The 72,089-nt window shown below is 38.8% G+C and overlaps 1 protein-coding gene across 2 annotated transcripts; it reads right to left on the reverse strand.

Annotated features, from left to right (window-relative positions):
• Nucleotides 1-15,234: 15,234 nt before the first annotated feature.
• LOC106089822 (uncharacterized) lies at nucleotides 15,235-29,342 on the reverse strand. 2 transcript variants are annotated; one of them, XR_009398360.1, is made up of 2 exons: nucleotides 24,310-29,342; nucleotides 15,235-15,376 (listed from the first exon to the last, which is right to left on the reverse strand). XR_009398360.1 is itself a non-coding variant. In XM_059369116.1 (2 exons), the coding sequence occupies exon 1, from the start codon at nucleotides 27,436-27,438 to the stop codon at nucleotides 24,367-24,369; it is 3,072 nt and encodes a 1,023-aa protein (XP_059225099.1). In that variant the 5' UTR covers nucleotides 27,439-29,342; the 3' UTR covers nucleotides 15,235-15,376; nucleotides 24,323-24,366. The 2 variants fall into 2 exon arrangements, 1 of the variants encoding a protein (XP_059225099.1); XM_059369116.1 differs by having other exon boundaries at nucleotides 24,323-29,342.
• Nucleotides 29,343-72,089: the final 42,747 nt, after the last annotated feature.

A 72,089-nucleotide genomic window follows, 5' to 3' on the forward strand; every position in this document is an offset into this window, starting at 1 on the left:
TAAGTCACTGTGTCAAACTTTAGTGAAATCGGATTATGAATGCGCCTCCTATCGGGCCAAGACTTTAAATCGAGATATCGGTCTATATGGCAGCTATATCCAAATCTGCCAAATTGAAGAAGAATGTCGAAGGGTCTAACAAAACTCATTGTCCCAAATTTGGCGACATCGGGCAATAAATGCGCCTTTTATGGGCCCAAAACCTTAAATCGAGAGATCGGTCTATATGGCAGCTATATCCAAATCTGATCCGATCTGTGGCATATTGCAGAAGTATGTCAAGGAGCTAAATTTAACTCACTGTCCAAAATTTCAGAGATTTCAGACAATAAGTGCTCCTTTTATGGCGCCATATAGACCGACACAGCAGTGCTCGGTCTATATGGCAGCTATATTGAAATCTGAACCGATCTGGGCCAAGTTTAAGAAGGATGTCGAAGGGCTTAACACAACTCACTGTCCATTTGGCAAAATCAGACAATAAATGCGCCTTTTATGGGCCCAAAACTTTAAATTGATAGATCGGTCTATATGGCAGCTATAATAAAATCTGGACCGATCTGGGCCAAGTTTAAAAAGGATGTCGAAGGGCCTAACACAACTCACTTTCCCAAATTTTGGCAAAATCAGACCATAAATGCGCCTTTTATGGGCCTAAGACCCTAAATCGGTATATCGGTCTATATGGGGGCTATATCAAGATATAGTCCGATATAGCCCATCTTCGAACTTAACCTGCTTATGGACAAAAAAAAGAATCTGTGCAAAATTTCAGCTCAATATCTCTATTTTTAAAGACTGTAGCGTGATTTCAACAGTCAGACGGACGGACATGTCTAGATCGTCTTAGATTTTTACGCTGATCAAGAATATATATACTTTATAGGGTCAGAAATGGATATTTCGATGAGTTGCAAATGGAGAGACAAAATGAATAAACCCCATACTTCGGTGGTGGGTATAAAAATTATATAGACGCCATAGCAACAGTAACAAATCTATAACAATGACATGATGTCGAAACTAAACAGGTAGGGGATCATTTTTCGATGTTTATAACGTTTACTACTCTTTATACGTTTAATACAAGTATATGACGTTTTTCGACGTTTATCACTTGTTGGCTTAACTTGTATCGGACAGCACTCATTGAAATGTTCATTGGCAAATTTGCATTTGCAAACTAAACATTCTCACTTAGGCTACTCTGAAATTAAGGAATCTCTATTTAAGTAAAAGCTGTTAACATGTGGCTACACCAATTACATTAAATGCTTACATCATACGCACATGATCCCCTTTCATACTCCAACGATACATAAATACTACACGCAGAGAATCTTGGCAGTAGTTTAGGTTTAAGTGGCAGTCTGCCAACAGACTCACTTAGACGTTTTCGTCCATTGTGATACCACAGGAACAGAAGAAGGAAGATGCCTTCTAGTTCCTACGACTGAACCATCCAGGTCGCTTTAAGAAGCCCAATAACTTGCGAATATTCACATCCGCCAAATCAGACAAGTTCTCAAAGAAATGAGAAATTATAGAGGTACTCCTTCTGACTACTAGTGCGGGACACACACACAGAAGGTGTTCTATAGTCTCTTCTTCTTCGATGTCCTCACAGCTTCTGCAAAAGTCGTTGCTGGCAACCTTCAGTCTGTCAGCATGTTTTCTACTTAGACAATGACCTGTCATGACGGACACAATGACTGAGACGTCTGTTCTAGCTAATGACAGCAAAGCGGTAGAGCTCTTCGAGTCTAGATTTGGCCACATAGTTTTGGAATGCTCACAGCTCGCTCTTTGCGAACATCTATCATTCGTTGTTCTTCGGGCCTGGTTCTGAAAACTTAGCTTACATGTCGCTTGAGGCATACCCACAGATTCCAATATCTCTGGAATGTGTAGGGTAGTTCCTAGTGTCGCAATCTCGTCCGCTTTACAATTCTCTGGGATATGTCTGCGGCCCGACACCCAGAACAGGTGAATTTTTAACTGTTCAGCCATCTCGTTGAGAGATCTGCGACAGTCATGGGCGGTTCTTGTGTTCAGAAATATGTTCTCCAGGGATTTAATGGCTGCCTGGCTGTCTGAGAAGATATTAATGCCAATCGTCGTAATGACATTATATCTTACCTATTCCATCACTTCCTTAATCGCAAAGATCTCCGGTTGATACACACAGCAGTGGTAGGGTAACCTTTTCGATATGACTAGTTCTAGATCTTCAGAGTACACCCCAAAGCCCACCTGGTCGTTTAGTTTGGAACCATCCGTATAAAGAAAATTAAAAAAATTCAAACGGTTTTCTTCAAAAAATAAAAAGCTTTTATTTTAAAACAGCAGGCAGTGTTTGCTGGTAACAGCAAACTTATTTCTCTGGGTGTAGCTATGAATATTTTGCATATTCTCACCCAAAAAGCACTTGCGCGCAGCCATGATTTAATTAAATTGCGGTTGAAACAACCAAAAATATTGAGACTTCACTTGAAAATTTGTATTTGCTCCAAAAAATGTTGTTTCGTGCAGCTGTGGCTGCTGTTTTCTTCTGTTTGCTTGCTGTGGTTGTGATAATTATTCAATACCATTCGTACGAGTACATACTTGTGTATCGCACTACCAATCGAATTTATTGGCAGACGCTTGTCCGTCTGTCAGTGTGCCTTCCTGTAAGCGACCAAACTAAAAATTAAACCTTTCAAAATCGATCAAAAAACCTGTCGTTTTGCCCCGTGTCGGTTATGCGAGTGAGTATTAGGTTTAATAGGAAACCATTAGACGCATACGAGTAATTTAAAACGAATTACACACTCGTATCACAATGGAATTCTCCAAACTGCGAATAATTGTCAATGACATTGAGGGTATAATGTATATCTTTCTCCATTACAAGTACTAAACTTATAATGGATTGCAATGGAAAGCCTGATGCGATATCAAAATCACTCATACGCCACACAGTCGGACTAGTGGAAAATTGAAAATTTATACTAGCTGGACAGGGCCCGATCCGCTGCGCCTTCTTTTACTTTATATGGAAGAGCTTTGAGTGAAATACCATGCTACAAAAATAGTATGTGTATATAGCTTGAGAAACCGGTTAACAATATGAATGCCTTTATCTGAATTTCATATGATCATTATTCGTCTATGAATTCGCTCGGAGGGTTTATGGTCATTTAAGTTTGGATGTTAAAGACTTATTTTAGCCTAAAAGACTTTATTGGAGCCCAATATTCTCATATGGATTTTGGTAGTGGGAAGTGCCCCAGGGTGGTGGTTGGTGGGTTAAGGGGGTGGTGTGGAGCCCCAGAAACGTGGTCCCGTAAGTGGATATGAATTTCGTGCCCTACTCCCAAATACCTTTCATTTGTGCCACAAATTGCCAAGATCGGTAGATATGTATATCCAATTTATGTTTTGGGGTGTGAGGTGGTCCCCAGACACTATTAGCATCGTGCTCTACCCTCAAAAACCATTTTTTAAACCCCATATTTTCATTGGTTTAAGGAGAGTTTATGGGATGAGGCGTCCCCCAGACACTTGGCCCCAAATTGTTTATTAAATTCGTTTTTATACCCTCCACCAAAGGATGGAGGCATACTAACTTCGTCATTCCGTTTGTAACTCCCCCTCTTGATCGTCATGACATTTTAAGTCGAACTAGCCATGTCCACCCGTCCGTTTGTCTGTCAAAAGCACGCTAACTTTCGAAGGAGTAAAGCTAGCCACTTGAAATTTTGCACAGATACTTCTTTTTAGTGTAGGTCAGTTGAGATTGTAAATGGCCTATATCGGTCCACGTTTTGATATAGCTGCCATATAAACCGATCTGGGATCTTGATTTCTTCAGCCGCTAGAGGGCACAATTCTTATCCGATTTGGCTGAAATTTTGCATGAGATTTTATAATGACTTCCAACAACTGTGCTGAGTATGGTTGAAATCGGTCCATAACCTGATATAGCTGTCATATAAACCTATCTGGGGTCTTGAATTCTTGAGCATCTAGAGTGCGCAATTATTATGAGATTTGGCTGAAATTTTTGCATGAGGTGTTTTGTTATGACTTTCAACAACTGTGCTAAGAATAGTTCAAATCGGTCCATAACCTGATATAGCTGCCATATAAACCGATCTGGGTCTTGACTTCTTGAGCCTCAACAGGGAGCAATTCTTATCCCATTTGGCTAAAATATTGCATGACGTGTTTTGTTATGACTTCCAACAACTGTATTAAGAATGGTTTAAATCGCTTCACAACCTGATACAGCTGCCGTACAAACCGATCTGGGGTCTTGACTTCTTAAGCCACTTGAAGGCGCAATTATTATCCGATTTGGCTGAAATTTTGTACGACGGCTTTTCTCATGACCATAACATACGTGTCGAATATGGCATGAATCGGTTTATAGCTTAATGCAGCTCCCCTATAAACCGATCTCCCTATTATACTTCTTCATCCCATTAAGTGCGCAATTCTTAATAGATTTGGCTCAAGTTTTACACAATGACTTCTACTAGGGTCTCCAATATTCAGTTCAATTATGGTCTGAAGTAAACCATAACGTGTTATTGTTCCAATAACATAGCAATTCTTTACTTTTATCCTTTGTTTGCCTAAAAAGAGATACCTTGGCAAGAGCTCGACAAATGCGATCCATGGTGGATGGGTATATAAGATTCGGCCCGGCAGAACGCTTTTACTTGTTAAATCTCAAATACCTTTCATTTGAGCCACATATTACCATGGTCGGTAAATTTTCACTATTTGGGGGGTGTTTTGGGGGAAGGGGCGGTACCCCAAATACAAGGTCCCACTTTCGATATCAGATTCGTATTATACTCCCAAATACCTTTATTTGAGCCCGATAGTGCGTCGATCAGTAAATAATTGCTGTTTGTGGATTGTTTTTGGGGAAAGGGTAGACACCCAGATTATTGGTTCTGAAAGTGGGTACCAATTTCGTACTCTACCTTTCACTTGAGCCCCACATTGACATGGTCGTTAAATATGTCCGACTTAGGGGTGTTTTGGGCAGTGAGGTGGTCGTCCAAACACTTAGCCCTGGAAATATATCAGCATCTTACTCTACTCTCAAATATCATTTATTTGAACCCCATATTCTAATTGGCCTCAAAATTGGATATCAAATACGTTTGCTAATCTCAAATAACTTTTATTTAAACCCCTTACTGCAAAAGTCAGCAAATATGTCCGGTTTGGGGTACGGGCCCTAAAAACAATCAATATCGAGCTCCACTTTCTTTAAGACCCAAATTGTTCTGGTGAGCAAATACGTCCTATTTGCGGGTGGGACGTCGGTTAGACAGTTAGTCCCAAATGTTGATATCACATTCGTAGTCCACTCCCAATTACCTTTCATTAGAACCCCCCATATTTCCATAGTCAAGAAACATGACCGTTTTGGGGGCTGTTTTGAGAGATGGGGCGGCCACTCAGTGAGTTGGCCCTGAAAATATATATCAGATTCTTGTTCTTCTCCAAAAAAAAACCTCTTATTTGAGCCCCTAATTGCAATGGTCAGCAAATACGTCCTATTTGGGTGGTTTTATGGGGTTGGGGTGGCCCATAAACACTTTTTCCCGAATATTGATATCAGATTCGTGCTTTACTCCCAGAGACCTTTCATTCGAGCCCCATATTGCTATGGTCGTAAACTTGTCCCCTTTGGGGGGTGCTTTGGGGAAGGGGTTGAACCCCCAGAAACTTGGTCCCACATTTGGATATCAAATTCGTAATCTACTCTCAAATACCATCCATATTGCCAATGTCAGTAAATATGTCCGGGGAACACCCCAAAACCACCCTAAGTTTTGGGGTGTTCCCCCAAACACTTGGTCCGACAATTGGATATCAGATACGTTTTCAAGTCTTAAATACCGTCCCCTTCAGATATCAAAAAATGTAGTACCCTATTTTCACCACGGGATCATTATGCACCATCTGTGAAAATTTCAAGAAAATCGGTTCAGCCGTTTCTGAGTCTATGAGGAACACACACACAAACAAACACAAATTGCTTTTTATATGTAAGATTTAATTTTTATTCCCTCCATCATAGGATGGGGGTATACTAATTTCGCCATTCTGTTTGTAACTACTCGAAATATTCATCTGAGACCCCATAAAGTATATATATTCTTGAACGTCGAGAGATTTTATGTCGATCTAGCCATGTCCGTCCGTCTGTCTGTCGAAAGCACGCTAACTTTCGAAGGAGTAAAGCTAGCCGCTTGAAATTTTGCACAAATACTTCTTATTAGTGTAGGTCGATTGGGGTTGTAAATGGGCCATATCGGAGCATGTTTTCATATAGCTTCTATATAAACCGATCTTGGGTCTTGACTTCTTGACCCTCTAGAGGGCGCAATTCTTGGAATGAAATTTTGCATGTAGTGTTTTGGTATCCGTCCAACAACTGCACTAAGTTTGGTTCAAATCGGTCCATGTTTTGATAATGCTGCCATATAAACCGATCTTGGGTCTTGACTTCTTGAGCCACTAAAGGGCGCAATTCTCGTCCGATTTAAGTGAAATTTTGCACATAGTGTGTTGGTATCACTTCCAACAACTGTGCTCAGTATGGTGAAACTCGGTGCATAACCTGATATAGCTGCCATATAAACGGATCTGGGATCTTGACTTCTTGAGCCTCTAGAGGGCGCAATTCTTATCAGATTTGGCTGAAACTTTGTAAGAAGTGGTTTGTTATGACTTCCAACAACTGTGTCAAATATCGTTTTAGTTGGTTCATAACCTGATATAGCTGTCATATAAACCGATCTGGGATCTTGACTTCTTGAGCCTCTATAGGTCGCAATGATTATCTGATTTGCCTGAAATTTTGTACAACGACTTCTCTTATGACCTTCAATATTCGTGTAGATTATGGTCTGAAACGGTCTATAGCCTGATATAGCTCCCATATAAACCGATCTCCCTATTTTACTTCTTGAGCCCCTAAAGGACGCAATTTTTATTCGAATTGGATGAAATTTTACAATTCTTTTGTTTTATCATATGTTGGAGATACCGGGAAAAGAACTCGACCAATGCGATCCATTGTGGAGGGTATATAAGATTCGACCCGGCCGAACTTAGCACGCTTTTACTTGTTTTTTTTTATCTTAGTCGCCTAGTCAATTTAGGACCAGTTTTAGGTCTTAAACGTATATTGGAAATATTTGCTTTGCATGTGACAAAATTAGGCTTTTTATTTCTATAGCAAATATTTCTGTTGAGCCCTATCTCTTACTTGAATATTGACACACATTTGTATTCCTCACTTACTTTATTTGGCGCTGGAGCAGTTGGTAGCAGTGTCGTACAATTTTTGAAATAGGAGCAATAATAAAACGCAAATTTCAATTATTAACGAAGCATATTTTGTGAATAAAACGTTTGGCAGCTAAGCTAAGATCCACCGTACTCTTTTGCCCGCTTTTTGGGGGTTGGACGCGTACTTACTACCACTAATTGTCTTGAATGAAAAAAGTGGGTGTTAAAGCAAAGTGCGTTTTTTGCCTACATTTTGTGATCAATGATATTTAAAGAGAAAAATCAGTAAAGAGACACAATCAAGTATTTTTTTATGCAAGCACCTTGGATTTTAAACTTAAAATCCACACAAAAACAATATTAAAAAAAATATATTAAAAACCAACAAAAGTGCCTTGGGGGCATGCGTCATGGTTTTTTTGTTTTATGTATTGCAGGGGGCGGTTTCTGTATTTTGTCGATTCGAAACGCACTCCGTAGTCCCACAAATGCTTTCACAAAAAATGTGTTTTTGCAAAATCTACAGTATTAAGAAAAAAAAAATGAAACAACTACAAATTATTCATAATTAATTGAGTGCTGTTCTATAAGACACAATCAAGGTAAAACCCAATATACACAACCATACAAACACATGCATATAGTGCTTAAAAATATTCTAAACATGTTACACATGATTGATATATTACAATCTTTTTTATTGGTTACATTGAATGCGAGTTTGGGCCATGCTGTCAAAAAGTCTAAAAATTTAATTTTTCCTGTGGAGTGTATAATTTGTGATGGTTTTGCAATCATCTCACAAAAACTTCAGTGAGCTGTTTGTTTTCATTGAAATATCCAAAAAGGAAAATTTATGTAGAGCTGGACTTTCAAGGACTTCCAAGATACAGATATATGAAATTTTGATTATGTGTTTTAACAACTTCCATTATAGGATAAGGGTCTATAAAGGGGCAACGTTTAGAATGGCAGACGAAAGAGAACTTAAACAAGTAAAAATGTGTTAAGTTTTGGATACCCACCACCTCGGGTATATATGTTAACCACCTTTCGTCAAAACCCGGTGCCCCATAGCAGCTATATCGAAATATGTTCCGATTGGACCAAATACTTATAATTACAAGTCATTGTTCAATTGTATATAACAAAATATGGATCTTTTTTGTAGCTATATCTATATCCCCTGTTCCTTATTGGAATGTTCATGGGCAAAATTTGTAATTTGTATCTAAAAATAAACCGATCTGAACCATATACGACACGGATGTCGAAAAGCCTAAGCCTAACATAGGTCACTGTGTGAAATTTCAGTGAAATCGGATTATGAAAGCGCCCTTTTATGGGGCCAAGACTTTAAATCGAGATACCGGTCTATATGGCAGCTATATTCAAATCTAGACCGATCTCGGCCTAGTTGCAGAAAAATGTCGGAGAGTCTAACACAACTCACTGTCCCAAATTTCAGCGACATCGGATAATAAATGCGCCTTTCGATTTATGGGCGCAAGACCTTAAATCGAAAGATCGGTCTATATGGCAGCTATGTACAAATCTTGATTGATCTTCAAATTGAAGAAAAACCTTAAGGGGCTTAACCTAACTCACTGTCGAAATTTCGGCGACATCGGACAATAAATGCGCCTTTGATGGGTGCAAGACCTTAAATCGAGAGATCGGTCTATATGGCAACTATATCCAAATCTGGCCCGATCTGGGCCAAATTGAAGATGAATGTCGAAGGGCCTAACACAACTCACTGTCCCAAATTTTGGCAAAATCGGACAATAAATGCGCCTTTGATGGGTGCAAGACCTTAAATCGAGAAATCGGTCTATATGGCAGCTATATCCAAATCTAGGCCGATTTGGGCCTAGTTGCAGAAAAATGTTGGAGAGTCGGACAAAACTCACTGTCCCAAATTTTGGCGAAATCGGACAACAAATGCGCCTTTGATGGGTGCAAGATCTTAAATCGAGAGATCGGTCTATAAGGCAGCTATATCCAAATCTAAACCGATCTGAGCCAAATTGAAGAAAGATATTGAAGAGCTCAACACAACTCACTGTTCTAATTTTCAGACCAATCGGACAATAAATGCGCCTTTTATGGTCCCAAGACCTTAAATCGAGAGATCGGTCTATATGGCAGCTATATCCAAATCTGGACCGATCTGGGCCAAATTAAAGAAGGTTGTCGACTGGCCTAACACAATTCACTGTCCCAAATTTCAGCAATATCGGATGTTAAATGTGGCTTTTATGGACCTAAGACCCTAAATCGGCGGATGGGTCTATATGGGGGCTATATCAAGATATAGTCCGATATACCCCATTGAATTTTTTGTTTATGGGTGGATTTTGACCAACAATTTTTATTTAGATATAAATTGGTGTTAGAAATATGAATTTTTAAGCTGTGTTGTCCGCCCCTCCTTTGGGTGCCCTGGCACCTGCAGTGGAGAGTAATGCTTCAAGCGCTCAAATAGGCGTCAGACTAAAAATAGAGAATGTACGTCTCCAGCTTTTAAGTAAAGGAGATGTTTCCGATAAAAGTTCACCGTGGCGCAGAGGTTAGCATGGCCGTCAATGACGCCGAATGCCTGTGTTCAAATCCCGGCGTGATCATCAGAAAATTCTCAGCGGTGGTTATCCCTTTACTAATGCTGGCTACATTTGTGAAGAATCCTGCCATGTTAACATATCTCTACCAAGTGGTGTCACTATACGGCATGCTGTTCGGACTCGCTATTATCATTGAGCTTAAACTTTATCGGACTGCACTCATTGATATAAGAGAAGTATCCCCAGTTCCTTAATGAAATGTTCATGGGAAATTTAGAAATAGTAGTGGTGGTGTTTCAGACAGCGAAAGTGTCAATGAAACAGTCATCGCAGCCGAATCGAGAGACGAGGACAGCGGAATGTCGGCAGTAGTCGGCCAGGGCTTTACTAAGCTCACAAAAAAACAGAGAAAGAAATCCGGGACACGACTAAGGAGACTGAGACCGGCAGAGCAAATGGGCGAAGTGAAGAATGCTGCAAACACTTCTACGGAAGCTGGAAAGAGAATCAAATCTCTCGAAGAGCATAACAAGACCAAGCAGGCCCTCCCGCAATGGAGATTCATAGTGTACTACGGAAAGAGACAAAGTCGGAACAGGAACACACGGCCCTTGAGTCTTCATGGAGTACTGTAATTTCCAAAATGACGCCACAGTCATGACTGAAGAGGAAGATGCTCAGAGAAAAAGGCAAGGAGGAACCCTCTTATGCCAGAGTGGCAAGGAAGCATAACAGAGATGTGCTGACGTATGCAACCATTGAAGCAGTGCATCCTGTAAAATTCCACCTGATCATCGGTCCCTAGTGGAGTGTACTCTAAAGTGGTACTCTTAAAAGGGACCATCCATACAAGTTTGACCTGAGAGTATAGAGAAGCTGCGCATCAAAGTTTAGTAGCGGAGAAATTGACGGTCTTCAACGGGGAGGAGAAGGAACTCTCCTTCTGGTGGCCATTGGTCAAGTCTTCATGACAAGTTTGGCTAAGACAAAAGGCATGGCGTTCTACAGGAGCGAGGCTGTCTTCTTCAATATTGGGAAGACTAGAACAAGCAAAAATCCTCTTATTCAGACATCACACAATGCAGTGACAGGAAACTTAATACCGTCTTACGAACAGGGGCAACAACGAGACCATCACCGGCTTCCTCAACATTGGCAACACTAGGATAGGCAATGATCCTAATTTTAAAATATCAGGTGCTGCAGGTACGGGAGACTCAATGCAGCCTAGTGAACAGGAATCCTACGATAGTACTATCACCGACTCTCAAAATTCGGAAGTTTAGGATAGGCAAAGAACCTAATATTGAAACATCAGGCAGTGCAGTGACGGGAAACCCAATGCTGTCTAAAGAACATGGGAGCAGACGATGAGACCATCACCCACTCCCAAGAAGCCCATTTACTGAAATACCAATGATTAAGGTCATCCTCCACCGGAGCGAGACGGTTACACACGCTCTGATGAAGAAAATTAACAAGTTCAAGATTCATATTGCGAAACAAAATTTCTGGACTGAACCATGTCAACTACCAATTACTCTATGCTAATACTGGTACTCGGCCGAGGACTTGCGTTATTTGTCACAAAAATTTTAATTATATATTTTTCCCAGAGTTGTCCGTGGGGTAGTACCAACACTGATAAGCGGGACCAAGCCCTGACAGAATACTTGAATACTAAGGACCTAATACTCGTAACACTAAATATTTGAAACACCGCTACCATTGATAAAAGGATAAGGTAGGAGGTTTCTCTCTGACTATTCCTAAATTTGGTTTAAAACAGCACGCCCAGCGGCGAGTGCGATAAGTTTCCGTAATAAGTTGAAAACCAACTGGACGAAATTCGGAAGACTACTTAGAAGAAGACTTGGGTAAGATAAATTAGATTGTCTGGACCGGACCGGACCGGAATCTTGGTTGATCGAAAGCTTATCATTATGGAACTTATGGTAAAGGAAGCCTTGAGGAGCTTCCAACCATTTAAGTCACCCGGACCGGAATATTTCCGTCTTTATTACAGAAGGAGAAGTACACACTGGCGGTATGTATTGACAGCGCACCGACACACTGATCCAATCCTTAGAACAGTACCGGTTGGACCGGGTCCTTAGAGACTAGATAAACCATTTGGTAAGGAACAAAGGGATAAATGGTGGGTTCTATGACACTAAGTGGGAGGACACCGTGGCGCAGAAGTTAGCATGTCCGCCTATGACGCTGAGACCATCAGAAAAATTTTCAGCGGTGGTTTTCCCCTACTAATGCTGGCAGCATTTGTGGTCTGCTAAGCAGACCATGTTATAATACTTTTAAGAGGTAAGGATGCGGTATGTATTGACAGCGCACAGACACACTGATCCAATCCTTAGAACAGTACCGGTTGGACCGGGTCCTTAGAGACTAGATAAACCATTTGCTAAGGAACAGAGGGATAAATTGTGGGTCCTATGACACTAAGTGGGAGGACACCGTAGCGCAGAAGTTAGCATGTCCGCCTATGACGCTGAGACCATCAGAAAAATTTTCAGCGGTGGTTTTCCCCTCCTAATGCTGGCAACATTTGTGAGGTTCTAGCCATGTAAAACTTCTCTCCAAAGAGATGTTGCCATGCCGCACGCCGTTCGGACTCGGCTATAAAAAGGAGGCCCCTTATCAATCAGCTTAAACTTGAATCGGACTGCACTCATTGATATGTGAGAATTTTGCCCCTGTTTCTTAGTGGAATGTTCATAGGCAAAATTTGCATTTGCATGACACTAATTGAGAAAGTGGCACAAGGCACGCTACAGGGGTGACCATCATATAGGTGACCACCATAAACAACCCATTACGGGGGGATTTGAACAGGCTGCTAATCAGACGATGTTAGATACTTTTAAGAGGTAAGGATGCGAATCAGCTATGCAGAATGGCCGAAAACTTCTTGCAGATGGTATACGACTGAGCTAAACCTAGGGGTCTCAATGTTAACCCATACACAGCCGATCATTGAAAAAACTGCTGACCAGAATAATACTTTTCTTAAAAAAAAATACAACGCAAATAGCCAACCTGGTTGGTTGGGGCTGGCAACCATGCATTGCGCACGTTGGTATTGATAAGAAATTAAACCAAATCTGAGACGTATATAGATTGTGCGATGTCTTTGTACTATTGTTGGTTTAAATTGCATTTCCATTTCATTCACTTACCTTATTTTATACCCTCCAACATATTGGGTTGCCCAAAAAGTAATTGCGGATTTTTTTAAAAGAAAGTAAATGCATTTTTAATAAAACTTAGAATGAACTTTAATCAAATATACTTTTTTTACACTTTTTTCTAAAGCAAGCTAAAAGTAACAGCTGATAACTGACAGAAGAAAGAATGCAATTACAGAGTCACAAGCTGTGAAAAATTTTGTAAACGCCGACTATATGAAAAATCCGCAATTACTTTTTGGGCAACCCAATAGGATTGGGGTATAGTGATTTAGTCATTCCGTTTATAACACCTTGAAATATTGATGTGGGACCCTATGAAGTGTATATACTCTTGATCGTCTCGACATTATAAGTCGATCCAGCCACGTGCATCAACTCGTCCATTCGTCCGTTCGTCCCTCCATCCGTTCCTCCGTCCGTTCCTCCGTCCGTCCCTCCGTCCATCCCCCGTCCGTCCGCCCGTCACTCCATCCATCCGTCCGTCCGTCCCTCCATCCCTCCATCCGTAGCTTCGAAAATTTTGCACACTTACTTCTTAATGATGTAGGTCGTTGGGAATTACAAATAAGCCATATTAGTTCAAATTTGAATATAGTCCTTATGTAAACCGTTCCATCGATATGACTTCTTTAGGCCCTGGAGGGCGCAATTCTTACCCGATTTGTCGATAATTTCGCACAGTAATATCTTCTATCACCTTCCATATTTATGTCCGAATCGGTCCAAGTATGGTCTGCATAGGTCCATAACCTAATATAAACAGATCTCCCGAGGTACTTCTTGAGCCCAAAAAGTGTCAATTTCTTACCAGATTTGGCTAAAATTTCGCACAATGACCTCCAATGTGACCTCAGAAATTCGTGGTCTGAAACGGTCCATTATCTGAAATTAGTTACATAATATTAACCGCCCCTAAAGTGCCAATTCTTAGCAGACTTGTCTAAAATGACTTCTACTATGATCTTCGAAATTCGTGCCAAGTATGAATGCACTTCTTGAGACCCTATTATGTCCATTTCTTACCCGATTTGGCGGCCCATAACCTGATATAGCTGGCAAATAAACGGATCTTCCAAATGTACTTTGTGAGCCCTTAGAACGCGTAATTCTTATCCGATTTGTTTGAAATTTTGCACATTGACTTCAACTATGACATTCAATATTCGTACTAAGTAACATAACCTAAAAACATAACCTATTGCTCGATTTGATTTCTTGAGGAGCTACAGAAAGCAATTCTTATCTATTTGTTGTCCAACTACCTATTAAGACAAATCGTGAAAAAAAACTTGACAAATGCGATCCATGGTAGAAGGTATATAAGATTCGGCCTGGCCGAACATAGCACGCTTTTTATACCCTCCACCATAGGATGGGGGTATACTAATTTCCTCATTCTGTTTGTAACACCTCGAAATATACGTCTGAGACCCCATAAAGTATACATATTCTTGATCGTCATGTCATTTTAAGTCGATCGAGCCATGTTCGTCGGTCTGTCCGTCCGTCGACAGACAGAAAGCACGCTAACTTTCGAAGGAGTAAAGTTAGCCGCTTGAAATTTTGCACAAATAATTTTCATTGGTGTAGGTCGGTTGGGATTGTAAATTGGCCAAATCGATTCATGTTTTGATAGAGCTGCCACATAAACTGATCTTGGGTCTTGACTTCTTGAGCCTTTATAGGGCGCAATTCTCCTCCGATTTGGCAGAAATTTTGTGCAGCGACTTCTCTCATGACCTTCAACATACGTGTCAAATATGGTCTGAATCGATCTATAGCTTAATACAGCTCCCATATAAACCGATCTTCCTATTTTGCTTCTTGAGACCGTACAAGGCGCAATTCTTATTCGAATGGACTGAAATAATTCACAATGACTTTTACAATGTTCAGCATTCAATTCATTTATAGTCCGAATAGGACTATAACTTGATACAGCTCCAATAGCATAACAGTTCTTATTCATTATTCTTTGTTTGCCTAAAAAGAGATACCGCGAAAAGACCTCGAGTAATGCGATCCATGGTGGAGGGTTTTATAAGATTCGGCCCGGTTGAACTTAGCACGCTCTTACTTGTAAATTATTATTACTTACGAACAGTGAATCCACGATCTTTTAGGCCTTTCATAATTGAATTTTAATTAACAAAGTGTTTACTATACAAAAATAATTACTTTTTATTTATTTGAGTTTCTACGATAATAGTAATAATATATAATAACAATAAAATATATAATTATTTTTAATTTATGTTCTCTTAAATCTAAATAAAATAAAACAAAAAGTTGTACGCTCTAAAAAGAGAAGAAAAGAAAAAAGAAAAGGAGAATATATAAGTTATACAAATATAAATAAACGATACAGAAGAAAGAGAGGAAGAGAGAAACTCAACAAAAACAATTTTACAACTATGGAAAAGATTATATAAGCTTATAAAGTATTCGAACAATCTTCTTAATAAGAGATACAAATTTTGTTCCATGAAAGAGATTGCTTAACTCTCTGTGGCTAAGCTAAATAAATTTTTATGTAAATAAATTGGCACCTTTGAATCAAGTTTGTTGCGGAAAAATCTTTATACGCATAATGAAGTAAAAACGAAAGCAATTTTAATTTTTGTTGGGCAAGGTAGGAAATTTTTTTTTATTTAAATGAAATCACAGCATTGAAATTGAGTTTGAGAGATACTTCTCCAAGAGAGATGGTAAAATCAATTAACATTTTCATAAAAATGAACAAAGTTTTATATAAAAAACTCAACTGAGGTTGTAATACCACTCAAACAGCATATAATAATACAATTTAAATTCGTTTATTTGTGCTACAAAATAATGAGATGAACCCAAGAATTTAACAGAAGGCAAATGATAAGAAATTTAAAAAAAAACATAAATTCCAATTAAGTAAACCATATGACGATTCCGATATTCTCTAAATAATACCAATAATAAGAATTAGGTGCGAATAGATTTTGTTTAATCTTGGAATTGGGGGCACAGTTTTTCATGTTTTACTAAATAATGTGCTTAATATCGATTGTATATATGTACCTTAAGTGTTAGTTTAGAATCATTAAATATTTTCACAACTATTTTATTGTTAAATCTCCTATTTTTAATGTTATTTTAAACGTTTAATATTGTTGCAATAAAATCTATGAAAATGGGACAAATCGTAATATAATCGTAATCGTAAAATATAAATATTCGAGGGAAAATTGCAGTGATCTATTCCAAAATTGTCACGCTAGTTGTTAAGTTTTATGAGAAACAATGCTTATAATATGAAGTTAATCTTGCATTTAAAAATTGTAAATGTATTGCATTTCACAAGTGGTGTTAGTAATTATTTCTTTAAAGAAATTCCTAATTGTTTGTGATAGCTAAAACTAGAGAATATATTGAAAAACAAGTCATGAATGAAATTCAATTTTAAGTCCTTACTTGTTAGAATTGAAATTTGTTACCATTAAAAAAACTCACAAAAAATCATTCGTCTCCGAACGAATTTAAAAATGATTCAAAGATGCCACCGCCATCACTGAATACCTGGGTTTGAATCCTGGCAAGAAAATCAGAACATTTTTCAGCGTTGGTTATCCCCTGCTAATGCTGGCAACATTTGTGAGGTTCTATGCCATGTAAAAACCTCTCATTATATTTGAGAAGTATGGCCCTGTTCCTTAATGGAATGTTCATGGGCAAATTCGCATCTGCAAATGATTCAAAGTACTACAAAAAAATTATGAATAATTCTTTTAGTCCCTTCAATAATGACATTGCAATGTGTGTCGTATTAGTTTTTACGAAAAAAAATACTTTAAAAAAATATTTGAAATAGGATACATTATACGTTGTATTTTTTTTTTTTCATTTAGCAAATATTGTCTATAGACTTTTCGTAGTTTTTTACAAATTGCAAATATAACAGCAGTATTTTTGCTAGTATAGCAAAATGTTTTCAGATTAAGAACAGCAAGTTCACTGTTTAAAAGTTGCTGCTTCAAAAATTTCGGTATGATCCTACCTACGGCTGTGAAATATTATCTTTAATGTTCAGCTTGACTTCCTTGATGAACTTTGCAAAACCGTTACGAAAAATACTTTCATGTTGGTCATATGAAGATTTTTATGTGGTTTCTCTTTTATTTTCTCACAATGATTTAAAGTTTAACACATACAGTGGCACAGAAAAGTCTACATAAACCAACGAAAAACCCAATTTTATAAAACGATTTTTTTTTCCTTTTTCTGCCAATTGTCCATTGTTGATGAAATTGTTTACCATGGTTTCCAGTATTATAATTAGTTTAAATTTGCAAAATAAAATCGTATAATACCTACGATAATGTCAGTATAGAGGGTCTGTCTTTATTAATCAATGAAATTAGTTGAGCATCATCAGTTTATTTTAGGTTGTCGTTGTCTTACAGAAGAAAAAATTAGTTAAATTATTAACTTCTGTAAGTGGATTGTATAAAAATGATTAATTACATTAGTGATCAATACAGTATTTTATTTATTATCCTAAATCTTCTTCTATGATCAAGAATGATTTCATATTGAAATATAGTATTGTGTATGAATATAAACATTTTTGTGCTTCTTGACATTCTAAGTCAATAAACACAGCTAAACCACGATTGTTCCTATATGAATAAGGTAACATTTTGGATAGCTACTTGTTTTTTGATGTAAATTCGTTGGGGATTGAAAATGGGCTTCATATTTGGATTAGTGCCTGTAAAAACAGATCATTCAATTTGACTTCTTGAGTGTACAGAAACCTACCTTTTAATCTGATTTTAATTAAATTTGTTGCATAAGGTCCACCCATAATTTCCACAACCCACACAGTATACGATCTATATAAAAAGATGGAGCTCCCATTTCTCCCGTAGGACTAATTGAGTTCCTTCAATCCTCACTTTTCTGAATTTTTTTTTACATATTACATTATTTCTCTCCAATGACGGAAAATTCCCAAGAATAAATCTATGCTATCATATCATTTCCTTTCCTATCATATCTATCCTATCATATCCTGACTGGAACATTAAAATAATGTACATGGACGATTATCTCCAAGTTTCCTTAATGGTATACAAGGGAAATATTTTGGAGCTTGTTTAGAGAAGCGACTTAATGGGAATGACTTTGGGATGGGAAAAGGATTCTGGATGGGTGGGATAAGGGAAAAAGGTAATGGTACTTGCTTTAACCATTCGAACTTAGGATTTCAGGTTTCCTTAACAGTATACGAGGGAAATATTTTGGAGGGTTATTTAGAAAAGAGACTAAATGGAAATAACTTTGAGATGTGAAAAGGGATTCTGGATGGGTGCAATTAGGAAAATAGGTAATGTTTGTATTGATCTCTTTAAGAAATCCTAATATCTGCTTAAGATTTTGTTGAAGGTAGAGTATCGTTATAAAATAGATTTTTAATATGCCTGGTCTAAATTTAAATTAAATAAGTTTTATGGGTTTAATTAACTCTAGCATTAGTCTACATATTCTATGTAGTCTAATGCTACAGCATATGGTCTTATATAAAAAATTCAGAGTTGTTTGTTAATTTGCATGTCTGTCTGTCGGTTCTGTATAGGCTCAAACCCAGGACCCTGAAAATAGAATACTGTTTTTGTGAAAGCTTCCGCCCTCATTCAATAATCTGAATGAGAATAATGCAACAATTTTACCGAACACCAAATCAAAAAAAAAAAAAAAAACAATAAAATACATAAAACTTTGCTTCGATCGGGTCAGTCAAAAGCATCGGACTCAAAACAAAACCATCGGAGGAAAAACCCCACCATGAAAATCTAACAGAGCTGACATATAGACTGAACGAGATAATATAACACTCAAATGAAACGTATTGGGAAGTTAAACATGAATTTGATCCTACATTTTTAACTTCCTAATTTGAGGTCATGGCTTCTGTTAGACCTAGTGTTGTCAGCGATCTCTTTTCATTCCTCTCTACCTCTTTTGTTTTATATCTCTCCCACTCGTTCACTTGTGATAATCATCAAGGAGCACAAAAAATCGAATAGTTAAGAGTACAGAAGCCAAACAGTCATAATGAACCCTCCTACAACTTATAGGGTAATATCGCGATATCCGTTCCACTAATAACAGCTGATACTGTACTGGAATATTTGAAATATATAAAATATTCCTGCTATCCAATTCCAGATATTATCCCCAGCAATATTCTAAAGCACTATGCAAATTCCCTGTTTAGCGTTCTCTCAATATATAAATCATTACGAAAACATTTTCGTCCATTATGGATAAAATCGTTTTACATTTCTGCTTGTTTGTAGAATTTTAGCAACAAAAACGAGCCCAAGAACCAAAACTTTAAACTAAAGATTAAAAATAAATTACATTTTTTATTTATTAACGGACAGACCCTCGGTTTAAAATTTCGATCGCTCAATGACTCTTGTTTTACTTTACAGATGACTGTTCAATTATTGTTTGAAAAATTCTTTTTCAGTCTTTAACTAAGGTACACTATTGTTATTTCTCAAAGTCAATTTCTTATTTTCAACAATAATTTAACCTTCATTTAAGATTCTTGACTTTTATTACAACACGCAAAGTAAAGGATCTATTAACCTACCATGTAAAATAAAAAATCCTCAATATCAAGGAAAATTGGAAAATTGATCATCTCTAAATTAAGTTTTCTCATCTTCGGTTCGAGTCATTAAAATTAGAACAAACATTTTTTCAGTGTTAAGAGGAATCGCAAAGCTTAGCGCTATTCCTAAACCTCTTGAAAAAAATCATCACTGTCTCATTCAGTCTCTTCACATTTATCACGATATCAGCATGGATTCCGGAAATCGTATTCAACTGTAATGAACTTCTTGGAACTGACTATAAACGAGGTATTTAGAAATCATTTGCAATCTGATGTCATATTCAATGATTTTAGCTGATGATGATGATTTTGCTGGTGTTTTCATTCATTGCTAGCGTGGAGATAAAATTACCTTTCAAATCGTTCTCAATCCTTAAAATTTAATATTTCTGTTCTTATACTATTGATGTTCTATCTGGTATTACCCAAGGTAGTCATTTTGGGCCTATTTTGTTTTCATTCATTCTTCCTTTGCCACTTTATCTCTAGAACCTATGCATGCAGATGATGTTAAACTCTTTAAAACCATTCAAACTCATACAGATCAATTGAAATTACAATCCGAGCTTTACAGATTATTGGATTGGAATTGAACTGTGGAATCAATCATGGATCTTGGCTTCCTGTTAGGCCAAAGGCTACATTACAAATCACACATATCATTGATGGCCAATGAAGCGAATGGTTCTTCACACTCATAGAAATTTGTCAGTAGAAACAGCAAAAACGTTTGCTGAAACAACAGAAAGCCTGCTGAAAATTAAACAGATGCAATTTTTTGCTAAAACTGCAAACATAAACTGCTGTTTTCAAATGGTAAAATGGTGACTGGAGCTAAAAAATGCTACAAATTCTTTAAAAACTTGCATATTCCATCTTATCGTTTCATTTGAAATGTATATAGGGCATATTTTTTTCTAATTTTTTCCATTTTGATCAAGTTTTAACAATTTGAAATAACAGCAGACAAAATATTTACGTTAATCATATTTGTCCTTTAAAAAAAAAAATATCTAGCTCCAAAAATGTTCAAAAAAGCACATTAAAATATAGGAAATGTCTTAAATATTGCTTAGATTTTAAAATTTTTTGAAGTACATCTTTTCAAGGTAAACAATTTTTAATTTAAAAACAGGAGACTTATTTTACTGGGTGTCGGATTTGTTAAGCAATGGCGTAAAGAGTTTGTAAACCCAATCGTTACGAGAAACCTATATATGTACATCACTTTTGAGATCTCTCCCGATTTTGGACTACGGTTCAATGTTATTGTGCCCTTATGAATGCAATTGAATTGCAGTTTGTGCAAAACCCGTTGCTATTCTGCTTATGTGGATGTAATTGGACATTCAATACTTTAACACCCTATAGGGATAGTTTATTTTTGATCAAATTTTCCTCGTGAAAAGTCGGCGGACAATGCTGAACTTCAATTTCGTATACCATACTAAATGGTAGACCAAGTTTCTATTGGATCACATTTATTTAAACGTGCCGTTAAGAACAGCACCAAATTTTGAACCTTTACATATCATAATATAATAGATCTATAACAGCCGGTTGAAGGGCCCAATGTAGTCCTTCATCGACTGGTACTGCCGCCCCAGCGTACAACACACTGCTACAAAAACAACATAGATTTATGCGGAAAGAAATATTATTTAAAGAAGAAAATCATTCTTCGTTGTTACTAGGTGTAGTTGTATATAGTCTAGTCTGGATTGTAATAACTATAGACTAAAAACAAACAAGCCATTCAATAAGAAAGCAAAGATCAGAATGGAAAGTGTTATCGATCTATAAAAAAATTAATTGTAAACGAAATTATTGTATATACATTTCACTTTGTTTGTCCGTCTGCCTGTCTGTGCATGTACTATAAGATGAAAATACAGTATGCAAATGCTTTTTCGTTAATCGCAAAATGTACTTTCCTTGATCTAGGGACATACACTATTTATTTGGAACAAAAAATCGGTTAAAATTTAGTCAAAATATAAGGGTGACCTTCTAAACTTCGACATGAATTTGTATGCCAGATTCGTTATCTACTCCCGCATACTTTTCCTTTGATACCCATATTGTCTTTATCAGTCCACTTCAGATTTTGGATGGTGCTTTTTGGTTACGGTGGAGGATCCGTCCCCTTCCGTTATCAAGAAATTATAAAGCCTATTCCTACTTCCTGACCATATTTGTAATCTACTCCCGAATACCTTTCATTTGAGTCCTATATTATCATGATCGTCAAATAAACCAATTTTATAGGGTTTTGTCCCGATCGGTCAACTTTTATTTTTGGGTAGTACTTTTGGGGTAAAGGGGGAGGGTCCGCCCCCATCCCGATATCAAAATATTAATTAGTCTATATTTCCTTCCAGATCAACATACACAATCTGTGGAAATTTCAAGGTAATCGGTTCAGCCGTTTTTGAGTCTATATGGAACAAACAAACAAACCGATCAACAAACAAACACAAATTTAACTTTATATATAAGATTTTTACTAGTTTTTATTGACATTCTGAATCGAGCAACCATCATTCGACCGTCTGTTGAAATAATAGCGTTCTAATGAAAAACGTCAACAATTTGAAATTTTGCATATACACTTTTTTATACCCACCACTATAGGATAGGGGATGTATTCATTTAGTATTCCGTTTGCATTTCTGGTTGTCGTAAAATTCTAAGACAGTTTAACGATGTCCACGAGTCTATCCGGCTGTCCGTCCGTCCGTCTATACATGACGGTATGTTTATATAGGGTCTTAAGCCCATGACAGGTGCATTTATTACCCGATTTCGCCATAATTTGGAAAGGTGAGTTACACTATATTTACACGTAGTTGGCATATAGACCGATCTACCGATTAAGGCACAGACTCATGTTTCTTCTATACGCAGATTAAGTTCTTGAATGGGCCAAATCGGACTATATTTGGGTAGGGTTGGTAGCTGCCATATAGACCGACCTGTGCATTTAAGGTCATGAGCCTATAATAGGCGCATTTATTAACCGATTAGGCTGGAATTGGGTAAAGGGAGTTTTATTAGACCCGTCAATATCCGAATTGAATATTGTTCAGATCGGAACATATTTGGACTTAGTTGTCATATAGACAGATCTGGCAATTTTGGGACTTAAGCCCATAAAAACCGTATTTATTATCCGATTTCGGTGAAATTTAGAACAGTGCGTTAAACAAGACCACCTGAATCAAATATGATCCTGATAGGTCAATATTTAAATATTAAAGTGGCTATAGTAGGGTTATAATAAAATGGGATAATATATATATATATATATACAGGGTGGCTGATGAATATTGCTACAATGATGAATATTGCTACATTTTTTTTTCGGTGTATGGAATACATTTTTCTTTTATTCATGTTAAATTAAATTATTAAATTAATTATTAAATTATTATTAATTAAATTAATTAATTAATTAATTAAATTAATTATTAAATTATTATTATTAAATAGAAAAAAAGTTATTACATTTTTTTTTGGTAGCGGCTTTCATCAGCCACCCTGTATATATATATATATATATATATATATATATATATATATATCTATGATAGTGGTTAACCAAAGTTCGACGAACTTAATGCTTTAAAACTTGTTTAATTTTAATGCAAATGGATCATTTAGATCCACCTAATATTCTAAACCATTTCATAGTTAGATTTCTGAATTGTTGGCATGGGAAGTGTATTTCACTTACCAGCTTTATATCAACTACGGTCTACATAGAACCGTTAATTCAAATGCCTTCCAAATAAACCGATTTCCCAAGCCTTAAATTCTGATTAGAACTGACTGAAAATTGGTGTATTATACCTAATAACGTTAATATTCATATTTTTTCTATTAAACCATATTCTGAAGTTAAAAATATTTTAAGACTGCTTAGCTATATTTAGATTTTTCTCATATCTTATATTTATCAAAAATTATTAAAAAAAAAAATATTCCCATAAAAAGTTATAGAAAATTTTGGACTATCATACTCTACTCTAAAATTGCTCATTATAAACCTTAAAGAATTTCGTTGTTGCTGGGAACCAATTTTCATTATAAACACTAATACCTGAGATGTTCTAAACAATTTTTGTCACCTTACGCATGTTTTTGATAATACAATTCCAAAAAAAAACTAATTGGAAAATCTTCTTTCTTTCTTTTTTTGATTCATTCAGTCGAATTCTATCAATGCACTTTCACCGTCTGTATATTTGCCAATTGAGGTCTTAGTTGGTAAATACATACTAATTACGGAACTACCAAGAAATCTTAAAAATTACAAATAAAAATTAAAACTAAACACTGCAATTTCCCCTCAGAGAGAGATGGAGAAAAAATGTTTATAACAATATATGCAGAGCGCACATAGTCCATAAACACGTGTGAAAATGGATATTTCTGAGGGAGGGATACGAGGAATTTACAGCCATTGTTATTTTTAACTTCTTCTAGTCTCCTGATTAATACACGCACGCACAAACATGAACACTTTCGTTGCTTAAAAAACTATATGTCGATTTTTTTATATTCTTACCATTTTATCTTACCTATCCCTAAAAATCCCCAGGCTTCCCCAATGCGATTCGGCCTCTCACGCCGGTCCTATTGTCTGCTCAATTTTACGTCCTCGAAAACCGAAACCCTTGCTGCCATCCGGGCCGATGGGAGTGCGCACCAAGTGTTCGGCGGCTCGCGTAGCAAACGAGCCGGAGCGTGAACGTGGCGAGCCATCTATGAAACTACCGGTGCGTGAACGCGGCTGGCCATCAAAACTATCTGAGGCTCCGCTGTGCTTATAGTTGTTCAAGAAACTACCGGTACGTGACCGTGGTGAGCCCTCATACTCTGAGCCGAACGAGAAGCGGCGATCGTAACCAGAATCAGTGGAAATACGGCGTCCATTGATGTACTGGGCATTATCGTATTGAGCCAATTTACTGCTAATGTTATTGAAGTTATTGGAATAGCGGCGGGGAAAAACATTGTAGCCACCACCGCCGCCACCCACACTGGGATCTTCATAGGGTGTGCCCGGTTGGGTATCCAGAGACTGCTTACGATCCAAGTTGAAATCGTTGGACATGCGGCGATGATAACTATTGCCATTGCTGCTACCACCGTTATTGGTGGTCGTGGTGGCATTATTTAAATCACTTGCATTCGAGAAGGTTCTCTCGAATTGCATAGAACCATTGGAGAAGCGTCGTTCACTGTTGCTGCCCATCGAGCCCAGCGATGACTTGCGGTATGCCTCATTGGTCTGGCCATAGTCTGATATGCGCCTTGAGCAAGGACAATTGTCCGAACAATTGGAGTCACGTCGTGATGGTGCGTTGTCTGAACAATTCGAAGTGCGTCGTACCACATCGGCATAGCCGCCTTCTTGGGAACAATTGGAGAGACGTCTTTGTAAATTGTGACCTGAGCCACCGCCAGCTGGCACGTTTGTGACATGTTGATGCATTGGTTTCGATGGCTCCATATTAGCTGTGCTAGCCGAAATGGTTGAGGTGTTGCTATAACGCCTTGGATTGTAGGCAAAGAAGTTCTGATTGTTGCCTGGCGAAATGGGACTTTGGGGTCCAACCTCCTGGCTGATGCTGCCCCTGGGTTGATAATGGTGATGATGGTATGTCGGAGCAGTTGGTTGATGTTGGTACTGTTGTTCACTTGGGAAACTGCCGCGATGAGCCCCATTGTAATGAGCAGGGGCGTGGTGATAAGGATTGGTAGTAGCTCCACCTCCTACACCCCCTCCGCTAACATAAGTATTCTGCACATCCGTAGCATAGGTTTTGGGTGTAAAATCGGAATTGTTGCGCTTCAAGCGGTAGCGTAAGTCAAATTCGTGGGGCATGGCGCTGCCACTGAAACTGCCACCGCGTGTACGTTCATAGTTGTGGTCATTGAAGTAACGATAGTTTTCGACCATACGCACCACAGGGGCGGTGACTTGAATGACAGCTTTCTTGCCGGTCTTCTTTTTGGGTGCCACCATTTCGAAGACCTTAAAGGGGCCCTGTAGATTGCGAGCCTCTCGGGCCGAAGCCGACTCCAAATATTCGACTAGAGCACATTCCTTCTGCTGCATTTCGGGGTATTTATTCATGAATTGGCGCACATCTACGGGTATGGCCATGCCTGGCTTGAGAATTCGTATCAAGGCAATTTCTCCACATTTCGAGAACAAATCGGAAACCTTCTCTATGGTTAGCTTATCCATGGGCAGGTCACATACCACAATTGTTCGCGAGGGCATGGTCTCATCGAAATTGGGCAAGGGTTCCCTGCGACGCACCTTGGTACCCACATCGTTTAATTCGATTTTCTGAGATTTGCGGCGCACAGCATTGCCCACCACCTTCCATTCTTTGGTCAATTGACGCACCCGCTTAAAGCTGGAAACCAATTTGAGACTTACAAATCCCTCCTTGTTGCGTTTGACATGCTTCAAGAGGAAAGCATCCTTGAGTATGGACTCATTGGAGAAGTAGAATTCCACTGCTTCGGTGATTTCAGCTGCCAACTCGTCACTGGGTATGAGAGAGGGATCCAAGGTGTCGATTTCATTCACCAGAGATTTATTGTCCACCGATACTGTGGTAGCTTGAGACACCACGGAGTTGGCTACCTCAACGGGAGCTTCTTGACTCGAACTCTTCTTCATGGTCAAAAATGAACGGTGTACTCGTTTTTGGTCGGCGGCAATGCTTGAAGTATTTGCGACTTCACTATTCGAGGCTTGTTCATATTTAAAGTTCGGATGCAAGTAAATGTTATCCATATGGGGATGGTGATGAGATCCAGGTTGATGATTTTTGCGGAATTTTTCTAGATTAGCCTCACTTAATACTGCGGTTGTGGTGGTGTTGCAAGAGGTTATAGTGCTGCAATCACCGGAAATGGAAGTTAAAGTTGAGGGTGATGTCAAATCGATATCATGCAGCACGTGGTTGTCCACAGCCAGAGGTTTCAGCTCATCATCTTCCTCAGATTCTTCAGAGCCTTCAATGGAAGAGCCCATGCCAACATCGATTTTTTCATCACCATTTTCCGAGGGTGAATTACGAGGGGGTGGTGGCGACATGGGTGGCGCTGAAGCCTCTATGCTATTGTCATCATCGCTGCAGGCTCCTGGCATGCCCTCATCACTGCCAAATTGTGAGTCCAAGGATTGTGTCTGAGAATCCAATTGCTGCAATAAGGCTTGAGCCGAGCGTTTGGCATGGAACCTCAAGAGTTTTGAGGGCAACGACGAGGATAGAGGTACTACTGCTTTGGTACTATGTTCTGGGGATGAACAGGAACTGCTAGAGCAAGGTTTCTCCATATCCTCTTCTTCGCGGGGCTTCTCCTTAATCGCGATAGGCACCGCTTTAAGATCATCCTCTGAGTGCTGCTTGCCAGCTTCAACGCTGGAGCTGCTTGAGGACACCGTAGTGGTTTCCGTACGAACTGTGGTCACCACGAATGTATGGCCGTTCGTAATGTGCTGACTGCGAATCTCGCAGACATCAGCATCCATACCAGCAGGCCACTGATCATCCGAGTCATTGGCATTTGGAGTGCCCTCCGCTTTAGTAAGATCTATTATCTCCTCTGCCTTAGGCATGCTAGGAGGCGGTTGAGTTGGGGCGGAGGAAGGATTTTCCTGATCACTCATTTTAAAATTTAAAAAATTCCTAATCGTTTCTATGAGAAACAGTGTTGTAAAAATTTTGCAATCCTTTTTTGTTGTTTGTTGTCTTGCAAAACTACTTCGCTTAGTTTTTTTTCCTTTTTTGATTAATAAATAATTGTTTGGTGTGCTCGTCGATTTTTGTAGATTTTGCTTTGCCAAATTCAAACTTGAACTTCAGTACAATTGAGGCAGAGTTACAGCTGGCAGCGCACGAGGAATAATAGTGAATGGTGTAGAGTAAAATAGAGTGAAGTCTTCGGACTAATGGCTTTTTTGATGGCTGGCAAATGGGTTCGTGCTTGCATTAAAAACTTGTTCAATTTCTGCTACTTTTTTCTCGTGTTCACTCGATTGTTTGAGTTGATTTTGAGAGTTTCGTCTTGCAGATTTTGTGTGAACCAAACATCAAAGCAATTGTTGCCTTGCACTCCAACAAAAAAGCGTCTAGATCGTGAAGTTTGAAAAAAGTTTTTCGTAAAGTTTACAACGGCTGCTATTGCAACCTCAAATCACTGTGTGGGAAACCCAATACGACAAACATTGAAGATTTGTTCACTTTCACTTTCTAGATGGCGCCCCAGCGCACAATTGTCGGCCGCTTGTCAAAGTGTTGGTTCGTTGTGGTGTGGCCTTTTTAATGTTTCAAGGTCGTGGCTACAACGGTAATGTCTGTTTCTATGTCGAACGTAGACGCGACACCGCGCACTCTTTCACTCTACGTCACTTTTACTATGAACTGTTGTTGTGTGACACTCTCTTCTTTGTTTTTTTGTTTCTCCCTCAAACACTGAATCTATTTGGTGGATTGCACTTTCGTGTATGTTTTTTCTTCCTCTTCTTCTTCTTCTTTATTATTGGGAATTGTCGTTAAAAAACACCAATTTAGACACTAAGCAATTCTTTAGCGGCAACGTTCATTGAACGTTCAGCGTTCATTGATCGATGGTTTATTACGTTATAACGATAAATGTTTGGCGTTTTTCTGGTTTTTGAATTTTAATGATGAATATTGTTTTTTGTGTTTTTTTTTTTGTTACTTGTCGCTCGAGTTGTGTTGTAATCCGCTCTCTCTCTCTCTCGATGTCTGTCTTTAGAGAGCTTCAAAGTCTTTCTGGGGTGAGGAAGCGACAAACGAGTAATTCGAATGCCTGTGCTGGATAGATGGATGGATGGATGTTACCGATGCGCTGTGATTTGTTTTTAACTTGGCTAAGTGAACGTGCTTGAAATTGCAACTGGTTTTAGCATGTCTACACTTTTGATTTCATTTAACTTTTTACGGCTTACTACTACCCTAACAAACAATAAAAACAATATTTTTAGATCATTGCATGCAGACGGCGTGTTTGTCGCCCGTAGTAGTTTAAACACCGCGGTGTTTTAGTTTTTAGGCCACTTAATGCTTAACTCGCACGCACCAATTTGTCACAACTCTTAGATAATATAACAACTAGTCAGTCAGCAAGCACTGGGCACCACCTCTTGGGGCCATATGTCGGCGATCACCTATTTTTGGTTTTGATTGACTTAAACTGTTTGCGTTTTTGCTGCCTTTGCAGAATTTGTTTGTATTTCAAACACGTATTTAAGGTTGCTGGTTAATCAGTGATTTAACCTTTTCTTCTCTTCTTCCTTTTCTGTTTTGTATTTATTTTTCTGGTTATTGTTTTCAATGCACTGCACTTTATTCTGTTCTTTTCACAATTGCTGTATTGACTTATGATATGTAAGTTCTATTTATTTACATTTTCCATTTTTTGTTTTGGTTTGTTGAGAAGTTTCAAAATTCAAATTTCCGTTAAATTCTTTCCGCTTTGAATGGGTGAGCTTTAGTTTCGAGAGGGGGTTGGTTATGAAAATTCGCACGAAGTTCATGCAACGTTGCAACACGGAGATAGACTGAAATTGCAAATTGATTTGAGGTCGGTTAAATACCCTCTGCTTTCGTTGATGTGTTTTTGTCGTTAAATGTTATTGGTGGCGTTGTTGTTTTTGTCATTATCGCTGCCGATTGGTTTTGGTATGGTATTTGTATTTTTGGGGTTTTGTTGTTTGCGCGCGCTCATATGCGTTCGCCACCTTCGTTTGTTTGCTGCCTCTTTGGGTTGCTCAGACGAATCGTCATATACATGTATGTGTGTGTGTGTGTGTGTGTGTGTGTTGTACGTTTGTTATTCACTCAGATTAATCAATCGGCTTCCTTCGTCAGCTGGTCGGATATTGCCGCATACGATAACGTCGTCGTCCTCTTTGCTGCTTGCATCTTTTTGTTGTTGTAGTTTTAACGGCGTTTGTCATTGAGGCACCTATAGCGAGAGAGGTGCTTTGAAGTCTGGTGGGGCATTGCAAAAACAAAACAAAAAACATCCAAGCTGTCACAAGTAGGTGTATGCATAGCACCACATATGTGCATACACACATATGTGACTCAAGTAGGCTTAAGTGTTTGTCATTATTGCCATTGTTTTTGCTGTTGTTTTTTTACAAGCTTCGCATACGCACATTTGCAAAAAAACGAACTCGCAAACCTTTGCTCTCCTCAGCTGCCGCCACTGTCAACGAAAGCGTCGCTGTTGTTATTGTTTTCATTTCATGCATGCTCTTTTGCTTTTGTTTTTTGTTTTTGTATTTATTATTCTTATGGGGTGTTTTTCTGCCGCCGCTGCTGCTTGCTCGAAAGAGCCTTACAACAATGATTTTGTAATTTCACGAATTACTTCCGTTTTCTTCACAATTAATAACATCGAATGACAAGATCTTGGTTTTATGCCACTTGCTAGAATATTCGCGATCTCAACAATGGGTGCGTACATTGGTATGAAAGTACATATTCCTCCATACATATGTAAGGCATTATCCTAGGATGGGATTGTCAATCAATATTATAGCCTGTTTTAATTAAAATTAGTTTAAACTGCAAATCGAGCAAAAAGGGAAGAAATTCGATGTATAAACGGATACATCAAAGTCATAAGAGCTAATAAGTCATCAAAAATAAATGCTGTCGAAATACGTCGATATAGATCGTGAAAAGAAGCCCAGAAGAGCAACCGATCGACATAGAAAAGAAAGAGGCTAACGTATTAACAGTATTGTAATATGGATTATATGGATTTCTCATATTGTATCCCAAAAATTCATGGTAAGTCCATGGCTATGTTCCACAGGAAAAAGAGATGGCATCAAGTTTGTAACACCCATATTTGATTTGCAAAATATGTGATGCCAAGAATTTTGACATGTGACATATATAGGTGATCAAGGTGGCGTATGACGTATGGTTTATACAACTATTGTATAATTATCGAATATTAATCATACGCCCCAGGGCCAATAAATAGAATGAATAGAAAGATACCTAAAAATAGAGCTGTCTTAGACCTTAAGCTCAGGCTAGGGTCAAATTACCGGAATGTTGTTTCGATTGACCCAAAATGGACGAATGAAACTTGTTAAATAGAAACTTTCTTGTCAAATAAGGTCATATTTTGGGTAGAAATTGTCTTGTCAAAAGTCAGCAGTTTTACAAAACTCCAAAACTCAAACAATAAATTTTCTTAAAATTCTGGGGATTGAGATTTTTGGAAACTATTTTAGTGTCTTTTCGCATTTGATGGTTCCTATATTACTTCTGTCAAAGGCATCAAAATCTATTTTTCTTAGGTATAAAATAATAAACAAGTACATTTTTTACAGTAAAAACTTATCAGAATTTACTTTGTTTTTAATGATAATTTTCACGTTTATTCGGTCTTGAGCTAACTCATACAATCGGATATTGACCGGCTGCAGACCGTAGGGTTCTATTACAAATAGATAGAGATAGGTGTAGGGGTTTAACAGAACTTAATGGGCCAAATTTCATCGAAATCGGGAAAAAATTGCTTCTTTTATACACTCATTGCACTATATTGGGAGATCGGTCTATATGGCAGCTATATCCAAATATGGTCCGATCTCGATCACATTTGACAGGAATGTGTAGCGGTCTACCAGAACTCACTGTGTCAATTTTCATCGAAATTGGGTAATAACTTGGTATTTTACGGCCTTTGTACTCTATATCGGGAGATCGGGCGGTCGGTCTAAAGGGTAGCTATATCTAAATATGATCCGATCTGGACCATAGTTCCTAGGAATGGGTAGGGATCTTCCAAAACTCACTGTGCCTAATTTCATCGATAAACGAAGGAAAATAACCAATTTATTGTCTCAAGGCTGGATATCGGTCTATATGTCGGCTTTATATAACTAAGTTCCGATTTTATGAGATCAGAGGGTCAGGTTTATATACAGAGAATGCATCAAACATTTTTTGGAAAATGATTTCATTACCAAAATATCTGAAAATTTATAAATACGCTAGAATTGGGTATTCATCCGGTAGAAACCCATCTCTACAAATATTGATCAACATTGATCAAGTCTCCGTGACGATTTGGCTAAGACTAAAGGCCATGGAACCAAGGTCTTAAGTTTGGATAAGCAAAGATCGTCATATTAAGACATCGGGCAGTGCAGTGGCAGGGGAGTTAATGCCGCCTAACGAAAAGGGGGACGACGACGAGACCATCACCGACTTTCTCAATATTGGAAACATTAGGATAATCAAAGGTCCTAATTTTAAAACATTAGGCAGTGTAGGGAGAGAGACTCAATGCAAATCAACGAACAGGGACCCCACGATGGAACCATCACCAACTTTCTCAAGATTCGGAGGACTAGGCTAGGCAAAGTTTCTAAAATTGAAACATCAGACAGTACAGGGACGGGAAACTCAATGCAGCGTAACAGACAGGGTGCCGACAATGAGACCATCACCCACTCCTAAGAAGGCTATTTACCCAAATCTTGAAAAACTAAGATAGGCAAAAATCCTAATTTTGAAACATTAGGCAGTGCAGTGTCACGAATCTCAATGCAGCCTAACGAATAGGGAGCCGACGTTGAGATCATCACCCACTTCCAAGAAGCTCATTTACTAGATGCCCAATGATTGAGGTCATCCAAAATTCATATTTCCTTAATTGAGGAGCCATGGACGACCTGGAACAAAGTTTCTGGACTGAACCGCATCAACTACTAATAATTCTATGCTAACTATCTGGTTCTCAGAGGAGGATTTGCATTATTTGTCATAAAAATATCAATTAATATTTTTCCCAGAGTTGTCAGCGTCGGATGCAACAGCGATGAGACAGGGAGACGTTGGAGCATACCTGGTAGTATTTTATCTGTCTTTCGACTCTCCGACAACGCCACCACGCCGAAGCTGCAACGGCTGGTGAGGAAAGCAAAACAGACAGGAAATGAGGTAGCGTTGCGAACTCTCACCAAATTTCGTGGGGTAGTACCAACATTATTAAGCGGGGCCAAGCCCTGGCAGCATTCTTGAATACTAACGACCTAATAAAACTTAATATTGATAACACCGCTACCTTTGTTAATAGGCTTAGATAGGAGAATTAAGATGTTATTATATGTTCGGAAAATCTAATCGATGAGGTTCTGACCATCGCCGCATTAGGTTTAGAATAGCGCGGCCGGCGCCAAATCCGATAAACTTCCGAAAAAAGTTGAAAGCCAACTGGATAAAATACGGAAGACTACTTAGAAGACGACTTGGACAAGATTATTTATTTGCCGTGTGAGAACGGGTAGAGGTATCTCTTTTAAATTGGAGTGGTTAGACCTGAGGTGTTCGCGGGATCGTGTGCAAAATTTTAAGCCCCAAGATTTTCGAAGGCTTTTGTAGTTCGATTTTCATGTTTATGCATGATTTGGATTTGAGACAAAATTTACAACGACTTTGCTGCAAAAAGTGTCCATATCTGATATTTCAGTTAAAAGTTATACAGTTTGGAAGTCAAAAAAGAAAAAAAACGAATAGAGATATCTCAATAATTTTTTTCTGAGTTTTGCACACAAAAGTGTCCTTAAAAAAACCAAAAATAAATTCTGCCCGAATCTGCTCTAACCATTCCAAATTTCAAAGCGATATCTCTACCTGTTCTCACACAGCATATTTTTTACTAGTTTTTTTCGAATTTCGCCCACTTTACATCAGGGCAATAACAACCAGGACGGTTACATCATGAAACGTCTTGGAGCGTAAGATGGAGATTAACATCTTCTCTGAGGATGGCACGATCCGCTTTGTTTGGGTGCCGAGCCATAACGGAGTATAGGGGAATAAAAGATCAGACGATTTGGCAGTGAAGGCCAGAGGACTGCTATAAACTTGGTTGACCCAAAACCTTTCGGGTCGATGCGGTTCGAGTTAAGGGCGCGGTCAACGAATGGTTACTTTTAAGTATTTAGAGCGCTTAAGGGTACGTCCATAGTGGCATGGGCCGGATTTATATCAAATCCCCTTTTTTCAACCTAACCTAACATTAACCAGCAGAAATTTGCAGGCTCTCAATTACGAAACTCTCAAAATTTTGCTCGCTCTTATGCACTCTCACGTTATCTTCTGCTGGCAAATAAAGTATGCAAATGATTTGCAGTTAAATTTAAATAAATTTCGCAGCGCCTTCGCACAATGGGAGAAAATCGAAAAAAATTAGTGAAAAAGATGCCTTACATAAACGTGATATCTCTTTGAGATTTGGAAAGATAAGATTTGGGGGCTAGCGAGATCGTGTGCATTTCAAGGCCCTAAGTTGTCCGGGCGCATTTTGGTAGGCCCCAGAAGTTGGTCACCTCAGTATTTCGAAAATTTGTTGGGGCTGCCAAATCTCCGTTTGTGGCCCGATTTCCAAAATTCCAAAAAGAAATCTAAGAAAAAAAAAAAACGAAAGAGATATCTTAACAAAAATTAAAATTCGTTCTGCCCGATTTTTTTTCCAAAAATCCCCAAAATACCCCTTCCGGACAAAGATTGTTTCAAAATCGGCAATTTTAAGTAAATTTGCAAGTATTGTTAGGTGCAAAAAATTTTTGCATGGTTTTAGGTTTAAAAAAAATAAACCCAAATGGGGGTCTCGGCTTTACATTTTGAAAACTTGAGGCTTTTTCCAATTTTTTAATAAAAAAATTGCCTATATTGAAGTTCGTATAGCATCCGTTTAAGTTAACATATCTTGTTCAAATTTATCTTAAAACGCAACTACAATATGCCCACTTTTTCACATTTTTTTGAATTCTAAACTGTATAACTTTTAACTGAATAATCATTTGGACACTTTTTGCTACAAAGCCATTGTAAACTTTGTCACGAGTCAAAAAAATAATATCGAACCACAAATGCCTTTGTAAATGGCAAAATACAAAGCAAATCTCGGTCAAAATGGCAAAAATAAAGTTAAAAGTTGAAACTCCGAAACCAGACTCTTTTTTGAGCACTATCCACCTAAAAAATGTAAGAGCCTGCCAAAGGATGCCTGGACAACCTGGGCGTTGAAATTTTGCACACGTTCCCGCTAACACCTCAGTTCTAACCAATCGAAAGAGATATCACAACCCGTTCTCACAAAGATTAAAAATAATTTTAAAAACCAACAAGTTTGGTCGAAAAAACAACTATGAAAGTTGTTAATTTTCCTGCAACAATTTATTTTGAATCTTAACGACCCAAAGTACAAATTTGTTGTTGAAAGACACTTTTTGGAAGCCAACATATAATAACAACAATAATATATCCACAAGCAAGGCAAAAAACCATATACCAGCCAGCCAAACAGCCAACGCAACGTGCTTTGCTTCAGGTGGCGGTTTTTTGTGCTCTTTGTTCGACTCGCGCTGCTTTGTCTCGTTTTACTGCCGCTCTCGGGGTTTCCTCTGTCACTCTCTACTATTACCCTTAAAAACAAATTTCAATAATTTGGTGCCCACAGGGTATTGATCTCATATTTGGTAGTATTGCACGCTTCCTCTAGCCTATCGATATCATCTTCTTTATGATGAAATAAATCAATAAGTACTGCTGCTTTACTTTTTGAAGTGTCTCAGTTGATTAAATTAAAATAATAGGTAAGAACTACTCTAAACAAGTAAGAGCGCGCTAAGTTCGGCCGGGCCGAATCTTATATACCCTCCACCATTGATCGCATTTGTCGAGTTTTATGCGCTATATCTCTTTAAAGGCAAACAGGGAATATTGAATAAGAACTGTTATGCTTTTGAAGTTATATATATTTAAAGTCCGATTCGGGCCATAAATGAATGCTGATCATTGTAGAAGTCATTGTGTAATATTTCATTTCATTCGGATAAGAATTGTGCCTTGTAGGGGCTCAAGAAGCAAAATCGGGAGATCGGTTTATATGGGAGCTGTATCAAGCTATTGATGGATTCAGACCACACTATACACGTATGTTGAAGGTCATGAGAGAAGCCGTTTTATAAAACTTCTGCCAAATCGGATGAGTATTGCGCCCTCTAGAGGCTCAAGAAATCAAGATCCCAGATCGGTTTATATGGCAGCTATATCAGGTTATGTACCGATTTACGCCATACTTAGCACAGTTATTGGAAGTCATAAGAAAACACCTAATGCAAAACACCATATGCAAAACACCTTCAGCCATATCCGAAGAGAATTGCGCCCTCTTTTGGCTCAAGAAGTCAAGATCCAAGATCGGTTTATATGACAGCTATACCAAATTATTAACCAATTTAAACCATACTTAGCACAGTTGTTGAAAGTGATACCCAAACACTACGTCCAAAATTTCAGTCAAATCGGACGAGGATTGCGCCCTCTAGTGGCTCAAGAAGTCAAGACCAATGATTGATTTCTATGGCAGCTATATCAAAACATGGACCGATTTTACCCATATTAGTGCAGTTGTTGGAAGTGACACCAAACCACCACTTGCAAAATTTCAGTCAAATCGGACGTGAATTGCGCCCTCTAGAGGCTCAAGAAGTCAAGACCCAAGATCGGTTTATATGGCAGCTATATCAAAACATTGACCGATTTGGTCCATTTACAATCTGAGCTACACTAATAATAAGTAATTGTGCAAAATTTCAAGTAGCTAGCTTTACTCCTTCGAAAGTTAGCGTGATTTCGACAGACAGACGGACGGACGGACAAATGAACGTACTTGGCTAGATCGACTTCAAATGACATGACGATCAAGAATATATATACTTTATGGGGTCTCAGATGCATATTTCGAGGTGTTACAAACAGAATGACGAAAATAGCATACCCCCCACCCTATGGTGGAGGGTATAAAAATGTTTTCTGAATACGAAATTCATATTTTTTATGCCGAATTTTCTAAAATAAGTTAAAAGATAAAAAAAAAATTTTTTTTTGGCCCACCGGCCAACCTTTTTTTTTGCAAGTCATGAATGACATTGGAGTTTTGTGCTCTACATGGTAGTTCGCCAATTTTTTCAACTACCTCAACTTAAGTCAACAAAATTACAATAATTTTGTCTGTCAAGTCTCTTGTAAAGACTTACTTAAGTACTTCAACAAATAATGTCTTCGATTCAATGGTAAAATTAGAGGAGAATTTAAAGTTTCACATACAAATTTGGTAGTTACTATTTTCTCAGAGTTATTTTTTTCTGCGCATACGATATAATTTTTGCTAGTTATTTTCGATTTTCTTCCACTGTGCAAGGTGGGACGCAGAAACAATGAGACATTATACAATGCAGACCTGCCAAACCATATCGGGCTGCCTTTAGATGACAAATATCGACCATCTACACAATAAGAGCAAGATTCTTAATATTAGAGATTATTATGAACTTTTTTTTCTCCCAGAAATTATAGACTTCATATATGCATTCTTTGCGGCATTATAGGGAGTATATCTTAGAATTCAAAGACAGTCAAGAATATACATATAAATCTTCTGGAAATTTACAGTATGTTCTGAATTTATGCAGGTTGCAAGCCAATATGTTCACAATAGAGCCTTATAGCAGTTCAAGAAGGCAAAGTAGAGAATTAGTATATATGATAACTCTATACAAATATAAACCGAAGTGGAACTTTTCAATCACCAAATTAAGCCTACACAAAAAAAAACCTACTCAATATGTAATCCTGACAGTTTTATTCGTTATAACCCTATTCGACAGACGGGCATAGCTAGATTCTCTCTCAATGGCAAGAAATATTTATAAATGTTAGAGATTCTCTTATCAATATTTCGACGTATTACCCCCATCTCTAATGCTATCAGGCATGTACTCTATGGCAATTATTGACCCAATGCCTTTTATTGCTCTCTTTCCTTATCGCAATTAAGTGGAAATGTGCAACTTTCTAATTCACCTTGCTCAAGCATGTATTTCCTTTTAGTTTTCAATGCCATCGATCAAATGAACGAAAAAAAAAACACAAAAACACGAAGAGTGATGACGACTATTGAGACATTTTATTTTTGCGGAAATGCTGTTCAACCTTCTCAGTGTGCCATTTAGATAGACATTGCACTAGAAACCTCTTCAGCCCCATAGATTCTAACAAACATCACGAGAGTAAGACTATTTTTGTGGAGTCCTTGATTCGCATCGCAGTGAAAAAGTGTAATGAAAATATTTCGATTAATTTCATTTTATTTCATTAGATTGGCAAGGTCAGTTGAGTGTGTGTGAGTGTGTAGAGATGTATTTTCAACGAGGGTAGAGTGGCAAGTAAAAATTTTTAATCTCTTTCCAAATAACTATACAAATGGGTTTGTTACTTTTTTGGTGACTGAAACAAAACTTTTTATATTTTGAGTTTTAGCCGATCTTGTGGTTAGTATTCTGAATAGTAGGATGATGAGTACTATTGATGAGCCTCGAACATTAGGCCTTTTATTACGATTGTGATGAAATTTAATATGTATCTCCTCTTTGTATATCAAGGCAGAGTATAGTTAGTATACATATGCAAGCAAGAAAGAACATGTAAAAGCGGCCGGGCTGAATCTTATATACCCTCCACCATGGTTCGCATTTGTCGAGTTTTTTGCCCGGTATCTCTTTTTGAGGCAAATAAAGACAAACTATGTTATTGGAGCTATATCAAGTAATGGTCCGATTAGGACCATAAATGAAGGGAATGTTGAAGACCATAGTAGAAGTCATTGTGCAAAATCAGAATTACGCCCTTTAGAGCTTAAGAACTAAAATCAGAAGTTCGGTTTATATGTATCAGGCTAAACAAAGAGCAGACCAAGAATATTTTCTACGAGCGCCTAGAGAGAGAATATAACCGCTGCCCCGCCCATGATATAAAAATCGTTCTGGGAGATCTTAATGCGAAGATAAGGAAGGAAGACATTTTTGGTCTAACAGTCAGAAAGTTTAGCCCCCACGAGATAACGTCCAGTAATGGGTTGAGGCTGATAGATTTCGCCGCGGCAAAAAACATGGTGGTTAAGTAGCACATAAAAAAATTTACAAAGCCAGATGGCTGTCACCCGATCAAAACACGAGGAACCAAACTGATCAAGTTGTGATAGATGGAAAGCATTCATCCAGCGTGTTAGAAGTACGATCTATCCGTGGAGCGAATATAGACTCGAATCATTACCTCGTTGCAGCAAAAGTTCGCACCCGTTTGAACATGGCGAAGAAAGTACGATCTGACACTGCACGAAAGCTGGATATTGAAAAGCTGCAAACACAACAAATGGCAGCGGCTACTCCACACGACTGACCCAACTGCTTGATAAAAGCACTCCTTGTTCCGATGATATAATGGCACAGTAGCAAACTATTGCTCACTCCATGGAAAATGCCGCGAAATCCGTACTTGGGTATCGGAAGTCACCTCCAAGAAACCCATGGTACGACCAACAGTGTCGAGATGCTACTGAAGCCAAGAATGCGGCATATAGAGCAACCCTGCAATCAGTAGCAAGAGAGAGGAGAAGTATCGGTAGAAAAGGAGAGAGGAGAAACGTTTACTCCGCAGAAGGAAAAAGGAAATGGAAAGACGTGAGTGTGAGCGATTTCAGATGTTCAAGAGTCAGAATGAAGTCCGGAAATTCTACCAAAGAATTAAACATCAAACCGATGGCTTTGGTGCACGCACATCTTCCTGCAGAGATAAAGAAGGAAATCTGGTATCTGATACAGATAACATGCTAAGGATATGGAAAATATTTTATCCAACTGCTAGTGTCCGACATTGGCGGCGAAGAGGATACCGCAGAACCAATCCCTGATGATGGTATAGAATGTTTATCTCCTAGTCAGAATGAGGTCCAGGCAGCAGTGACCCGACTAAAGTACAACAGGTCAGCAGGAGCCGACGGGTTACCCGCTGAACTATTTAAGACCGGAGACGACACGCTGATTAGGCGTATGCATCATCTTAACTGCGCAATCTGGCTAGAAGAACACATACTCGATAGTTGGAACCTCAGCATACTAAATCCCGTAAACACGAAAGGAGACAAGACGGAATGTTCCAACTACAGAGGAATAAGTCTCCTCCCCATCGCATACAAGATACTCTCGAGCGTACTGTGTGAAAGATTAAAACCTAAAGTCAATGAGATCATTGGGCTCTATCAGTGCGACTTCAGACCTGGTAAATCCACCCTGAACCAGATATTCACACTACGCCAAATTCAGGTAAAGACCCGAGAAGGACGAATAAACACCTACCATCTCTTTGCTGACTACAAAGCCGCTCTCGATACCCCTATACGTTCAAAGGTATTTCTAGCCATGTCAGAGTTTGGTATCCCTGCAAAATAAAAAGACTCTTCAGGATGACACTTGCTGATAAGCGTTCCTCAGTAAGAATAGGCTGTCTCTTCAGTTCTCTTGTGGACCACCTCCATCAGGAAACAAATATCCCTCCAGTGCGAAGACATAACTGCATGCTGTATATGCAATACCTTTCTGGGCTGTTATCGCAGAGACCATCTAAATCATCATCTTGTGGATAGATATCCACTGTCCAGAAGCCTTAAGGTACATCTACATGATCTGAAGCGTGAGGTTCGGCGCTGCATGAGAGAACATATCAATCAGGTCTAGATAACATTCATGCAGACACGGTAGCATATGCGGTAAATGGCTACCGGGTGAATGTAGTCCTTGGAGAACGACCGCCTCCCATTGCACCTGAAGGAATTGACTTCCCCCGGCAAACCAGAATAGTTCTGGCTCAATTACGTTCCGGCAGATGCAGCCGCCTCGACTCCTATAGAGCAAGAATTGATGCCGACGTGCAAGATGTATGTCCCGATTGTAACCAGGGACCGCACAATACACGTCACCTGTTTAACTACCCAGCCAGAACCACTCGATTCAGATCCAGATCCCTATGGACGCACCCCATCTTATTCGTAGAGTTCCTGCGTCTTGACACTCAACAGAATCAAGCAGATGAAAGATAGAACACAAAAAACTGCTACAACAACAACAACATAAAGTGATTCTGAGTCGATCGGCTCACTTATCAATGGGTCTATCTCCCTTCCTTCTGGGTGTTAGAAACAAATGTATTAAGTTATAATACCCTGTACCACAGTGGTGGTGTGGGGTATAAAAAATGCCAAATGCCAATCCGATGGAATTTTCCCTTTGGGCCATTTGATGGAGCATTTAAGGGAGTATAGACAAAAATATGCCATTATAGATGCGCTGAAGGAAGCCATTGTATGCGAATGGGTCAAAATACCGGCAGATTACCATCGTGCAGTTTGAAACCCGCTTTTTGCCTGGCAAAACATTATTGAAGGAAAAACGAGTAAAAAACAAAATAGATTAGGAAATTTAGATAACTTCCACACGTTTTTATACCCACCACCGAAGGATGGGGGTATATTCATTTTATCATTCCGTTTGCAACACATCGAAATATCCATTTCCGACCATATAAAGTATCTATATTCTTGATCAGCATAAAAATCTAAGACGAGCTAGCCATGTCCGTCCGTCTGTCCATCTGTCTGTTGAAATCACGCTACAGTCTTTAAAAATAGAGATATTGAGCTGAAATTTAGCACAGATTCTTTTTTTGACCATAAGCAGGTTAAGTTCGAAGATGGGCTATATCGGACTATATCTTGATATAGCCCCCATATTGACCGATCCGCCGATTTGGGGTCTTAGGCCCATAAAAGCCACATTTACTATCCGATTTTGCTGAAATTTGGGACAGTGAGTTGTGTTAGGCCTTTCGACATTCTGACTCAGATCGGTCCAGATTTGGATATAGCTGCCATATAGACCGATCTCTCGATTTAAAGTTTTGGGTCCATAAAAGGCGTGTTTATTGTCCGATGTCTCCGAAATTTGGGACAGTAAGTTGTGTTAGGTCCTTCGACATCCTTCTTCAATATGGACCAGATTGGTCTAGATTTGAATATAGCTGCCATATAGACCGATCTCTCGATTTAAGGTTTTGGGCCCATAAAAGGCACATTTATTGCCCGATGTCGCCCAAATTTGGGACAGTGAGTTTTGTTAGGCCCTTTGACATCCTTCTTCAATTTGGCTCAGATCGGTTCAGATTTGGATATAGCTGCCATATAGACCGAAACTTGCCCAAATCGGTCCAGATTTAGATATAGCTGTCATATAGACCGATATCTCGATTTAAAGCATTGGCCCCATAAAAAGCGCAATTGAACAATGACTTGTACCTATAAGTATTTGGTCTAATTCGGATTAAATGTCTATATAGCTGCTATGGGGCATAAGGTTTCATTTTTCACTGGATTTTGACGAAACGTGGTTTACATATCCGGGGTGGTGGGTATCCAAAGTTCGGCCCGGCCGAAATTAACGCCTTTTTACTTGTTGTCACTTGAATTAATATTTTAAAACAAAAAACGAGGAAAGCGTTGTGCAAAATGTTGGCAAGATTGTTCAAACAATGCGCTTGCAGTGGCTCTTGGAGAGATAATATGGCGATATACATATATGACAGCTATATCTATGAAATTCACCAGTAATATCGAGAGTCATAAGAAAATCTTTCTGGCAGAATTTCGAGAGAATCGGTTAAAAAATTAGCACTTTCTTGCAATATTTCTGAAAATCGGACGAACATATAAATGGGAGCTATAGCTAAATCTGAACCGATTTCGATCAAACTTCTCAGATATTGTGGCAGTCGTCGAAAAAAGCGTTTTGCAAAATTTTGGCAAGATGTGTCAATAAATACACTTGCTGCGCCTATAGAAGTTAAAATCGAGCGATATATATATATGAGAGCTATATCTAAATCTGAACCGATTTCCATGAAATTGACCAGCAATGTCGAGAGTAGTAGGAAAATCCTTCCTGCCAAATTTCGAGAGAATCGGTTAACAAAAGACCATTTTATTGCAAATTACTGCAAATCGGACGAACATATATAAGGGAGCTATATCTAAATCTGAACCGATTTCGAGCGAACCTCTCAGATATTGTCACTTCGTCGTTGTACGAAGTTTTGGGAAGTTTGGTCAATAAATGCGCTTGCAGTGGCTTTATGAGTGGAAATCGGACCATATATATGTACGAGAGCTATATCTAAATCTGAACCGATTTCTATGAAATTCACCAGCAATGTCGAGAGTCAAGAGGAAATCTTCCCTGCCAAAGTTGGAGAGAATCGAATTATAAATGACCCTTTTATTGCATTACTGAAAATCCGACGAATATTTATATGGGAGCTATATCCAAATCTGAACCGATTTTTTCCAATTTCAATAGGCTTCGTCTCTAGACCGTAAAACATGCCTGTTCCAAATTTGAAGACGATCGGATGAAAACTACGACCTGTACTTTGTATACAAATTTACACGGACAGACGGACAAAGCTAAATCGAATCAGAAAGTGATTCTGAGTCTATCGGTATACTTATCAATGGGTCCATCTCTCTTCCTTTTGGGTGTTACAATATAATTAGGTCGCAGAAGTTGGTAACACTTTGTTTCACCTATCCAGTAAAATATAACCATAATAAATTCGACACAAATATATCAGTCATATGTCAACCGAACCACGGTTTGAGCTACTTGAAGCCATAGAAATCGTTTTCATCCCCGATTCGATTTCTTCAAAATTACCCATATATAAACTGACGTAATTTGCGCATACTTTTAGTAGAATCAATTGTAGCCATACAGAAATTGCAAACATTTATTCACAGCATTGTCGAATAAAATGCAAAGTAAAATCGCTTCAAAATGGACTATTACGAAAACAATGAAACATATTCCATAAACGATTTTGTTGAAAAGTGTCAAACATTTTATCGTCCCTCAGTGAAACACCAGCTCTAATGACCTCAACAATTTCTGAACTGTCCACATTTAACGAAATTTTTATGATTCTGTGAGACTTTGGGAATAAATCAAATTTAATAGGAAAAGTTACAGCATTTGCCGGCCGGACACCTGGACCCGGTTGATGCGACTTTAATCTGAGAAAATGTCAAGTTCAATTGGACAGAAAGAACAATGGGCCAATACGACATCAAATTTAAAACATTTCACACTCATATTGGCGTAATATATGCAACAATATTGAGACGATTACAAAAGAACCATCGCCGCAGGCATCGCCACCTGAGCTTACGTACAAACACAAGTTGAATGAGAACTGAAAACAAAATTTGAAATACAAATAAAATCAAAAACAAAAACAAACAAATGAGTTCTGTGGAAAATTCCATGGGAAAGCAAAATTGTTCCGATTTAATCCACTTACCACTTGGTTATGACTATTATCGCATCGCCTGGATCCATAATTATGAAATTCGTATTAACACGTAACGTTCGTATTTTCTGCATTAAAAAAACACATATGTATGTGTTAAGATACAAACTCGTATGTGCCATGTAATAATGCATAACAAAAGTCAAAACGGAAAGAATAAGAATGAAAGCTGATCAGCGCAAAATTTCCTAATACTATGTGACATGGCCACAAAACATTTTTTCAACGTTATTTGTGGTTATAGATAGCAGAGAAAACTTGTGGAAAATTCTTGACTTGGTCAAGTCGAATGCTATACGCCCTTTAGTTGGGGAAAACGTTATTGCTACAAAACGACATCGAGTGACTGTTTCAGTCGTAATACAATTTGTAAAAATGTATACCCCCATAGGATAGGGGTATACTAATTTCGTCATGCTGTTTGTAACTCCTCGAAATATTCGTCTAAGACCCCATAAAGTATGTATATTCTTGATCGACATGACATTTTAAGTCGATCTAGCCATGTCCGTCCGTCTCTCCGTCCGTCTTTCCGTCCGTCTGTTCATCCGTCTGTTCATCCGTCTGTCTATCCGTCCGTCTGTGATTTTGCCGCTTGAAATTTTGCACAAATACTTGTTATTAGTATAGGTGTGTTGCGATTGTAAATGGGCCATATCGATCCATGTTTTGATATAGCTGCCATATAAACCGATCTTAGATCTTGACTTCTTGAGTAGAGGTCGAAATTCTTATCCGATTTGGATGAAATTTTGCAGGACGTGTCACGTTATGACATCCAACAACTGTGTTAAGAATAGTTCAAATCGGTCCATAACCTGATATAGCTACCATATAAACCGATCTAGGGGTCTTGACTTCTTGACCCACTAGAGAACGCAATGATTATCCAATTTGGCTGAATTTTAGCATGACGTGTTTTGTTATGATTTCCAACAACTGTGTTAAGTATGGTTTAAGTCGGTTCATAACCTGATACAGCTGCCATATAAACCGGTCATGGGTCTTGACTTCTTGAGCCTCTAGAGAGCGCAATTCTTATCCGATTTGGTTGAAATTTTGCACGACGTGTTCCGTTATGACTTCCAATAACTGTGCTTAGTATGATGGAAATCGGTACATAACCTGATATAGCTGTCATAAAAACCGATTTTGGGTCATAACTTCTTGAGCCTTTAGAGGCCGCAATTCTTGTCCGATTTGGCTGAAATTTTGCATGACGAGTTTCGTTATGACTTCCAACAACTGTGCCAAGTATGGTTCAAATCGTTTCATAACCTGATATAGCTGGCATATAAACCGATCTGGGATCTTGACATCTTGAGCCTTACAGAACGTAATTATTATCCAATTTGGCTAAAATTTTTAACAACGACTTTTCTCATAACCTTCAATATACGTCCCGAATATGGTCCGAATCGGTCTATAGCCTGATACAGCTCCCATATGAACCGATGTCCCCATTTTACTTCTGGAGCCTCTCGAGGGCGCAATTCGTATCCAATTTGGCTGAAATTTGGCATGACGTGTTTCGTTATGACTTCCAACAACTGTACTAAGTATGGTTTAAATCGTTTCATAACCTGATATAGCTGTCATATAAACCAATCTGGGATCTTGACTTCTTGAGCCTCTAGAGGGCGCAATTATTATTCGATTTGGATGAAATTTTGTGAAACAGTTTCTCCCATGACTTTCAATATGCGTGCTAAATAAGGTCTGAATCGGGGGTTAAATATAAACCGATCTCCCTATTTTACAGCTTGAGCCCTTAAAGGTCGCAATTCTTATGCGAATTAGCTGAAATTTTACACAATGACTTCTACCATGGTGGAGGGTAGTGGAAGATTCGGCCCGGCCAAACTTAGCACACTTTTACTTGTTTTATCCTACACCACAACTCTGGTACAGGGTATTCAAAATTAATTCATTTGTTGTAACACCCAAAAGCAGGAGAGATAAACCCATTGATAACTATACGGATAGACTCATAATCACTTCCTTATTCGCTTTAGTCCACGTTAATTTGTGTACAAACTACAGCTAGCAATTTTCATCCGATAGTCTTCAAATTTAGCACAGGCATCTTTTCTGGCCTAGCAATGAAGCCTATTGAAATAAAATGACTTCATTCCCAATCACCAACCCAGACGTTTGTTTTTTCTCTGTTGCGTTCTTCAATGTGCAATAGGTGTCCTGTAACACCCAATATTTCTTTTCAGAGCTTTTGCCTGCTTATTTCTTAACAGATTTCCCAACATTTTGCACAATGTCTACAAAAAAACAAGTAAAAGGGCATTAAGTTCGTCCGGGTCGAACTTTGGATACCCACCACCTCGGGTATACATGTAAACCACCTTTCATCAAAATCCGGTGAATAATGCATACCTCATAAGTACAAGTCATTGTTCAATTGTGTGTAACAAAATACTGGTCTTTTTGGTAGCTATATCTAAAAATAAACCAATCTGAACCAGTAACAACATGGATGTCGAAAAGCCTAACATAAGTCACTGTGTCAAATTTTAGTTAAATCTGATTATAAATGCGCCTTTTTTGTGACCAAGACTTTAAATCGAGATATCGGTCTATATCAACTCAACTCTCTGTGCCAAATTTCGGCAACATCGCACAATAAAGACCCAAAACATTAAATCGAGATATCGGTCTATATGGCAGCTATATCCAAATCTGGACCGATCTGGGCCAAATTAACGAAGGATGTCGAAGGCCTAGCACAACTCAATATTCCAAATTTCAACAAAATTGGATAATAAGTGTGGCTTTTATGGGCCTAAGACCCTAAATCGGAGGATCGGTCTATATGGCAGCTATATCCAAATCTGGACTGATCTGGGCCAAATTGACGAAGGATGTCGAAGGGCCTAACACAACTCACTGTCTTAAATTTCAGCAAAATCGGATAATAAATGTGGCTTTTATTGGCCTAAGACCCTAAATCGACGGATCGGACTATATGGGGGCTATATCATAGCTCATCTTCGAACTTAACCTTCTTATGGACAAAAAAAGAATATGTGCAAAGTTTCAGCTCAATATCTCTGTTTTTAAAGACTGTAGCGAGATTTAAACAGACAGACGGACAGACGGACGGACATGTCTAGATCGTCTTAGATTTTTACTCTGATCAAGAATATATATGCTTTATAGGGTCGGAAATGGATATTTCGATGTGTTGCAAACGGAATGACAAAATGAATATACCCCCATCCTTCGGTGGTGGGTATAATTAGTACTATATATTTGGCAAAAAATGCCTTTTGTAATTCAAAATTATAAATAATTTCATAAAGATGAAAAATAGAAATTGAGAATATATAAGCTGTTGATGTAGAGAAGTTTTTGCAATATAAGGTTAAGTGATGTTGAAATTTGGGTGCGGAAATTAATCCGCCCTATGCCACTATGATCATACACCTAAGCCAGTAATCGGTTTATTGAGCGCTCTAAATGCTCCAAAGTAACCTCGAAAAAGAAAATCTAAGTCGGAAATTCCGTGCTACTTACAAAATCCTTAATTGCTTTCCATACCACGCCCCTTAGTTGGTTCATGTCTGGTATTGTGTCCCTACCTAAGTGGCAGTGTCCGTTAGCCGCGAAAGTCAGGCAGTGGCACAGGAAATGCTCCAACGCACAGTGGGAAAAAATCGAAAAAAAAACTAGTAAAAAATAATGACTCTCACACGTCATATTTTTTACTAGTTTTTTTGCAGCTTGAGATATCTCTTCGAAATTTGGAGTATTTAGAGCTGAGGTATTATCGAGATTGTGTGCAAAATTACAAGGCCTTGGGTGGTCCGGTCATTGGTCGCCTCACAATTTTGAAAAATTGTTCGGGCTGCCAAATCTTCATTTTTAGTCCGATTTTCAAAATTATTATTCCCACCACCATAGGATGAGGGTATATCTAGTCATTCCGATCTAAGACCCCATTAAGTTTATATATTCTTGATAGTCTAGACATTCTGAGTCGATCTAGCCGTGTCCGTCCGTCTGTCAAAATCACGATAGAGGTCGAACTCGTAAAGCTAGCCACTTGAAATTTTACACAGATACTAACTATTGATGTATGTCAAAGGGGATTGCAAATAGGACATATTTGTTGAGATTTGGATATAGCTCCCATATAATACAAACTCCTGATATGAATTCTTGAACCCCTGGAAGCCACAATTTTTGTCCGATGGCTCTCATATAAACCGATCTCCCGATTTTACTTCTTGAGCCCCTAGAAACCTCAATTTTCTTCCGATTTGGCTGAAATTTTGCTCATAGTATTCTGTTATGACTCCCAACAACGGAGCCAAGTACGGTCCAAATCGGTATGTAACCTGATAAAGCTCCCATATAAACCGATCTCCCGATTTGATTTCTGGAGCCCTTACAAGCCTCGATTTTTATCCGATTTGGCTGATATAGTGTTCTGTTATGACTCTTAACAACTGCGCAAAGTACGGTCAAATTTAGTCTATATATATAGCTCCCATATTTTAGCAGAATCAATGGTGGTGGGTTCCCAAGATTTGGCCCGGCCGAACTTAGTAGGCTTTTACTGGTTTATGTTTGCTTCAAGTCAGAAAAAAATCAAAATTAGAATTACGCCATCTAGGGGCTCTAGAAGTATACCGGGAGATCGGTTTATAAGCGAGTTATATCAGGCTATAAGAGCCCCGGTAGGCGAGTTGGTAGAGTAGATGATAACAGTCATACACTGGAAAATTTTTTCTTCTTATTTTAAAGATTCGAGCCAAAGATTAGCAAACTGAATTTAAGGATGATCAGTTTTTCAACTTTTTAAGAGAAAATTCCCTTTGGTGAAAAATATTTCCTTTGTATTAAGGTTTTTTTAATTTTAAATGGTCGGCTAATAAATCCTTAACTTTGAGTCTTGTTAGTAAAGTACAAAAATCTTAAATGGTAAAATATCTTTAAAAGTTAGGAAACTTACCTTGGATGAAGACAATAGTGAAGAAAGTAAAGACTCAAAATAGCCATACATATTACAAATAGGAGCTCCTTTAAATATTTAGTTTTTATATCCTCCACCATAGGATGGAGGTAACTAATTTAGCTCCCATATAAACCGATCTCCCGATTATATTCCTTTAGCCTCTAGAGGGCGCAATTCTCACCCGATTTGGCTTAAATTTTGCACAACTACTTCTTCTTAGACATACGTGTTAAATATGGTCGGTTCATAACCTGATATAGCTCTCATATAAATGTTTTCATGATTTTATTTCTTGAGCCACTATTGGGCGCAATTCTTAACGGATTTGGCTGAAATTTTGCATACTTACTGACACTTTGGTCTCCAACAGCTAAACAAAGTATGACTCAAATCGGTTCATAACTTGATATAGCTCCAATAGCATAGTAATTATTATCCATTATCCTTTTTTGCCTATTAAGAGATATCGGGCTAAGAAATTGACCAATGAGCCGGCTGAACTTAGGATGCTTTTACTCGTGTTAGGTTAAGACGCTAAGTTTAAATAAGTAAGAGCGTGGTAAGTGCGGCCGGGCCGTATCTTATATACCCTCCACCATGAATCGCAATTGTCGATCTCTTTTCCCGGCATCTCTTTTTAGGCAAACAAAGAATAATGAATAACAACTGTAATGCTATTGGAGCTACAATATATCAAGTTATAGTCCTGTATCAAGCTATTGATTGATTCAGACCATATTAGACACATGAAGGTTGAAGGTTATGAGAGAAGCAGTTCTACATAATTTCTGCCATATCGGATGAGAATTGCGCCTCTAGAGGCTCAAGAAATCAAGATCCCAGATCGGTTTATAGCGACTTCACAGTTGGCACAGTTGTTGGAGGTCATAGCAAAACACCACGAGCAAAATTTCAGTCAAATCGGACGAGAATTGCGGCCTCTCGAGGCTCAAGAAGTCAGGACTCCAGATCGGTTTATATGACAGCTATAACAGGTTATAAACCGATCTGCGTCATACTTAGCAAAGTTGTTGGAAGTGATGCCAAAACACCACGTGCAAAATTACAGCCAAATCGGAACAGAATTGCGCCCTCTAAAAGCTGATGAAGTGAAAACCCCAGACAGGTTTATATGGCAGCCATATCAGGTTATGAACCGACTTCAACAATATTTAGCACAGTTGTTGGAAGTGATAGCAAAACACCACGTGCAAAATTTCAGTCAAATCTGATGAGAGTTGGGCCCTTTAGAGGCTTAAGAAATCAAGCCGGTTTATGTGGCAGCTATATCAAAACATAAACCGATTTGGCCCATTTACAATCCAAACCGACCTACAAAAATAAGAAGTATTTGTGCAAAATTTCAAGCACCTTGCTTTACTCTTTCGAAAGTCAGCGTGCTTTCGACAGACAGAGGGACGGACGAACGGACAGACGGACGGATGAACGGACATGGCTAGATCGACTTTCAATGACATGACGATCAAGAATATATAAACTTTATAGGGTCTTAGACGCTTTTTTCAAGGGGTTACAAACAGATTGACGAAATTAGTATACCCGTATCCTATGGTGGAGGGTATAAAAAAGAATTGTTCAAAAAATAATAATTGGAGAATGATCTATAATGTTTAATAAGAATCATCAGCGATCAAAATTTGAAACGGGTGGTCATGTCCAATAGGAAATTTAATTTAAGGATAGCGTCTTTATTTAAAAGTTTTGGTTCTTTGGCTCGTTTTCATTGCTTAAATCCTAAGAGTAAGAAAAAAATCTTTAATTTTCGGCCAACTTTTTTTCAGTGTAATTGAGGATAGTATGCAAAATTTTTGCCAATTCAGATAGTAATTGTACCTTGTAGAAGCTTAAGATATCAACTTGAAGGAGATGAATTCAACGCCTACAGCTAAAAATAGGAGAGACATAAATCATACATACTTCAAATTTTGTCAGTGTGGTTTTCATGCTCTCATAGTCGCTGGTTAAAAATTGGTGAGTCCTAGCAGATTTCTGGGATTTCTTGCCTCTCAAACCCGTCATTGGGCCCATAGTGCAATATTAAGAAAAGCTCGCTACCATCTAAAGGCTTGTACTTTGTTCGCTTTTTGCGAAGTTCTTAGCCATCCCATTTTTTAGGCCATAGATTTTGAAGCAAAAAAATTGCTGATTTCATTCAGATGGACATTCCCTTTTACCTTAATTTTAATAATTGTAGTATGTTATCATTGAGACATTTGTAGTGTTTCAAAAAAGTAATCACGAAAAAATGAGTTTTCCACTGTGAAAAACTAACATAGTACCAGCCGGGATTTTTATAAAGATGTAACCGTACAGATTTACTCTGTCGGTCAAATTACCTGCAATATATGCATGTATAGTGACTTCCTCTTAGTAACAATTCATAAATCTTTACAATAAACCATTATTTTTATCAAAATCGTCTAAACATTTAGTATATTCAAAGAATTGCATATACCGCCATTGAGTAGAGTGTACAAATGAAAACGTAAACGGCAATAACCATGACATCACAGTGGTACAATTTGTTATTTTCTATTAACGCCGTGACATTAATATGACCATTATACTGTTTTACAAACATCCCGTTTTTAACACCTCAAAATGCTGATTTCCGACCCTAAACAGAATATAAAGTTCTTATAGTTTTTACATTCTAACTCAATCTTGACATGCCCGTCTGTGGATTACAAAGAGGAAAATCAGTTCATATTTGGAAATAGCTCCCATATAACTTTTTTTTCTTAAGCCCCATGAAGCTTTAAAGCTCTATGTTTACTCATTTCAGAGCATCAAATCCGTGTTGGGGGGTTTCTTAATATTTTCGCTAAAGGTCAAACCTGTGGTACATGCGTGATGTATCATTCTGCAATGCCTGATGTTTATCATTATAGTAGGCCAAGCATTCAAATAGGAAAAGACTGTAGTTTTGAGTCCACTAAAATCATTATGAATTCGCCATTTCACCAAATGTACCATAGTGTTATGGATGCGTCAACGACACTTACAGCAAAGCATGGAATCCAATTGAGACCTTGACGTAATAGACTAAACTCATACATGTCGCAATGCTTCCGACTTACGGTAATGGGGATTTTAACATATTACGCTTTCCATAACTGTGTTTTCAATTAAGTTTCTTGAGAATGACGAGACGTTGACCTAAAGCTGTTTAATGTGCTTTGTATAGGCACACATAAACGTCTGTCTAGAAAATAATCTTTGATTATAACTAAAAAAATTATATATATATATTATTTATATATAATCGTAGATTATATATAAATATATAAGATTAGATATTGAATTGTCAAAATATTATAAAATTAATGTATGTTTCCTATTGGTCGCTAATGGAATATTCATATATGCATTGAAGTGTGCAAATTTATTTTTAGTTGCAAGGACAATAGTTTTGTACAATTGTTCTAAAAAACAAGTTTATATTAAAGATCAGCAAAGCCGGCGCTCTTTGCTTTTTTTGAAATTAAGAGTTTTCAATATTTTACGATAATGTTGGCTCGAGAAATTTAGAATCATGAATCCTACTCGTATCCAAAATTGCTAATTTTGCCCATGAACATTTCACTAAGGAACAGGGGCAAACTTCTCACATATCAATGAGTGCAGTCCACCTCTAAAAACTTTACCTGATGGTCTCGTCTGTACTTTAATGCGATGTTCTGGGCAAATTTGCATTTTTGAGCACCTTCACTATTTTATGAACCCTTCACTTTCTTCCTCATTTTTTTTATATTTTTTAACCCTTCACTTTCTTCCTCATATTTGGATGTATAATATTTATAGATGTTGAAATCCAATATTGTCACCATCAATCTACAAATTGTTAAATTGTTCTCCCAAAACAAAAAAACTGTTTTGGGAGAACAATTTCCCATATAACTCTCACTTAAGTTCTATATTGTCCCGGTCGACCTACATATTAGTTACTCATTTACATTCATTTAACATCCATGTTATCTCGATCAGTCTATACGCAGAAAAATATAAGTCCTAAACTTTTTTTGTAAAAAAATGTTGGCACTTTGTTTACGAAATAATTGGAAGAACTTTTATATGGAAGCTGTACCAAATCTAAACCGATTTTTACAGTTTCGATAGGCTTCGCCTCTAGGCCAAATTTGAAATGGTCAAATGAAAATTGCGATCTCTATTTCGATTACAAATTAACATTCGAGGCTAATATTTAGTATTTAGAGTACACAACAAACCGATTATTGCGTTTTATTAGAAAGTTGGCGTATATAGTTAGATAAAATCTGAAAGTGGTTCTGAGCCGATCCGTATACTTATCAATGTGTCTATCTCCCTTTAAAAGGAAGCGCTAAGTTTGCATACTCTACATCACAGTAGTGGTACCAATACATACTGGCGACTGACCGACCAAAAAACCAAAAATGAGACCTTTGTGCGTACACCCCTATACGCTAATACTCTGCCAAAAAGAAGAGATACTTGTGCTATAAACCAAAAATTTAGTTGGAATTACTCATCGGCCATTTTGGGTACGAAAGCTTCAAGGGCCGTATGTTGGTATGTTGTACTTATACTGCATTTATTGCGAAAACTCCTCTATGATATTAATATCACATTAACCACGCTCGGCAACCTTGTCTGTTAGCTGTACTTTTCATTACCAGATTTTTGTCTACACAATTACACTAGTCCCATTGTATACACATGATTCTGTGCATCTTTTGAAAGTTGTATTGATGGCTTCGAACGCTAGACAACAGCTCTCGCTGTTGCTCCGTGTGCCCAGGTTCGAGTCCCGGACGGGCCCTGCCGATTTTGTCATTTTCAATTTGTTTGCCTATTAGGGCGAAGATTATTTAATTTACAATAAGTGTTTGTTTCTCTTTCGCGACGAGCTCAATTTTGGAGATTTTTTTTGCAAATGGAAAAGAAAATCCAGAAATCGCAACACACACCAACCGATTCATAATATGTGTTTCGTAATTTGTTTAAAATGGCTCATCGGCCATATTTGGTGTGAAGGCTTCAAGGGCCGTTGGTGTGTTATACTTATACCAAATTTATTGCAAAAACGCCTCTATGGTATAAATATCACGTTAACCACGCTTGACAACCATGTCTGTCAGCTTGAATTTTGCCAATGCATGTGTTTTTTTGTAATGGCAAATTTTTTTAACTACATAATTACACTACTCTCATGGTATACACATGATAATGTGCACTTTCAAGTTTTTTTCTTTTAGGTCCCTAACAGGCAAAAGAACTTGAAAATGAAAAAATGAGGCAGAGCTCGGCCGGTACTCGAACCTGAGCACACGGAACAACTGCTAAAGCCGTTGCCGTTGTCTAGCATCTTCGCCATAACAGGCAAAACAATTTGAAAATGTAAAAGTTTTATAATTAAAGAAGTTTTTACATTTTCAACCTTTGCAACCTTTTACCACAGAAGAAGTTGGGTGATTTTTGAGGATGGGCAGTTTCCCAGACATATTTTTACCAGATTGGTGCTCCACAGCTTGTCCCCGCTTGTTCGGACAATTTCTGAAAGAAATGAGAACTTAAAACTATAAATCGGGTAACCTTCTCGATATGACCAGTTATAGTTGTTTAGACTACACTTCAAATCTCACCTGGTCATCTAGTCTGGAATCATCTGTAAGTCTATTTATCTTCTATTAACTGTGATATTGTAGTTCCAATCGGTGCTATCTGGAATAGCGGCACAGTAGCTTTTATCAAATAGTAACTCAGGCAAATTGGATGGCACCGTAGCCCATTTTTTTTCTGGAGCATCCAATTTTTATACGACATCCAAGCTAAGTATGGCCCGAATCGGTTCATAGCCTAACAAAGCTCTAGCAATTCTTATCTATAATCCTTTGTTTGCCTATAAAGAGATGCCGGACAAAGAACTTGACAAATGCGATCCATGGTAGAGGAACCATAAGATTCAGCCCGTCCAAACTTGGTACCATTTAATTGTTTTTCTATAACCCACCGATGATACTTCTTTAGAGTACCTAAGACCCACCGTAGAACAGAACCGTAGTCAACATATGGTGCCGAAAGTCCGGTCAAACGAATTTCGACCTGACACATGGATGGCGATAGTGTATGAATATAAATATTTTTGTTGCAACCTTCTTTTCTTATTGGGTAATAACCACAAAATATTCGGTGGCTGAACTTAAACAAGGGTGACATGATAAACACAGCGGCCGACCTGTGAGTTCGATTAAATTGATCTAAATTGAAGCAGGTTTAAATTTTCATTATTTCTAAATCAAACAATTTTCTATCTTCGAATAGAGTGGCCTAATTGCACTTTGATAGGTTTAAATACTACATTTTGCTTGTGCCCACTAATGACGCATCCAGTCAAATCGCTCTATATTTCAATTTAAAGTGACCTTGATTAGGTCTCTTCAAAATTCCCACTTCGTTGTACAATACACAAGAGTACCTCACACCCCCACCCATTAGCAACATAACTAACCTACCACAATATAAAGTAGAAATAAAAAACCACCGACTAACGTTATTCTCATTTGCAAACATGTTTGTCTAATGTAACAACAATAACCGACAACAAAACACAATAACAACAATGGAACAAATACTTAATACTAAGCACTTCAATTGTATGTGATTCGGAATCACAATTTGAAATTCACTTCCTACAACAGTCGAATAGCAAGTAACAACAACATCAAAAAAGCCCCCTACATATCCCACAAACACACTTAAATACAGACCAATACGGATACACACTCTCCCAAGCTTAGACTTTGACAGTCATCTCAGTGACATCTCAATGAAACTCGCCTTTTGAGCTAAACAACAACAAAAAATCACAGTCTCGAGATATTTTTGAGCTACGACTATGACTATCGTTGATTTGATTGACACTCCTTTTAAGGCATCCATCCAACAACAATTACAATGCCAATTCTCAACACAAACGCATACAAACGAAATTAAAAATTATTTAGAAAAAAGAGGAAGTGAAATCGCAATATAGGATTAAAAAACCGCCTTCATACACCCTTTATCAGTTAAAAATTCGAGTCTGTTTTCATCTGACGAATAACATAAAAGTAACTAAACCCATTCTTGGGTACTATGAGACTCTCGAAAGAAGCTATGCACAGTGGACGAAACGGTGAATCAATATCCAAATTTGTTCAACAATATAAAAACAAAATGGGTCTGAATTTAGTTGAAGTCAACATATGGGATTGCGGCGGAGTAGTGGTCCCGGTCGCCACAGGATAACTGTTAGCACCACACAGGCAGGAACTTTGCAGCTTAGACTTGTGTGGTGTTTATCGTTAAAACTACCGGGCTCTTAGATTAAAACTACCGGGCTCTTCCACAAGTTGCGAATAGTGGAAAGCTTTTTTATTTATGTGGAGAAGCTGGAAATGCAGCCACGAACAGTCAGCGATTTCGAGAGAAGAGTATCATTGGGGGGTTCAAGTTGGCACTAATTCTTCACTATATACTAAAGACGTGCGCAGTTACAACTGGTTGTACCAGTTTGGTCCTTTTTATTTCCTTCACAATAGGATAGGGGTATACTAATTTCGTCATTCTGTTTGTAACTTCTCGAAATATTCGTCTAAGACATTTTAAGTCGAACTAGCCATGTCCGTCCATCCGTCTGTCTGTCGAAAGCACGCTAACTTTCGAAGGAGTAAAGCTTGCCGCTTGAAATTTTGCACAAATACTTCTTGTTAGTGTAGGTTGGTGGGGATTGTAAATGGGCCATATCGGTCCATAGCTGCCATATAAACCGATCTTGGATCTTGACTTCTTGAGCCTTTAGAGGGCGCAATTCTTATCCGATTTGGATGCACGACGTGTAACGTTATGACTTCCAACAAGTATGGTGGAAATCGATTCATAACCGGATATACCTGTCATATAAACCGATCTGGGATCTTGACATTTTGAGCCTCTGGAGGGCGTAATTTTTATCCAATTTGGGTGAAATTTTGAACAACGGCTTTTCTCATAATCTTCAACATACGTGTCGAATATGGTCGGAATCGGTCTATAGCTTGATACAGCTTCCATATGAACCGATGTCCCTATTTTACTTCTTGAGCCTCTTACAACAACTGTGCTGAGTTGTAAAATTGCAAATTTTACCCATGAACATTCCACTAAGGAACAGGGTCAAACTTCTCACATATCAATGAGTGCAGTCGGATTCAAGTTTAAGCTCAATAAGGGGCATCCTTTTTATAGCCGAGTCCGAACGGCGTGCCACAGTGCGACACCTCTTCGGAGAGAAGTTCTACATGACATATTACCTCACAAATGTTGCCAACATTAGGAGGGGAAAGCCACCGCTGAAAATGTTTTCTGATGGTCTCGCCATGATTCGAACCCAGGCGTTCAGCGTCATAGGCGGACATGCTAACCTCTTCGTTACGGTGGTTGTAATCGGTCCATAACCTGATATAGCTGTCATATAAACCTATCTAGGCTCTTGGCTTCTGGAGCGTCTAGAGTGCGCAATTCCTATCCGATTTGGCTGAAATTTTGCACAACGTGTTTTGTTATGACTACCAATAACTGTGTTAAGAATAGTTCAAATCGGTTCATAACCTGATATAGCTGCCACATAAACCGATCTGGGGTCTTGACTTCATGAGCCACTAGAGGACGCAATTATTATTCGATTTGGCTGAAATTTTGCATGAGGTGTTTTGTTATGACTTCCAACAACTGTGTTAAGAATAGTTCAAATCGATCTTGACTTCTTGAGCCTCTAAAAGGCGCAAGCATTATCCGATTTGGCTGAAATTTTTTACAACGGCTTCTCACATGACTTTTAACATACGTGTCGAATATGGCATGAATCGGTTTATAGCCTAATACAGCTCCCCTATAAACCAATCTCCCTATATTACTTCTTCAGCCCCTTACGAGCGCAATTCTAGATTTGGCTGAAATTTTACACAATGACTTCTACTATGGTCTCCAATATTCAATATTCTTTTATCCTTTGTTTGCCTAAAAAGAGATATCGTGGAAAGAGCTCGACAGATGCGATCCCTGGTGGAGGGTATATAAGATTCGCTCCGGCCGAACTTAGCACGCTTTTACTTGTTCAACATTCAGTGATTACAAACACGTATAATTCAGTTTCTATTACAAGTTGGTATTGTAATTTTTTCAACGAGATCAAGTGTGAGTGAGTAAAGAGAAAAGTGGAGTAACATATCTGTTTTCCTACGCATGATCATTCGTTGCAATCTCAGCAACGACTAAAACGAAGAGCATAAGAATACGTGTGACTTGCCACAACGCTACCGTAAAGGGCTGGTCATCGCTGCTCCAAACAGACATTAGCAGATATAGGTGGTGATAAAACAAATAGTTATTGTGCTCTGTCCGAACGAAGCCACACGAAGTTGCTTTTACTCTTTTCGTATTTCCTTCGCACACGAGCATGCGAAATTATGTGCGGATGTGTATTGGTGCCCATCTACGATGTATACACACTATTTGTGGTACCAGATATTTGAGAATAGAAAACAAATAAATATATATGTTCCTCACTCGATTACAACACACACTTGTTTCTCACCGTTATTGTTCAATGAGTACGCATAAGTGAAGGCATAACATAGCTGTTGCACTCATTCTTTCCTTTATACTAGTAGTATAAGGTATGCGTACGGTACATCTGTTTTGTTGACACTTGAAGTTACACTGCTGCACTCCTTTATTATATTCTGAGTGCCAAAGATACTCGAAATGACCAGGCAAGTTGTTTGGTTGGTTTGCTATTGGTTATAGCCAACATCAGCGTCTGTTCCCAGGTTTGGAGAGTCTGGAGGTGAGCGTCGGATCTCGAAGCAAGCGGTTCGCAACATCGAGGGATACATGTGCGAACCCTTGTTATTGGGGCGCTGGGCCAGTAACTCGCATCCGGAAAACTACAATGGATCGGAAAGGGCGTCACAACACCAAACTATGACTAACTGCACTATAGCCCCATGAGACAAAAAAATTGGCCATGAATCATTCCATTAAGGAGCAAGGGTAAACTTCTTACATATCAATGAGTGCTATCGGATTCTTGTTTAAGCTCAATGATAAGGGTCCTCCTTTATATAGCCGAGTCCGAACGGCGTGCCGTTGTGCGAAGAAAAGAAGAAGAAGAAGAGGAGATTGAAACACCTTTTCTCAAGCTTTACTCCGATGAATGAGAGGGTAATCAGAATCTTAATAAAAGCCAAATTCTTCAACATCGGCCTTATATGTGCCCATGCACCAGCACGGAAAACAAGGAAGAGCAGAACAAGGGTAATTTCTCCCAGCGCCTAGAGAGTGTATACGACCGATTGAAGATTTTAAGGCGAAGATGGGGAAGGAAACTATCTTTGGTCTAACAGTCGGAAAATTAAGCCTCCACAAGATAACGTCCGATAATAGATTGAGGCTAATAGATTTCGCCGCACCAGATTTCAACATAAACAAGTAAAAACGTGCTCGGCCGGGCCGAATTTTGGGAACCCACCACCATAGATTCTGCAAAAAATGTACGAAAAATAAATTATATTGAAGGGCATAATTTAACTCTATATACCAAAATTCTGTCATACCAGGTAATAATTAAAGCTTCTAGGAACCGAACAAGGGTTGAGAGATCGGTTTATATGGAAGCTATATCAGGTTATATACCGAATTGGACCGTGCTAAGCACAATTGTTGGAAGACGTAAAAGAATGCTACGTGCAAAATTTCAGCCAAATCGGACAAAAATTGCGGCTTCCAGGGGATCAAGAAGTGAAATCGGGAGATTGGTTTATATGGGAGCTATATCAGGTCATACCACGATTTGGACCGTGCTTTGTAATGGGGAGTCATAACAGAATACAACATGTAAAATTTTAGCCAAATTGACAACAATTGCGGCTTCCAGGGGCTCAAGATGTCAAATCGAAAGATCAGTTTATATGGGAGCTATATGAGGTTATAGACCTCCTTGCACCGTACTTGGCACAGTTGTTGGAAGGGGTAGCATAACATTAAGTGCAAAGTTTCAGCCAAATCGAACAATCGGTTTATATGGGAGCTATATCCGAATCTGAACCGGAATGACCAATTTGCAATCCTCAACGAACTACATCAATAAGAAGTATGTGTGCAAAATTTCAAGCGGCTAGCTTTACGTGTTCGACCGCTATCGTAACTTCGACAGACGGAAGGACGGACATGGCTAGATCGACTCAAAAGGCCGAGATGATGAAGAATATATATTCTTTTGGGATCGCAGATCAATATTTCGAGGTGGTACAAACGGAATGACTAGATTAGTGTAGCCCCCATCCTATGGTGGTGGGTATAAAAATTCACAAAACCCCATGGTTCTCCCCAGATCAAGAGGTAAGAAACACATATGACCACTTTGTAATAGATTGGAGGTATTCGTCCAGCGTGTTAGATGTGCGATCGATCCGTGCAGCCCTGCATTCAATAGCAAGGAAAGGTAACGGGAGAGGAGAAACATCTATTCCACAGAAAGAAAAAGGAAATTTAAACACGTGTGTGTGAGTGAATTAAGATGTACAGGAGTCAGAATGAATTCCCGAAATTTTACTAAAGTATCAAACATCTAATCGATAGATTTTACGCAGGCACATCCTCCCGCAGAGACAAAAAAGGAAATCTGGTAACTGATACAGATAGAGTGCTTGGGATATGCAAAGAACATTTTTCACAGCAGCTAGTGACCGACGAAGGTGGCGAAGAGGATACCGCAGAACCAATTGCTGATGATGGTGTAGATTGTTTACCCCCTAGTCAGAACGAGGTCCTAGTAGCAGATATCCGACTAAAAAACAACAAGGCAGAAGGAGACGATGTGTTGCCCGCCAACTATTTAAACTTAAACCTAATTGAGCCCTTAATCCACCATAGACCATAGCAGATATCCGACTAAAAAACAACAAGGCAGAAGGAGACGATGTGTTGCCCGCCAACTATTTAAACTTAAACCTAATTGAGCCCTTAATCCACCATAGACCAGATATTGACACGGCTCCATATCCTTTACTACATAGCCGCTTTCGATAACCCTATAGGTTCAAAGGTATTTTAAGCCATGTCTAAGTTTAGTATCCCAGCAAAATTAATAAGACTCTGCGAGATGACACTTGCTGGTACACGTCCGTCAGTAAGAATAGGAAATAATCTCTCCGAGCTTATCGTGATAACTCTTTAATATCCTGCTAGAAAAGATTATACGAGATACTGATATGAATAGATATGACACATTACACACAAGACAACACATGCAGAATCGCATATACCAATGACATCGATATCATGGGTTGGTCGCTGGAAGTAGTATCTGCAGCCTTTGAGTGAATCGTAATAAAGAAGAAAGAGAAACAAAAATAAATCAGTTAAAGTGGGTCTGGCAGTAAATGGAGATAAAACAAAATGGTTGGAATTAACTTCCACAACCCCTTGTACACCCAAACCCAAACAGAAAATGGAGAATGTTGTCAACCACAACTTTGAGATAGTCAAAAACTTTATCTACCTTGGCATTGCCGCAACCGAAACGAATGACACCAGTTTTGAAATAAAGTGAAGTATAATACCGGATTTTTTAAAAGAAAGTAAATGCATTTTTAATAAAACTTAGAATGAACTTTAATCAAATATATAATTGCCATTTTGTTCGATAACCTTTTGCCACCTTTCTGGCAAATTTAGTATTCCACGCTCATAGAACTTCTGGCCTTTATCTGCAAAAAACTGAACCAAAGGCGATTTTATAGCCTCATCATTGCCGAAAGTTTTACCATTAAGGAGTTCTGCAAAGATCGAAATAAATGGTAGTCTGATGGTGCAAGGTCAGGTCTATATGGTGGATGCATCAAAAGTTCCCAGCCAAGCTCACTCAGTTTTTGGCGAGTGACCAAAGATGTGTGCGGTCTAGCGTTTTCCTGGTGGAATATGACACCTTTACGATTGACCAATTCTGGTCGCTTCTCCTTGATGGCTGTATTCAATTTGTCCAATTGTTGACAGTAAACATCCGAATTAATCGTTTGGTTCCTTGGAAGCAGCTCAAAATATACCACACCCTTCCAATCCCACCAAGCAGACACCATAACCTTCTTTTGGTGGATATCAGCCTTTGAAGTGGCTTGAGCTGGTTCACCATGCTTGGACCATGATCGTTTTCGACTAACGTTGTTGTAAACAATCCATTTTTCATCTCCAGTTATGATTCGTTTTAAAAACGGATCGAATTCATTGCGTTTAAGGTGCATATCACAAGCGTTGATTCGGTTTGTTAAATGAATTTCTTTCAATACATGTGGTACTCAAATATCAAGCTTTTTGATATTTTTATGTGATAATGAACGGTTGATTTTGGTATATTTAACTTCTCTCCTATCTCACGCTCAGTTACATGACGATCCAATTCAATTAATGCTTTGATTTGGTCACCATCAACTTCATTATGCCGACCTGAACGTGGCTCATCTTTAAGTGAAAAATCTTCAGAACGGAATTTGCGAAACCAATTTTGACACTGTCTTCCTTTTAAGGCTTTATCACCATACACATCTCGTAACTTTTTAGCAACCTGCTCCGCGTTTTTTCCTTTACGTAAATAATAAAGTAAAATATGACGAAAATGCTCCTTTGTGGGCTCCATATTAAAATTGACGCCAAACAAACAAATGTGAACAAAATTTCGCGCACTTTTTTTCTAAAGCAAGCTAAAAGTAACAGCTGATAACTGACAGAAGAAAGAACGCAATTACAGAGTCACAAGCCGTTGAAAAAATTTGTCAACGCCGACTATATGAAAAATCCGCAATTACTTTGTGGGCAACCCAATAGTTTAGAAACGAGACCAGCTCTCTCCACAGACGAAGATTACACTATACAAGTGAATGGCACAACGCAAACCCACCCTGGTTCCGATCATCGGCCAGCAGCCACACTGGAATTTGAATAAGCCGGTGAGAGCGTAATATTCTCCACTCGGTACTCTCACACTATGAGTCGCAGAGCATGGGCAGACCAAATGTAGAGTGGAAGCAATGATACAATTGGGTGACTGTGCGGTGTGCCATTAACTTACGCGACTCTAATACTACCCGTGGCAGCCGGATAGACCCGATGAAGTGTCTGTGGGTCAAGGCAAACTACAAAAATCTCCTAAGTGGACAGGCGTAAACAATTCAAACGTTATGTTCAAATCAAAAAAGACCCAACGCATAGGTAAAGTTCAGAGATCTGTTAATGTGTGGTATTCTCTTCTTAACAGACCAAAATGTTCGTTTTCCTTCTATTTTCGCAAATAGGTGAAACTTTTGCAGATAGGTGAAAAATACATATCTTCCCCCACAAACGACATACGCTTTTTAACCGACTTACTTGGTTAAGCAAGATTCGAGCAAAAATTATTTTCCCATACTATCGAAAATCAAGGATGAAATATTTTTGCGAGTCTCAGTCTATGAAGTACTCACTATGAAACATCCCCTTAAGCATGTAGTTCCTCTCTAAGAACTAAAAAAAAAAATAATCCATGCAATCTGCGTTGTTTCCTTAAGACTTCTTTGAAGACTTAAATCTTATTGTGCCAAATCCAAATGACTTTGGGGTGCCAATCACCCGCTCAATATCGGCCATTAACTTTGCGCGCGCGCTCTCGCTTACTTCCCTCTTGTACTCGTGTATCATATTTCGAGTTTTTATTGGGTCTTTGGTGGCAAGGTCAAATCCGAAAAGATATGAACAATCGCAGCAACACAATGTCATTCATATAACTATGAAGGCACCACAGCTTATAAATGGGTATTTATCTTTTGTTTCATAGAAATTATATGAGATAAGTTTCAGGGTATTCGTTTCCTTCCTTCCCGTCTGTTTGGCCATAATCGCGGTTTTTGGTGATTTTTTTGTTTTTTTGGCAAAACCAAAGTTCAATTGTATTTTAAGTGCTACTTGAACAATTGGCAAATACAGGCACAGAGACACGAAAAAAAACTAAATAAATGTTCAATAATAAATTTTCGAGTTTCATAATAGACCGGCCACATTTCGAGTCGAGTACCCTGTCGAGTACTCCACGTTCAATGTTTGCGAAAACAAAAAAAAGTTTGCCATTGTTGAGAAATTGCCAGCAATTGCTGCTGGTGTTGTTGCTGCTCCGCTTCATCGCTGTGTCTGCCGTCGACTTAAGAAGTTGACATTGAAATTAAATCCGAAATAGTCGAACATCGATTGGAGTTTAAATCTGATGCGAAATGATGAAAAGATCATTAAAAATCACACAAAAGTATATCATTTCTAATATTGACGAATTGAAAACTGCTACAATTGCAAGACTAGACCAACTAATTGCGATTTCAATTATTTTGGACACGAACAAATTAACACGATCTAGTCGTGCTATAAACAATTTTTAATTTTTTTATTTATTGTTGACTACTTCTAAGCCCCAGAATTGTTTTGTTCCGAATAGATTTTATTGCGGAAATTGATTTACAATGAAAATGAAAGGAAGTTTTAAGAAACAGTCTATTAGAAACTGAAAAAAAAAATCAAAGAAAAGATTTAGCAATCGATGAACTGATTTATGTGCCAATATCAAAAACTAAGAAACTAAACACTAAAAACTCAGGAAACTAAACACAAATATCACAATTTTACTGAGGAAAGTTCAACTAGTAAATGTACGGCAGCAGGGGCTGTCAACAAAGACACCTGATTCGAGCCTATTTTATCTTCACATGCCTATCATTTGCCTAGTCCATCGGCTTTCTCTGACAAACCAATACGCTCCTTAAGAAGTTGGAATAAAAAAAGGCGAATGATCCTAAAACTCTCACATATGAGAAGAGAGGCTCCCTTGATTCTCTCCGGAGAATCGCTGCACAGGCTACCTCCCATGCCGCAAGCGTAGGTTCGTAACCGGCACAACAGTCAGCCAAAATGTTGCGGTCATTTGTAGGGCATCCATTCTCAAAAAAAGTAAGGCGAATAATCGTGATATAGGTTTCAAAATAGGGCGATAGGAAACCTTGAAGGAAGGGAAGAGGTTTTCGATCGGATACCTGAGATGAACCTTGAAATCGAATGCGAGGCACTGCTACAATCGGCACAGTCTTGGATTGGCGAAACCCTAGTATTGCCATCTGGAAAATCATATTACACGGATGGATACGAGCTAGAGGACAGAGTGGGCCTGGGGGTCTTCATTGAGAACCCAGGGACTGAGATCTGTTTTAGACTGCCTGACCATAATACGGTCCTGCAGGTGGAGATCCGGGCGATCACGGAATGCGTAAAGTGGTGTGGTGTTAACGCGAGGACGTCGATTGTGAACATCATTACCGACAGTAAAATTGCCATAAGGGCAATAACAACCAGGACGGTAAGGTCACGAACAGTCTTTCAGTGTAAGAAGGAGATTAAAGCCTTCTATGAGGATGGCAAAATCCGCAACGTTTGTTTGCCGGGCCATAACGGAGTAAGGGGAAATGAAAGGGCAGACGATTTGGCGGTGAAGGCCAAAGGACTGCCATCAATAAACTTGGTAAACCCGAAGCCTTTCGGGTCGACGCAGTTCGAGTTAAGGGACTGGGCGACGAATGCGCATGCAACATTGTGGAAACAGCGAAACGGTCGGTAGGACGGCGAAAATCCTATGGGGGTCCAGATCGTGAGAAGACGATCTGGATCTTGAAAGAAAGACGATCTGAATCTTGAAAGGAAGCAAGAAGGAGGTCAGTATAGCTATTGGTATCATAGCAGGACACATAGGACTAGGAGCTCACTTTTGTAAAATCGGTGCGGCAAGTGATAGCATGTGTGGGGCATGTGAGGAAGATGATGAGACGTTGGAGCATTTCCTTTATCATTGCCCGGCTTTCGCGTACAACCGATGCCGGTACTTAGGTGGAGACACAATATCAGACATGAACCAAGTTAGGAGAGTGGCATTGAAAACAATTAAAGATTTTGTAAGTAGCACGGAATTCCTAACTTAAAATTTTCTTTTTAGAGGTTACTTTATAGTTTTTAGAGAGCACAACAAGCCGATTACTGGCTTAGGTGTATGTCCATTGTGGCATGGGGCGGATTAATATCTGCACCCTCTTTTCAACCTAACCTAGGTCCAAAAACTTTTGCTTATGTCGCAAGGGACAGTTTGGTGATGGCAGATGTCGACAGGGGAGAAGAAGAGGGCTACATATCTTGGAACAATTAGAGAAGTCTGAAGGTGTTGTATGCCACGTTTTCAACAAATTGAAGGTATATAGAAACAGTGGGGTTGTGGAATCAGGTGAACACTTGTCACGAACACATCTCTGGAGTATTGCAGGTAACTGAAAATCCGGTTGCCACGATCAAAATAGAATGGGAAGGCCTCGAAACGGGACCCGACAAGCCCTATGTGGATGGCTCATACGGATGAATTTGACTTAAGGTGTGCACCAGCGAGAAAGTACGGAACTCAAACATCTACGGAGGAAACGACCACAATGCAAGTGTCCAATAACCTGAGGAAGAGAGGAAGTCAACTCATTATGACAAAATCGAATATACCTTGTGAGGATGAACTCCAGGCGGACTCAAAAGACGAGACTAACACAAAAATGTTAAAAATTCTGAATCCTGGCTGGAGGATATGACGTGGTTCTTATCCAGAAACCAGGGGTGTGTGGAGGAATGGTTAATGGACTAGGTTAGGTTAGGTAAGGTTTAAGTTTGCCATCAGACTCACTTAGACGTTTTCGTCCATTGTGATACCACAGGAACAGAAGAATAAAGATTCCCTCTAGTCTTACCGTTGAACCATCCAGATCACCTCAAAAAGCCCAATAACTTGCGAATATTCACATCCGCTAAATCAGAAAGGTTCCCAAAGAATTGAGAACCTAAAGTGGAACTCCTTCTAACTGCTAGTGCGGGACACACACACAGAAGATGTTATATAGTCTCTTCTTCCTCGATGTCCCTACAGCTTCTGCAAAAGTCGTTGCTGGTAACCTTCCGTCTGTCAGCATGTTTTCAATCATTGTGTCCGTCATGACAGTGACACAATGATTGAGACATCTGTTCGAGCCAATGACAGCAAATCAGTAGACCTCTTCAAGTTTAGATGAGGCCACATAGTTTTGGAATGCTCACAGCCCCCTCTTTGGGACCATCTATCATTCGTTGCCCTTCGGGCCTGGTCCTAAAAACTTAGCTTACATGTCGCTAGAGGCATACCCACAAATTCCAGCGTCCCTGGAGTGTGTAGGGTAGTTCCTATTCTCGTCTACTTTAGAATTCCCTGGGATATCTCTGTGGCCCGGCACCCAGAACAGGTGAATTTTGAACTGTTCAGCCATCTCGTTGAGAGATCTGCAACAGTGGAGGGCGGTTTTAGTGTTCAGAAATAGGTTCTCCAGAGACTAAATAGCTGCCTGGCTGTCGGAGAAGATATTTATGTCAATCGTCGTAATGACATTATATCTTAGCAATTCCACCACTTCCTTAATTGCAAGGATCTCTGCTTGATAGACACTGCAGTGGTCGGGTAACCTCTTCGATATGACCAGTTCTAGATCTTTAAAGTACACCCCAAAGCCCACCTGGTCGTTTAGTTTGGAACCATCCATAGAGAAGTCTATGCAACTTCTGTTACCAGGGCTATCGTAGGTCCAATCGGTTCAATAAGGAATAGTGGTATAGTAATTTTTATCAAAAAGCGGCTCAGGAAGTTACACCCACACTATTGTATCAAGTATAACAAAGTGTCCGTGACCGCCAAATGACCAATGAGAAAGCTACTTTAACCTCACGACAGTGGTCGCTGCAATTTGGGTAGCCACAATGTCCAGAGGCATAAGATGTAGCATTAAACTCAGTGCATCCGATGGTGTCGTCCTCAATGCGGCTGTGATGCACGAACAAGCCATCCTTTGAATCCGGTTAAGTATTTCGCAGTAGGTGGACTTTTGAAGCGCCGTCCACCAGACCACAACACCATATAACATAATAGGTCTGACAACTGCAGTATATACCTAATGCATGATACGCGGCCTAAATCCCCAACTTTTGCCAATGGCTCGCTTGCAGGTGTATAAGGCAAGAGTGGCCTTTCTTGCCCTTTCCAAATGTTCAGTTTCCTGTCCAGCAAAACACCCAGGTATTTTTGCGCTTTCTGTAAATGAAACATTCTCTCCACCCAAGGAGACAGGTTCCACGGTAGGCAACTTGTAACTCCTGCTGAAAAGAACTACTTCTATCTTGCACGGATTTATACCCAGACCACTTTCGGTAGCCCACCTTGCTGTTGCACGTAGATCTTCCTGAAGTATATCTCTTAGAGTGCTGGGAAACTTCCCCCTAACTGCAATTGCCACGTCATCAGCATACGCGACCACTTTTACGCCATTTTCTTCCAGAGACAATTAATGGCTACATTCCAAAGTAGAGGAGACAGTACTTCTCCTTGAGGAGTCCCTCTGCTGACCCATCTGATCCACAGATCGTAGACTAAGAATTCTCCGATTTTAACTACTCAAGGGTACGGGGAATGGGAGACACAGAGTCTGAAATCTTGCAAAGAGTAGTCTATATGATTTTCTTCTTTCGTCGCTAAGCACTGAAGATTCAGCAGTATCTAGCCTAGAAATTAACCTGTTGGCTTCTCTATATATGACACATGATTCGGAGATGGTGTCTCAAAGCTTCAAGTTGCTGCTTGAAGCCGCTTTTGCAGGGAAAAAAGCCTCATTGTAGGAAGTGATGCCAATGCACATCATCAGATAGGGGGAAGTTCGGATATGAACAAAGGGTGTGATTTGTTTATATAAGTTGCAAACTGGTGATTTGTAATGAAGGCAATATAGCGACCTATACTAGTACTAGATGTTACTTTTGTATCGGAATATATATGCGGAAGGATATGAAACTGGAAAGTGTTGGATGACCACAGCTTCTCTGACCATCGTTATATTAGTTTCAGCCTTGGCGAAAATACTACAGAAGTGGTCCCTCGGCTAAACAGAAGAAAGGCGATTTGGGATCGATTTCGGCACACATTCTGCACTACTATCCCTTCTAGACCAGAAATGAAAATGGAAACTTTATAGGACATAAACAAAATGGTCAAGCGGATCACAAAGGCCCTAAAGACTCGCTAGTGTCAGCATTTCCTAGAGCCAAGGCAAGGGGCAAACAGCGACCGCCATGGTGCACCCCAGAATTGGTTGGTCTAAGGAAGAGCTGCAGAAAACTCTTCAACAGAGCGGAAGCCACAAGGGAACCGCACGAGAAAATAAGAATACGAGCTGCGAAAGGTTCAGAATGAATGGTGGATGGAACGTTGCAGCTCCTTGTAGAGACACCAATAACGCGGCGCCAAAAGAGGTAGTCACTGGTATGCATTCGTCGGAGATTGTTGGGAAAATTGTGTCCGAGTCGAGAAACCTTTGGCTCCTTGGCTGACGGTCGCCTTTTTCGGCAACAGCATGCGTATAAATACAATAGTAAGGGCAAGTCCTCTGAACCATCTGAAAAACCACGCTCGTCAGTCGCAGACCTCTCAACAGTTCCAAATTCATCTGTTCTGGGTGCCGGGCTACAGAAAAATAGCAGAAAATTATAGATCAGACAAGCTCACAAGGAGAGCAAGGCCGTTCCGGTTCAAAGAACCCCCGCGGGAACGAAATTACCTTTTAAAGGCCCCAATAACTCGCATTGTCATATCGAGTATCATAAACACTCAGTGTTTTTAGGCAAGACCCGGTGCCGCTCTTTCACGGAGGCTATTAGCTGAACTTCTCATGAACACCACACATATCTGAGCTTAAAGTATCAACATGTGTGTTACTCATAGTTATGCCTTGTCGACTTGAAAAGGTGAACTGCTTTGCAGTCATTGCCTCGAACGGACGTTTCATTCATTTTGTCTGTCATGACAGGTCACTGTATGATCGGAATACATGCTAATACAGTGCGAAATGAATATAGGTTCAGTAACGAAATTTTACAATACTGCCTCCGTTGTATTTCTTAACTTCGAAAGTACGATTTTTATCGAGCGAACTAAGTTTTGAAAAACTTCTGTCGGTATTTCGGCTTATGTGGTTCTTATGACATGTTTTAGTGCGGAAGTATATTCGTAGTACTTCCCAATGATAAAAATTTTCGCTCTAAGACTCTCCACACCGATGGGATTTATATCTGGAGTACGCGTGGGCCATATTAAACCTACAATATTTTTGGAAGAAAGACACGGTTTTGAGTAACGCGACTTATAGAACGCAGCATTATCCTGCTGAAAATTTATTGACGGGCCCATTAATGTTTCACTTATTTCCAACAATGGTTTTTCCAGCATTTCTATATAATTCCCAAAGATCATTTTGGCTGTAATCCAACCATGGGAAGCTTGGCATGAAAGAAAAAGCTCCCCAAATCATGATGTGCCGCTCCCAAAATTTGGACTTATTCCTTTTGGCGTAAACCACGCCAGCAATACTAGAAACTATCGGCTCTACCAATATCGATTTTTTTTCATTATTAAACAAATTTTTTTCTATTTTTCCAAAATCTATAATTTTTTTAGCCCAAAATCGCCTTCAATTTTTATGAAGACTATGCAAGACAAGCCACCGTAGCGCGGAAGTTAGCATGTCCACCTATGACGCTAAACGCCTGGGTTCGAATTCCGGCGAGAACATCAGAAAAAAATTTTCAGCGGTGGTTACCCCCTTCTAATGCTGGCGACATTTGTGAAGTTCTATGCCATGGTATAAATTCTCCCCTAAGAGGTGTTGCGTTGGGGCACTCCGTTCGGACTTGGCTATAAAAAGGAGGCCCCTTATCATTGAGCTCAAAATTTGAATCGGACAGCAGTCAGTGATATGTGAGAAGTTTGCCTCAGTTCCTTAGTGGAATGTTCATGGGCAAATTTGCATTTGCATGCAGGACAAGCCAATCTCTTCGTAAAAATTGTGATAAGAAGACTTGAAAACTTTTTTTATCGAGTGTGGTAGTGACCTGAATGGGAACCTTTAGACCATTAAAAGCTTATATTTTTATATTATCTTCCGCTAATAAAGGGTTTCCACGAGCCATTACCGTTTTTGTGATCATGTTTTCCCAACTATCACATCTAATGATCATCAAGACATCAAAAACAATTTGTTCCTGTTTGTCTATATTCATAAAAATGGCGAAAGCAAAAATCGTTTGATTGAAAACCAATGACGAACATCAACATTCTACAGTAAAATGTAAATAAATTCAGCACATCCCATTTGAGAACTCTAAATATGCAAATTTAAAAGAAATGGAAACGTCAAAAAATACGCACAAGACCGCAAAAGGTTGTCTACGCATGCGCAACAAACACAAATCAAAATCGTTGGCCACATGTGAGCTTCAGTTTGGGTTGAGTGGTGAGTGACTGAGTGATTACTAACCTACACCAACTTTGGGTATTTCAACTTGGGATTTTTTTTTTTTGAGCGTTTTGGCTTTTTTGTTGGCTTTTTCTTTGGTAAGCAACGAATTGTTTACAAATAGCTTGAAGAGAGAAAGATACACTCAGACACACCGCCATATATGTCAATGTGTTTAAATATGTAAGAAAAAAATCACAAAAACAATATGATTTATTGTTGATCACTGCCATCATTGTCAAGGGGGGCTCACGGCATAGCCCAAACTCGCGAATATAGCAGCAAATATTTTTTTCCAGAATAGCAAACGCATGTTCGAAATGTTGTCGTCGATAAAATTAATTTATGTATATGGGTATTTATGTGCAAATGTGGTTTGGTGATTTGATGAAAAGTGAATAAATTTATTTGCATATTTCTCACGTGTGGAACGAGGGTAGACGATGCACAACGGAAAAAATCAATCAAATATTTGAATAAATTTCGGCATATATTATAGCATGTCAATGAGACTATAATTTATTTATGCAGATCAATTATGAACCCAGTT

Source organism: Stomoxys calcitrans, chromosome 5 (assembly GCF_963082655.1).
Source record: "Stomoxys calcitrans chromosome 5, idStoCalc2.1, whole genome shotgun sequence".
Taxonomy (NCBI): Eukaryota; Metazoa; Arthropoda; class Insecta; order Diptera; family Muscidae; genus Stomoxys; species Stomoxys calcitrans.

Coding starts and splice junctions, on each gene's coding strand:
- LOC106089822 (XM_059369116.1), bottom strand. CDS start 27,438: ATGAGTGATCAGGAAAATCCTTCCTCCGCCCCAACTCAACCGCCTCCT.